Source organism: Cyclospora cayetanensis, unplaced genomic scaffold, assembly GCF_002999335.1.
Source record: "Cyclospora cayetanensis isolate NF1_C8 unplaced genomic scaffold, CcayRef3 CcayRef3_contig_50, whole genome shotgun sequence".
Taxonomy (NCBI): domain Eukaryota; phylum Apicomplexa; class Conoidasida; order Eucoccidiorida; family Eimeriidae; genus Cyclospora; species Cyclospora cayetanensis.
In genome coordinates this window covers 186,324-238,988 of record NW_020312481.1, presented here as the reverse complement: position 1 = coordinate 238,988, position 52,665 = coordinate 186,324, and the positions used below count along the sequence as shown (strand labels likewise).

General features: G+C 50.9%; 8 protein-coding genes across 8 annotated transcripts; 5 read left to right on the top strand and 3 right to left on the bottom strand.

Annotated features, from left to right (window-relative positions):
- Positions 1-5,554: 5,554 nt before the first annotated feature.
- LOC34623533 (dynein light chain 1, cytoplasmic) lies at positions 5,555-6,540 on the top strand. The gene is made up of 3 exons (XM_022736651.1): positions 5,555-5,679; positions 6,053-6,145; positions 6,432-6,540. Exons 1-3 carry the CDS (start codon positions 5,555-5,557, stop codon positions 6,538-6,540), a joined length of 327 nt encoding a protein of 108 aa, XP_022587873.1.
- Positions 6,541-7,174: 634 nt separating this feature from the next.
- LOC34623532 lies at positions 7,175-7,877 on the bottom strand. The gene is made up of 2 exons (XM_022736650.1): positions 7,731-7,877; positions 7,175-7,384 (listed from the first exon to the last, which is right to left on the bottom strand). The coding sequence occupies exons 1-2, from the start codon at positions 7,875-7,877 to the stop codon at positions 7,175-7,177; spliced, it is 357 nt and encodes a 118-aa protein (XP_022587872.1).
- A 3,331-nt stretch (positions 7,878-11,208) lies between these two features.
- On the bottom strand, positions 11,209-14,601 carry LOC34623530. Its single transcript, XM_026334837.1, has 8 exons — positions 14,500-14,601; positions 14,040-14,232; positions 13,658-13,933; positions 13,320-13,388; positions 12,858-13,104; positions 11,860-12,258; positions 11,438-11,666; positions 11,209-11,247 (listed from the first exon to the last, which is right to left on the bottom strand). The coding sequence occupies exons 1-8, from the start codon at positions 14,599-14,601 to the stop codon at positions 11,209-11,211; spliced, it is 1,554 nt and encodes a 517-aa protein (XP_026190622.1).
- Positions 14,602-15,684: 1,083 nt separating this feature from the next.
- LOC34623529 lies at positions 15,685-17,735 on the top strand. Its single transcript, XM_026334835.1, has 5 exons — positions 15,685-16,398; positions 16,522-16,584; positions 16,947-17,030; positions 17,310-17,424; positions 17,704-17,735. Exons 1-5 carry the CDS (start codon positions 15,685-15,687, stop codon positions 17,733-17,735), a joined length of 1,008 nt encoding a protein of 335 aa, XP_026190620.1.
- Positions 17,736-25,741: 8,006 nt separating this feature from the next.
- LOC34623527 lies at positions 25,742-31,048 on the top strand. Its single transcript, XM_026334834.1, has 12 exons — positions 25,742-26,821; positions 26,960-27,281; positions 27,603-27,702; positions 27,869-27,969; positions 28,168-28,246; positions 28,488-28,569; positions 28,735-28,918; positions 29,133-29,244; positions 29,415-29,484; positions 29,623-29,784; positions 30,315-30,773; positions 30,911-31,048. Exons 1-12 carry the CDS (start codon positions 25,742-25,744, stop codon positions 31,046-31,048), a joined length of 2,889 nt encoding a protein of 962 aa, XP_026190619.1.
- A 376-nt stretch (positions 31,049-31,424) lies between these two features.
- Positions 31,425-36,381, top strand: LOC34623526. The gene is made up of 9 exons (XM_026334833.1): positions 31,425-31,599; positions 33,386-33,961; positions 34,127-34,217; positions 34,424-34,489; positions 34,656-34,716; positions 34,975-35,190; positions 35,422-35,479; positions 35,728-35,877; positions 36,326-36,381. The coding sequence occupies exons 1-9, from the start codon at positions 31,425-31,427 to the stop codon at positions 36,379-36,381; spliced, it is 1,449 nt and encodes a 482-aa protein (XP_026190618.1).
- A 6,754-nt stretch (positions 36,382-43,135) lies between these two features.
- Positions 43,136-48,071, bottom strand: LOC34623525 (dnaJ homolog subfamily C member 2). Its single transcript, XM_026334838.1, has 15 exons — positions 47,870-48,071; positions 47,620-47,694; positions 46,946-47,245; positions 46,470-46,599; positions 45,963-46,124; positions 45,708-45,800; positions 45,439-45,549; positions 45,241-45,333; positions 44,960-45,116; positions 44,365-44,532; positions 44,054-44,218; positions 43,855-43,923; positions 43,549-43,683; positions 43,309-43,428; positions 43,136-43,171 (listed from the first exon to the last, which is right to left on the bottom strand). Exons 1-15 carry the CDS (start codon positions 48,069-48,071, stop codon positions 43,136-43,138), a joined length of 2,016 nt encoding a protein of 671 aa, XP_026190623.1.
- Positions 48,072-48,941: 870 nt separating this feature from the next.
- Positions 48,942-51,329, top strand: LOC34623524. The gene is made up of 3 exons (XM_022736643.2): positions 48,942-49,540; positions 50,119-50,699; positions 51,202-51,329. Exons 1-3 carry the CDS (start codon positions 48,942-48,944, stop codon positions 51,327-51,329), a joined length of 1,308 nt encoding a protein of 435 aa, XP_022587865.2.
- Positions 51,330-52,665: the final 1,336 nt, after the last annotated feature.

Below are 52,665 nucleotides of genomic sequence, written 5' to 3'. Positions count from 1 at the left end.
ATGCAAAAGCGGAATGAATGCATGTATTCGTTTGCAGTGGTCGTAATTTGTGGAATTGCTTGGCATCTGTGGGGTTTTTTATATGGACGTCGTGCGAATGGCCCACTGGGTGCAGTTTGGGTTACTAACTAGATAGGCTTAGACTTATTGATTTGTTTTTGATCGACGCATGTGTACTGCAGCTACAGCAGCACGTGCATCTTTCTTTGGGGTAGTCACTGCGCAGGGTACAGTGTGCACACGCTCTTGCTTTGCAACATACCAATGGATTCAGCGTTGGATCTGTACAAGCTCAGGAGAGCAAGGGGATCCTTGCTTCCTGCCGTGGTGGTTGCAATGAGGGCACAAAATGCGGCAAGCTGAATCAGGAGGCCTAGTCGAAGGTTGTAGTGGACAAAGAAGGTCCAAAACGGCTCGAACTGGGGTCCCCGGCCCTCTGGGGCCTCTCCTGGCCGAACAACATAAGTAAAATACATCTTGTCTTAGATAAAAATGTACTACTTCAACACTGTGGGAAAACAGGCCGCAAGATTTGCTTTGCCGCCGTTACGCTACAGGCTCAGCGCCGCCGCTGGCCCCAAACCAGCTATCTCTCCCCAGATATACAACAAGAATGAAAAGGTTACGGCTTTCCGTCACTATGTTACTACGGAACTTGCGGGCGAAATCGCAGTCAAGCGCTACTGAAGGAGTTCGGCTTGGCGCTGCCAGCTGCAGCCGCCGGCCGGTCTACGTTCCACCAGATGGACCACGTTTCAACAGAAGGTAAGCCCTAGCCCTAGGTACTACCTTTTGACACTCTTATTGTATTTTGCAGAGGTAACGCAAAAATCTCGCGGCGGGAAAGAAGAATTGCGTTCATTGAAATCAACGGACAGATCCCGCGGGTCGGGTGGATCCCGGAAAAAAAGCGCGTTTTCGCTCTGCAGTTGGAAGATCCCAGAAATATAATGAAACTTGAGTGTGTCGACAGCATGTCTCAAAGCTATCATGCGCATTGCTGTGATATTACAAGTACTCTTTGATGATTAGGATGCCTTTTCACTCTGGATATTGTGTTTCCTGCGTTTCTGTACCTGGGTTCGGATCCTTATATATGAGGAAACAGTAATGCTATTTCGCCCCGAATTTTCAGCGTTCATTGCTATCTGTAAGTGCTAGGCTGTACGGGAGTTCGAACTCCCAGTTCCTGCCTTATTGCCCTCCCCTTACCTTTCCTGAGAGCTGACGGAGCAGACCTCCGAGTCCGGAGGTCTGTGTCTCCTCAGATACAAGGATCACAACTTCCGTGTACGCGAAAGTTCCTCCCATTGGAATAAAACAAAATCTTTTAGTAATGTACTGATGCACTTTCATTGCTTTTTATGTGTGGTTTAGATTTGCTCGTCCCGAAGGCTTTTCGCACCCTCTAGGAGGAATCCTTTTACCCATTGTCCACAATAAGAGACCTCTTAGATGGCTATAAACTTAAGGCTTGAGGAGGTAGGTACTCATGCCATGTAAGAATATATAGTGACCAAGTTGAAAAAAACTATGTTTACCGCTAGTTGGTTTTTAACGTTCCATATGAAGTCTCCGTAAAGAACACGCTAACATCAGACTCAATACAAATGCATACGAAAGTCATCAAATACTTGTCAGAAAACCCCTGCCTTCTTCTCTCATCGCCCCTCATAGCTCGCCACTATGGTGGAAGATGAGAAGCTAGGGTGCATGTACCAGCGCTCCTAAAGGACAACAAGCACTTACAGCTTACTGTACACAGCATCTAGCGCACCGGCACACAACACTGCGTCATCCTGCATTGATCTATTACTGCTCAACAATAGACAAGTTACATTAACATACAAACCATTACAACAATTCTTTCTCAACTTCATCTAAACAGAATTAGCTGAGTGGCAAGTGTTGAAGTTTAGCTTTGCCCACTGCATCTTCCCCCATCTCAAAGGGAAAGTCATCGTCTTCCGTACCTGCACCCTGAAGCCAACTGCCTGGAGGACAGCGGAAGAGTTCCAGCACTTCTAATCAACATCTCGGCAAGCAGAAGAGCGTAATTGCAATGCGAGTGACAAAGGCAAAGGGGGCTTCAGCCGGTAAAGGGAAATCGAAGGCAAGAAATACACACTGTAGCCAACAATGAGTGAAGGACCACATTATCACGATGAACGCAGACGATGGCTTAATGTCATCGGAGCTCTACAATGTATCATCCTTGCATGAGGCGAAAGAAAACATGTAAAATGTGTAAGGGTTCAAACACGCAGTAGTTCAGCAGTGTCTCAGCACCCCACAGAGTGATTTCTGCACTTGCATTCAGCCATCACTCCAAGCAGTCTAGTCGATTTCACCCCAAAAAGCACAAAGAAGAATGTTTGGACAGCGCTCTGGGATGCTGGTGTATAAATTTCAGTTTAAAGTACACCTTGATAGTAAAAACTAGAAGCGCTCCAGGGCAAAAACATGGATAAACACACGCCTTGCAGGCAGAATATTTGCAGGGGAAGAGCGATTAGGGAATGCTAAGGCCACGTCCATGACGACAAGTGTCGCTAACCAAACAGAACCGCGAATTCGCCCTCAGGTTCCAAGGCCTCCAAGCTCCTCCGTTAACGCCGATACTTTGGAACGCTCAGCTTCTCCAATACGCTAATATAGATTCCTGAGGCACCTCCAACTTGTGACAACATTGATTGGGTAAGAAAGAGCACAGGTTCTTAAGAGAATTCCGAATAGTCCTTGCACCTGGCCGCAAACGTCTTTGTCTGATTCTCTGGGGGCACATCTCGTAGAGCCTGCCGATCAACCACGACCAAATCTTCAGCCTCGAAACATACAACCGACCGGTGCTTATCACAATGCTATGCTTAGCACTCGTGAGCTTTGCCCATCAAATTTGAGGCACTAGTCAGCTATTATCCTAGAGCCTTCTATTATAAGGGTGGATGCTGATCCCGGACCACCACGTCCAGGATTGAATCAAAGGGGCTCCCCAGTAAAGAGTAGGGACACGGGAGAGCAGCTGATACACGAGTTTACTGTTGTTTTTGAGCTCAATCAGCGCAAGGAATAGCAAAACCAAGCATTTGGGCTTTTGTGACAAAGAGTAGCACATACTGCAGCCTACGGTGGGTGTGCGCCCCATGCCCAGCTGCGTCGATGTAAATCGCAGTGACCATGTCCTGATCGTTGTGTTGCTGAATCGCTCAGACACGAGAGAACGCACTGAGAAATGTGTGCTCCTTATTCGGAGTTCTTGTCCTGAGTAATTTGTTGAGCTTCTCGACACCGATTAAGAATAATTGTGCTACTTCCTTCCCCGTTTCAGTGCTTAGGCGAAAGGCAAAATAGGCTAATTTGCTGAATGTGGCGACAAAGACTCAGGTTCTATCCTGACCCTTCACCTCCGGCTGTCCAAACAATGAAGTTTATAGTCATCTCAGTTTAAATTCATTGAGGTATGGAGCATCCGCAAGCTCCTCGAGATTCAACCATTCCTGATACTCATTAGGGGAACATTAACCCGGATTCTACAAATGTAGCGCCAGATAGACGAGACTCATGCTCAGAACCTTCTTTTGCTACTTGGCTGCAGAACCTCCCGTACGACGAACTCGTCCTAACTTACTGATGTCCTGACTCTACCGCACTCACGACAGGGATAATGAGCGTTGTCAAGGAGACCCGGATTTGCTTCTTCCTAGCACATTCCGGCACACTAACCTTCACAGCATTCAGCTGAGGCCCCATGAACGCTTTCCATCGGGTCTCCCATGGCATACCTAGGACTACATCATGGTGCACGGATCCTACATAGAAGTCATGGAGTATGATGGCAAAACCAAATTCCGAGTCGAAGTGGCCTTTAGCTGCCTTGCCAATTCTTCGCACTCTGCAGCCCTTCGGCAACCGCGAGTCTTAAAGAGTGCGCAAACGTTTTATCAGCTGAGACATATCTCCTATCTGCCATCTGTGGAGCAACAGCGTCCGCGCGACCTTGCAAGTTGGCCCTGGCCTCCTCAACAGGCAATACGCCACAGTGAACTACCTTCGCCAGGAATGTTCTCCCTCAAAATGTTGCTTTAAAACATGTAATTTGCTACACATTACCTTATAGACATTAGGCAAGCGCTGTTTGTACTGCCTCCATCCCATTGAATTTACAGCAACTGGCTCAGAGGGGGAGAGCTGCATCGAACCATGCCGTTTTACCAACTGTAACGCTCAAGCCACGGTTTCCGTATGTACACACCTGAATCCAGATTCGATGAAAACTAATAGAACTCATTGAGTATTTTGTGAAGATGCTCCATCAATCCTCCTGCTAGCTCTCCTGTGCTTTCCCGACATGAAGGAAGAAAATACGCTACGGTGCACGTAGTTGCACCTTCTAAGCGCTCCGAGCATCGACATATAGATGCACATCGAATTTAGTGAATAGTATTCAACTTTGCGCTTCTTTGTGTCGAGCCAATGCTATATCCCAACAAATAAACTACACAATCAGACAACCTACTACCCTTTAATCGTTTCTAATTCCTAAGTACAACAACTGAGGTGAAAAGTGGTTGAGCGTAACTTAGCCTGCCACAGGCTACCGTCTTCTGTACTCCCATAACTGCACTACCCTCGGTTAAATCAAGTAAATGGGACGGCTACAGGGCAGATACGGGGAGCTCTAGACAAACGAGAACAGGCACATGCGCACTAATAAATTGCTTTTGTCTTTCATAAATGGCTCCATCCGACACTTGACTAGCTGGTTGCAAAATTCACTGTGAAAGAAGAGAATTCGAAACAGGTTTCCAGAGTCATTATGTTAGCCATTAAAATTTCTATTTAGTTGGTACTGTAGTAGCCACGAATAAAAGCGTGGGAATGCCGGTTATTGATGCCACGGATTTACATGGGTTATTCACGCTCACTTTTTCCACTTACTTGTGCGTCTTTCTCAAAAAAAAAATTGTTCTGCACTTTACTAATTGCCTTCTACACTCATTCTGTCCTTTTCTTCATCCTTATTTGCTTTGAACATGATGGCACGGTCTGCAAGATCTGATGCGCACGAGAATACGCCAGAATCCAGCTGCGGCTTCGCGTGGCAACCCAACGATGCAAAAAATGCTTTTCAATGTTCAAGTAGCTAAATCTATTGAATATTGGTCTTAAAGATGTTCTTTTCCTCCCCCGACCTGTAAAACGGCTGTGAAGCTTCCCTACTGCCAGCCGCACTACTCCGGTTGAAATTCCGCGCACACTTAGCATATATGTTCGAAATGTTTCACTTACATAAATACTAGGAAGTTGAGCACTGTACTTGAAGCTGAACCCCCCAATCTTGCTCTGCCCTCAACCTTCTGCTGACTGTGCAGTTAACTTCAGCAAGCAGGGCTACTTCCCCAAGGCATTTCATGATATAAAGCATCAGCTAAAGCTCCACACTATCGAATATTTTCATTTAGAAGGGACTGATGCTGGTTGCTTATATGTAGCTTGGACTTGTTGTTGACCTTGCAATTTGTGGAGCGAGTGTCCCTTGAATGAGAGATCGAAGATGTTCCCCGACGAAGTACAGCGAGATGAGCACCAGGCACTGCAGTACACCCTCTACAAAGATGCCAAAGTCATGATTCCCCCCGATATGCCCGACTACATGCTTGATTACGCGATCGCAAAAGCGTAAGCGGGAAGCCTGTCCTGCCTCGCAACGGAACGAATAATTGCACAATTAACCATATTTCTTTTGCTTTTCGCTAGAGTTTACTACTATTCACCAGTCTACCGGATTGCTGCTATATGAAAGAAACGCGAATAGAGGCTGATACTATTTAATCTGTGGGAACCTGGGAAGCTTTACAGGAACACCACCCTTCCCGCTGCATCGTTTCCCAATTATTCCCAACGTTGCTTGATGAAGCACACCCAACAAACTTTACGCTCCAGGAATGTGCAGGCAAAGGAGCAAATCCACAGTATGACGCTACCAGTGTTGTCAAGACTTTCATCCACGCTGTGTGTTAGTCCTGCACGTTCCGCATCGCTGCATTTACAGGAAGGACCTCTTAGAGGGGAGCACTGGCTTAGATAATCAGGCTGTCGCTACAGCTCTAAAAAGAGATATGGACGAGCAGTGGCAGCCGTGCTGGTACGTGACTCACCGGCACGTCGCCTTCAGGCATCGTCATAGATCATTCCACAAACATATCATTCGTTAAGAGTTCTGCAGCTCATTGCACGCACGTGAAAGATCAGTAATTGTTTACAGACTGTTTGTACAATTGACAGACAAAAGAGCAGCAAAAAATACATCATACACGCCCTTACCCTCGCCACATCTTAAGCTAGCGGTTGGCACGAATCTGCAGGCCCCCCTACACCAAGGCCATTTGCCAAGAGCGCAAAATGTGGACGTTTTATTCTGTCTCTAATAGGCATGTGACGGTTGGACAAAACTTTGCAAGTTACGTCGTCCATCAGAAACGGCGTTTCGTGTACTTTTCCATTAACAAGACCTCCTTCCTAGTCTACAAGGCTCAATAGTGCTAGAGCTGCGAAAATGGCTCGTTGGCGCCTCTCTAAGTGAGCAAGGAGCATCGGTTGAACACTTGACAAGGTCTCTGCTTTTGTAGGATGCCCCCTCTATTCAGTGCCTCCCAAGGTCCAGCGCTGTACAGTATGGAAGGCATGAGCCACCTGAAACCTCTCCACTTCAATCCTACGCCATAATGTACATCTACAGCAAGCTTTTGAACTCGGTTAGCCATTGGCCAACAGGAGTGCTTTATGCGCTAGCGACTACGGTGCAGGTGCTAGCATAGGTCGAGGGATAGAAAAGACGCAGAGTGTGCATTCTGCGTAAGGTGTTCGTCTATTAAGGCCTCTGCAGCACTTCTGGACAACCGAACGCCACTGCAACGCACAAAAAGAACCGGTGTATGCGTGCCCGCAAAACTGACTATGACGCCTTGAGGAGAAGGCCGGAGAGCTTCCACTAAATGTTCGTCCGTCAGGAGCCTTCTCAACAAACCATTGTTCGGCTGGCAAAGAACTGGTGGGTCTAGAATGGACCCAGCCAAATGGATGCACAGAAGCGGAGCAAATGATGCAGAAGTAGACCCTGACGTTCTTTTACCGTCCCTTGTGCCTTGGATAACTGCTAACGCGATGAATACATCTAAAGCTCCTGCTCCAAAAGAAGCTGTGTAGCCTTCAGGTGGTTGCCCTCGGCTTGCTGCAGCGCAGCTTCAACCTCTGCTACTGGTAGCAGCAACAAATCCTTCAGCTGTTGAACGGCCTTCGCGGAGACGGCGCACTGCGCCGTTCCCCCTAGAGCCGCCGCTCCTGTTTCTCCTTGCTCAAGAGAATTCATCAGAGCGGCTTGCCTCTGCATTCATCATAAAGGCACATCTGACCCGATACGGCGGTAACCTAACAAATGCACGCAGCTGCCATTTGACACATCCCACACACCAGATGCAGCCCCCCCGAGGTGAAAATTACTTCTCACTTCTCCTCGCGCTTTCCTCCTCCTCCCCATACCCTCAAGCTGTGAAAAGCTACCCATTATGATCGGACCTCAGAGAAGGCCCAGTGGGACCCAAGAATAGCCATCACGGCAAAACCAACACAACACACGGCACAACTGAGGGGAAGAATATTCCTCAATGCTCCCAACCTAGAACCTTAAGGTTATGCTGTATTTTTTTGACCTTTCAAGGTCTGAACAATACCTTTTCGTCCATTTCGGTATCGGGGGCAGCCTGCTGCTCGAGAGAGGCCAACTCCTTCCTTTGCTCCTGCTGCAGCCGGTTGCTCGGTTGCTGAGAAGCCTCCGAGGTCTCCCCCATCTCCTCGGGGTCTTCCGAGTGAGGAACCATCTTTGTGGCAAAAAACAGGAAGAGCGAAGGGGAAAGGGGGGAAATATGATACAGAGAACAGTCTCCCTTGACTGCTCGACTAGCAGTAGGCGGAAGAACCCTCCAGAAGCCAACGGTGGCAGAGCCCTTGGTGGTATGGTAGGGCGAAAGAGCAGTATAGCCCCACGATAAGGCCACAGAGAGGAATAAGGGTTGAGGAATTGCTTGAAGGTGGAAACGCAATTACGGGAGCGTCTCTGGATTGTTCCGTCCTGCCCATGAACTGCGGGCTGCGACTGACCAGCCTTAAAAGCCCAGCAGCTAAGCAGTACAATAACTGAGTGTTCGATGCTACTCCTACTGCCGCTGTGTCCCTACGAATATCCCGATGGGATGAACGGGATACGAGTGGAGGGTAACGGAATGAATCTCGAGAGGGGAAGAACAACTGTAACGGCAACAGGCAGAACACTCGCGAGACCTCCAAATCTACTATTTCTTGATTCTGTATAGTTATAATCAAGACTGTGGGGAATCAGACACAAAACAGAGACATGCATGTGCCGATGCCAGGGCCCCCACTACGGGAAGGGCCCCCACAGTGCCCAACACCCCCTGCTTCACCATGTAAGGAGCAAGAAAATGGCATTCGTACATAAACGCACGTATGTAGTGATTAAATGCACTTTTATATTTACCTCAGCGCTCCGTCAGACCGTGTATTGCCACCCGGGCCACCGGGAACCTTTGGAAGGACCAGTGACTCATTCAATAGAATTTGTTGCACTGCATGCCTACCCAATGCCTTTGTGTGTGCCGCCCATCAGCTCTGTGTCCCCGTCACCATGTGCACACACTTGAGCTCTTGATTAACCCTACTTCGGGCAGTGTATCCACCCGTTGCTCGCCATTGAGCATAAGTGCACTTTAGAGCCCCCTATTAGACGCATCGCTTTGAGCGACGGTAACCTTGTCCATGCTGTCACTGCAGCATGAGTTTTCAGTCGAGGGGTTCCTTCTGAGAACTTCGGCTTCGCATGAAGCGTGTAGCGGGTTAGGTGTTAGTTTACACCTAAACAGTTTGTACCACGCTAGTTATGTTCATCTAAGAATTGGTGGAAATTTGTGTAATTGGTCTTTCTGTTCGTGTCGCCTATTCGTTGTAGATTGATGTTAGATCAATACAAGCACACTCAGTGCTGTGTGCCGGTGCACAAAGTGCGATGTGAAACTACTAGTGAATGCTAGGAGTGCTTAGGGGGTGCAATCATGCGCACTCTAGCTGTCCAGACCTGAGACAATGCGAGGTTTTCCCCGAAACAGTCACCAGCTTTTTGTTTCATTTGCATTGAGTATAGAATTAAAAGGGTTTATAAACAGACCTTCGAATCTCACAGCCCTCTCTAGAAAATGCACATTAGTTCCATAGGAAACATGTTACTACCCGGTGTCAATGCATTCCGCCCAGGTCCACTTATGTGGCCATCAACGTCGTATGAGAAGGGCATTATATATGTAGAAGGACTACACGTATTCAAATTTCCACAAATTATTGTATTGATGAAGTGTGCACTAAAAAGCGTTTGCATGTTGTTAAAGCTGCTACACTTACGCAGACCGCCTAGCTGTTGAATGTATCCGAGTAGGTTACGCTTATAACCAAACACTTTCTACTGCATTAATTATATCTTACAAATATGCGTTGAATAACTGGTTGATCAATCTGTCCGTTCGCCCATCTTGTTTATTGCCGAGTAGTGTTAGTCTAATTTTAGAAAAATCAGTGGTGTGCGTCAGCGCTAGACGCAATTATTGAACTAGATGTGAGTGCTCGGAGTGCTTAGAGGGGGCAGCTACGCGCACCGTAGATTTCCTTTTTCCGTCATGTGGGGAACTCTGAAGGGTGGGATAAGGGGAAGAAGAAAGTTGTTCCGGTGGGAGACTAGCTTTTTGCCTTTAGAGGGTCTGGGCCTATATGTCTCCTGCGAGGACGCGTTGGCTACAAGCAAAGCAGATGTGCCGAATCTCGTTATCAACTCTCTTTTCCCTTTCTTGTCGGCAGGAATGCCATCTTAGCCGCCTTCCTGACGGTGTGGCTCAGGCTGACCACTCGCAGCTAAACTCGAAGAACGGCGAGGCACATCGTAAGTCGATCATTTTACAGCCAGCCATGCCTGGAGGTTTGCACAGCACTATAAAGCGCATCAATTTTTTTACGCATTTTGCGCAGCCACCCACACGCTTGTAGATGGTACTCTCATCACCTCTGAGACTCTGCAATACCTCTGTCCTAGCGAAGTAGGCTTACATCCATGCACCTCCTGGAGCCTGAAAATGTGGGGCTCGCGTCCTCTATTAATCCCTTCTACTCATGAGAGCTGCCCTCACTCTGCTGTCTCCCCAGGTTGGGTTTCTATGCCCCCTTTATTACTGGCTGGCGCTGGCTTGGCAGGTCCACCCAGCGGAGATTTGTCCGAGTCCCGTTGAGGCACCCTGAATCGGATTCCGTGAGTATGCGTTCCCGAGAGGCGCAAAGTTACACTTGACCCTACATAAGGGTAGTAACATGTTGCCACGCATTTCAAAGAGGACTGCCTGCACAACGGCTCTCTGTCGTCAAGCCGTGGTGCAGTGCTACGAGATGCATCAAAGTGCCTTCCCCAAGATAACTGCTGTACAATGGCGCCCGCATCCCGTCGTGCTCAATTGCCGAAGGCAAGGAAAAACAAACAGATTGTAACATTGTTGCCATATGCGCGAAAAGAGTTAATCTTAGACCGGCAAAAGGCGGAATCCAATGGCCCCTCGGGAAGGCCCACATGCGCTACCAATAAACACATATGATCAAAAAGCCAGCCACACTACAAGATACACACCTCAAGCGTGCTGTCATTGCGCGCTCCCTCCACTGCAGGGCTACAAAACGACTTCTACATGGTAGGTAATTGGGGAAGAGGGAAATAAGGTCAGCTGGGAACTCGTCTACAATCCCCAGAGCGGTGTCCCGTTGGGCAGTATCGGAAAACATTTCCTAGGCAAACAAGAACCACAATGTTGCGTCGTCATCTATTATCTACTTAACTACGTTGCGTCCCTCAGAGCATACACCAGCCTCGTGACGACCTGCCATCAGGTCTTGCCACCCTTGCAACAGGCTCTCCAGCCCTGAAATACTCCAGTGCGGAGCCTGAGCTGTAACAAAAGCCCAAGGTTCCCACTGCAAGCTGTTACGTTACTGCTACAGCTCGCTCTCCTGGTGGGTAGAACAGAGCGAGAGAGGAAGATACGGGTGCACGCGGGGACGCAAGAGCCTGCGACCCGCTTATGTCCTCTTCCTTCAAAGGGCGCACAGTTAGGCAGCCCCGACCTCCTTGAGAAACTCGTCAAACGCCTGCACAGTTTTCAATGGGAGACACCCCGCACTAGGGCTGCCGTTACCTCACAGACAACGCTGGTCCGCACGCCGGCACTTTGAAGGCCAGACCCACAAGAACGATGGCTTTACGAGAAATTCCACGACTAGTCTGTTTCTTATTACAGCGCCAGAGAAGTGCCTTAACCCTGGTTGCCTCCCAACTCACTCTATCCAAATCGGCGGGTCCAGCTTGTTTAGGTGCCCCGCCAGCCCCCTCCTGCTGCTTCTTCGCCTCCCCCAAGAAGCGCGCGAGACCAGAAACGGCCTCTCCAGCAGCAGGCGCCTTTGCTCCGCCCACTTGTCGGCCAAGCGCTGCAGTGCCCATGGAGTATGCAGAAACCCGGGAGATGGAGGGGCCTTCCTGAGTTTTTGCTGTCGCTGGAAGCTTCTTTGTCCTGACACGCACAACGATGGGGCTAAATGAGGAAGCCTTAAGAGTCCAGCGGCACAGAGTCGCGCAGCGTCAGGAGCCCGTAATTTGCACGCGCTCATGTGTGAGAGTTCTCGGCACGGCTCTGTGAGCGTCGCATCCCAGAGGCTTGCCAGCTACCACAAGGCGCATCGGACGGGCAAACCGTGCTTGCTCACCTCAAGTGCGTTGGGACGAAGGAGATTGCAGCCTTGAGGTCGCCAGTGTCTGCGGGCCTGCCCATAGTATGCTGCTTTTTCGGGGGGGGCTGGGGTGCCCGCTGCGGGGGAAGCCTTTTTTCCACGGTGTGCGGTACAGCGGCAGCAGGAGAAGTCTGCTGCTGCAGGTGCTGTTGCTGCATCTGGTGTTGCATGTGCGCGACAAGCTGCGATGGAGGCATTGGGACACCGAATTGGGGCTGAGCAGTCCACACCCCACAGAAGAGCAACCACACACACACGGACGGGGCGAATACACAGAAATTGCTAGCCAGGGCAAGCACCCAACAGGCACTAAGAATTCGTGAACTCCTTGCCAAAAAGTCGCACCAAGGCCCCTGTACACCGCGCTCCATCTCCCTGCCGCTCTGTGGGCAGCACGCAAGAAAGCTACGACATCGAGTGTCTGTGCAGCCTTACAGTGAATCCGGGGGGCAAGAAGGCAGGTGGTCTCTGGGAGCCCTAGAAACAGCACAGCAATCAGCCCGCGGAGGGACACAGTCATTGCACAAGCAGGATCAGCAGCACGGAACGATACAGAGGAGACGAGGAGCATGTTCCTTGCGCAAGGATGGCACACACAACTCAAAAAGTGTAGCCAAAATTTCCCCCTAGTTCCAGCCACGCGGCGCCCTTTAAAGCCTCTTACTCCATTATAAGGGCCGCCTGATGGCTGCGGTGCTCCTGCAGCGGTGCATGGCGCAACGGGAGCTACGGGGAAGGGAGCCGTGAAGAAGGGAACAGACGGTGACAAATGCTGTTGCTGAGTGGCAGCGCTGCTCGAGCACACACAAAACGGAGGAAGCAGGCGATCAGCGAGTGCCCCGCAACGGCCAACGCTGAGATTTTGTCGCAGCCCTTTTCGCCCCTGGAGATGCCCTGGTCGCTTCTGCAGCTGCAGCAACTCAACAGCCAAACCGGCAGCAGTAACACAGCAACATCAAGGGTAAGCGCCTCACGGAGCGGTCGGTGCGGCTGCGGCATCTACTGGGGGGGGTTCTGACGGCAGGGGGATGGAAGCCAGAAAGTCCTCTGCTGCTTCGGCTGTTTCAGCAACTGGAGGGGCCGAGCTCTTGCTGCTGCTGCCGTTCGCTGCTGCTTCGGCAGCGCCGGGTGTCTCGTCATCACTTCCTGAGTCGCTGCTCATATCGGAGTCCTTTGAAGGTGCTCTCCTACCCCTGTTCAACCGCTGCTGACTTTCTACAACTGCAAAGCAAAGCGGCAGCCCCCCGCAAGCACCCACACACGCAGCAGCAACAATAGCACTCCGAGTGAGCAGGCTTCTCTGAGTTAATGAAGCAGACGCAAGCTGAGCGCCCTACTAAGCAACTGGAAGCTACATATGCATGCAAGAGGGGGCTCCAGCCCGCCTCCCCTCCCCCTCTACCCTCCCGCGCTTTAAGAAATACCCCGATACTTACATCTTCTTCTTTGCTCATACTTGTCATTGGCAACGAGGGGCGGATACGGCCGAATGGAGCCATCAGGGTCTGTGCACAGTGCCCAAAGCAAGATGCATTGACAGTGGGCAAACAGGCGCACCACATGCCGGAGTGAAGAGATGGAGCAACAACGACATATTGGCCACAAGCTGAAGAGCCCTTTAGAGTGAGGAGAAAAAGTGGGGGAGATATAGGCTCATAGAAGAGAAAAATGCTACACAGAATTTCGGGAGATGCAGGAATGCGTATATTCACACACATACACATCCATCCATTCATCCATTTCTGTATACGAAGGCCAGCCGTATACGACTTACGTCTAAATATGCCAGTATTGCACAGTTCTGGGCAGTAGTATCGTCGCTCCTCTTCGTCTGGGATTCTTTCACCATGGGAGAGCCTCTGCTGCAGACACTTGGCGTAGGGGAGAGTGGTGGAGGAAGAGGAGCGAGTATCACCGGATGCGATGGAAGAGACATCAGCCGTTTGCACACGGCGCTCCGCCTCAACGGAGCTCACAACCTGCGCCCACAGCTGCTGAAGCTTCTGCAGACGCCTTGTACGCCCGTCGCTCATGGGTTGGCCTGCCTTGGCTGCGTAACAGAAGCCCCGCAGACGAAACCACTGACGCATGCAAAGGGGTGCGCGAGGGGGAGCAGGAGAAAGCCAGCAGGAAGGCAGCGGCGATTCTGAGGCTACTCTCGACGATCATGGGCGAGACCCAACCCCACGCAGCCATGGAGAAAAGCCGCAGAGAAGAGATACAGCAAACCGTGCACATAATAAGGCCTTCCGTACCCAACGCCTCCAGCTTATCGAGCTCCTCTTTGATGGCCACAGGGTTCTTTTTCAGCAGCGCCTGCTCGCGCGTAATCTTCCGCTCAGCTTTATTCTACAACACGCCCGCAAAACATCCACAGAAACGGAGTTCGACCAACTCCTACGGAAAGCCACAAAGCTGCTCACGGGCTTTTAGAGGCGCTGGCCACACAGCGCCTCTCGAAAAACAGACCGAAAATAGTTTTAAAGGAGAAACAGGGGCACAGAGGAAAGAGCCTCGTAGGCTGAGGGCAGGAAGAGGCACAATGACAGCACGATGGGAGGAGTGGAAGAGAAGAGATAGTAAATGGTCGAGCAGTGGGTTTAAGAGCCAACCGACCTTTTTCTTTTCGGCATCTCTCTCTTTCCTGCGGTGCGCTGTCGAGGGGTTGTAGCTCTTGAGGGTCTCCACCCCAATGAACTTCTTACTGGGGTTCAACATTTTGGCGAAACAAAGGGACCGCTTTGCCGTACGGCTGTCCCCTGCAGCTCCTGGCCTTCCTCGTCCTTTTGCAAATACTAAAGGGGAGCAGTTGTTGCGGAGCAGTTATTCGTTGTTCGTTCCGTGAAACAGACACCTGCAGCTCTAGTGCGCGCCGAAGAGTGCCGTCTGCCACACACAGGGGACTTGCTACTGTTGGCGCAGTGTCTAAGACTGCGAATGGGTTTGGACCCCTGGCCTGCTGCCAGCAAATGAGCAGGTTTGCCGTAGTGCCAATTCAAGATCGAATCTGTACAGACGAACACTGCCGCTGTGCCTTTCGAGGGCGGAGAACCGTGGCAGCCATAGTAGGAAGCGGCGCATTCCAATCCTCTTGTGCGCCTCGAATTGCAGCGAATCATCCTTCTGGCAAGAATCGCCACTCAGAAATTGCCAAGATACTGCGGAGCAGCTGCTAATGCCTCCCGCATCACTTTTCGGGGCTGTTTGGCTGCTGCTGCTTTGCTGCTGCTGCTTGCTGCTGAGGAGCCTAGCAAGCTGTCCCAGCCAGCATCCGGTTGTCGGCTCATCAGCAACTTCTGGCGCATTCCAGCAGACAGCGTTTGGTTTAATTCTGAATTTGGCGTGTCCATAAGGCTCTGTGGGCGTGAGGGCAGCAGCACATTCGGTTTCGTTTCTCCCATAGTGCCTGCGTGTCTCCCTGCGAGTCAAGCCCCGTGTTCAAGTTCCTCTCGGCCGTCGCTCTCTCGATGTGGCCCTCTCTGTGTGTGTGTGTTGCGTCTCGGAACTGGTAGTTACATCGCTTCCGACCCCCTACCCTCCCTTCTGTGTCCCTTCATCGGCTGTCTCTGCCACAGTTTCCTGCCAGACACCGGTCCCTGGAGGTTGCAGCAGCCCGAGCGAAGGGTAGGCCTGAAGTGTACCTTGCAAGCAAGCAACGAACCTTCAAACGGACAGAAAACGGTGCTGTGTGTTCCCACGAAGCCCTGAAAAGGCGACTCAGCTCCCGCCTCCGCCCCCTTCAGACAGATAGAGGCAGAGACTGCCCTCGCCACAAGCGCCCTTCCTTCCCTCTAAGCGCAAATGTGTCTACCCTGGTCCTCGCTGGCGGTAGCTGCCGCTGTCGCCACCTGTTCCATCTTTTCGGGGGGCCTCACTTTCCAAATTCAGGCCGGTAACGGGAGGGCCCCTGCGGGGGCCTCATCCCTCCATTCGCAGATTTCAAAGCCCCCCTTCCCGTCTGCCTCGGGATCGCTCATGTCCATGAGCACTTTCCAGCCCACCCCCTACCGGTCCTCGCAGACGGGCCTGTTGTCTGCAGTTGCTGCTCCTCTTGAAGGCGGGAGCGCCTCCTGCGGAGACTCTCGAACAGCCACCGACGCCACTGTGTTGGCAATGGCCGCATTCCTGAGATGCCACAAGCCCCTGCTGAACGATCGAGGCTCTGAACTGCCCGACGGAAACCTTTGCATGCTCTTGCGCGGCTGCGATGCCCATCAAAGAATGATTTCCCCACTGGAGCTCAAGACGAACGCAGAAGCACTTCCTGGGGCAGCCGCTGCAGGCCTCATGGCTGCCAAGGGCTCTGCAGCAGCCGAGGCTTTGTGCGAGCAACTCAAAGAAAAGATAAGGGCCCCAGGTGCCCCGGAGGGGGCCCCCCACGGGGTGTGTGCTGTGGAGCTACTGAAGCTGGAGGTCGAAAAGGTGCACCGCCTACTGCAATACGCGACTGCCGCCGGCTTGAAAAAGAATTTCTTAAGCCGAGACGCCCTAGTGGTCATGCGCGAACTCTACGAGGCAAGCATCAAGGCCTTCAGCGTACCACTTTGACTCACCCCTTCGCATGTTGACGCGTTTGAGGATAGGGAGGCTGTGTGCGAATGACGTCCAGTTTCCGTGGTGGTGGTACTTGTGCCGCAGGAGCTGGGTCTCGACAGTGACCTCATCGTAAAGGTTCTGCAGGGCCTGAAGGAATTCTACAAGGTAAGCGCCCTCCACACACCCCCCTGTGCGCTGGTGATGGCTCTACAGGGGGGCTTTGTGCAGTCCTCGGCCTGGTCTGCAGCGTCTTTCCTGCTTACTGCCGTGCCTTCTTCCCACTTAGCCGTGCGCATTGTGTAGGCCTCCCGGAAATTTTTGCTCCTGTGGCTTTGTCGTGCTGTGTCGCTCCATGAAAGCCGCACTTAAGTCAACCCGCTCCGTTTTCTCTGCCCAATGCTCCTGGTGGTAACCCCTTGGACCCTCTCTCTACCCGTACTTCGCGGCTCTCCGGGGGTTCTCATCCTTGCTCTATAAGAAACTCTGTGTTGCCTTCATTCGCTTGCCATTGCTCGCCTTCTTCGCAGGCGGAGATGGACAAGGCATCTTTCCAGGATTTTTTCTTGCCGGCATTTGAAGAAGTAATTGCGAAGTTTGACGAGACAAAGCAGGTGACCATGCAGCCAAAACCGCCATGAAGCATTCCTGCCGGGTCTTGTAACACCTTTTATCTTTTTTCGGATGAAACAGTGTAGCTGCACACTGGAGTGGGCGGACTGACACAGGGATTGATTGAAATGAACCCAAGAGATACTTAGGGTGGCCGGCAGTCTCTTATATACTCAAAGGAGAGATACGAGCTTTCAAGGCATACCGCCGTAGGGCTTGTCAAATTCACCTCGTCTGTCTTCTGGTGTTTTCCCTGTGTTTGCTGTCTCGGGTGGCCTAAGCTGGTGCGACATGCCGAGAAAATCCCATTCGAATCGCTCCCCTTCGAACCGACGCCGGACCCGCGAACGCTTACGCCGCTGGTTGTCGATATCATGAGTTTTAAAGACAAACTGCGTAAGTGCAGCAGTAATAGCAGCAGAGGGACCTAGCAGGATCTCGAGTCATTCCTGTCAGGAAGGTGGTACGCGGAGGGGGGGGAGGGCGAAGAGATGAAAGGGTCCTTTGGCGATTCTCCAGAGTCCGAATTACGTAGAAGTTTTGTCATAGGTTTTTCTTCCGCTCCCTCTGTTAGAAGACTAGCCTGTGTCTTTTTCTCGTGAAGGAGCCTGAAGCCAACGTCAGGAAATAAAAGTCAAGTCGTGTATAATCGCAGGTGCTCTGTCCGATGTGCAGCTAACCTCAAACAATGGGAAGGGAAGCAGTGACGGAGGCAGTGTGTGTGAAGCACTTTCTTGTGAATCATAGAGTCTCTGGCCCATCGTGGTGAGACTGCAGTTACAAGCGCAACCACCCCCTGTGCTACGCCCTCGCCTCCGCCCCCCTCGTCACCGCTAAACGCCGCAAGGCAGCTCAAGAGCGTAGTGATCTCGCTAAGAAAAACAATGTAGCACAACTGTGTCAGGGCCCCAAAGCATATCTTTTTATCGGTTCGCTTCCATTGCGTGTCTCGTGGCGCCCATATTGGGGGGTTAGAGCCTCGACGGACATGCGCTAATGCAACTTGCTCTAGAAATGGGCTACAAGCCCCTTTTTAGGTTGGGGCCGCTTTGAATCAAGACATTCACTGCTGCAGCAAGGTAGTATCTTCTGCACAGCTTGCCTCTTTGCTCAAACCAAGGCTAATCGAGGGAGCAACGGGGTTCGACCCATTCGTTCTTTTGCTGCTTCCCACGGAGGGGTCTGACTTTCTTTTACAGTCGCTCGCAGTTAAGCCAGAACTTTACCGGGGCAAACATTTCATTCTTGGATGACGCGTCCCAGGATTTTGCTGGAGATGTTGGTGGCGTAGGGCTGTCAACAGTTTCACGTGCAAGGTGAACAGCAAAGAACAATGCATTTCAGGCAGATCCACAGAAGCATGAGTGGCTGCTACTGCGATAGGACATGAAATGAGCAATACACATCTTTGTGGCTGATTGAGCGTGACACAACAATGGCCACCATTCGACACATCCATTTCAGGTGACCGACCCCGAGGCGGCAGTGCGACGCTAGTCGCTACGGAGTGGATCAATACGCCTTCTGGCGGTGCAGCGTCCATGGCACTGGCCATCAAAATTTCATGGTCATAAACACGGTGCTTTGTTCGACGAATTTTGTAGTGGTTACAAACACCAACACGGGCTCTACGACCACGAACAGGTGTATTGATCTGGTGTTAAGGATATTAGATTATCTTTGCGCTGTCTAGAGACGCTGTTATGAGGTTTATCATACCACAAATTCTACTTTTACCCTCGGTTTCATGGAAAGAGAGGCTAAATGATGGTGCTGCAATAATCACGCCCTAGCCATACTGAAGTGCGCCACTGGTCGAACCCCCCGCTACGCACGGAAAGTACCTCCGCTCCTCTAAGCGCTAAAGGGCATTTTCTGCCGTTACGTTAAAATTTTGAAAATCAATATTAGACAGTGCTTATAAGGAAGCAATATGCGTTGATTCAAGCAACGTAACAATCTCTAACACTTTATGGCCTCCGACCAGCGGTCAGCTGAGCTCGTCCATTGCCCTCATCAGCCCATGCAAAGTATGCCCACTTTCCGTCAGTGAAGCTTTCCCCTTTATGGTTATAAATCTATTATCTGGGTGTTTACTCTGGAAGACACCTCCACTCACTGTTTTCGGGCGACTAAAAGTTGTGATCACGTCGTGTGCATTGTGGTGCTTTTCTCATTACTTTACCTGGCTGCGGTCATATCTGTACCCTGTCCTCGATCGGCAGGTCATGGCCCCCCAACTGTGCAGTCTTCTATGTGAGGGTCCCTATCCCTTCAGCCCTGCGCCATCTTCCATGTGCGTTCCTCACTCCCTCCCCGCTTAACAGCGACATTTCTTTACAAGGGCTGCGAACCGCTCTATCTCTTTATCAGCAGACGCAGACCTTTTGCTTGATTGGATGCAAACACTTGAGAGAGTAAGCGCAGAAGACTCTGAGCTGCTCTGCAGCCCCGCAGCACGTTGCTCCTAGAAGAGCCGCAAGGGGCAGGAGTTCAGACGCGTAACGGACGGCGGCTCAGCCCTTTAACTGCATACCGTCGCTGTGTTTCCGCATCCACAGTCACCGCGTGGCTTCTGCACAGGAGCAACAGGCTTTCGAGGCAGGAGCGCCACACATTTGTGGACAGCTCAGAGGCGTAGCAGACGTGGGTGACCGGGGGCGCTGGGGAGAGCTGGCGAGGAACAAAGCCACAATGGTGCAGAAAAGGGATTACAGGGATTCCAGAGATGTTGGAGCAGATCTACATTTGAAACAATCCAAACCGCTAGGCGCGGATGGGCACGATATCGGAGGCGTGAAGGGGGTGATGCCACTTGAGAGAGGCTTAAAGGACAACTTCAGCGAAAGCGCAAATCCCCGCAGCAACCGGGGGTCTCTCCAATCTTTCCAGGGCACGCCTGGTGAAGTGGCAGACACAATCGGCGAGAATGAGGTGGATACAGAGGCGGGGATAGCGGATTATTGCACAGAAACTGACTGGGACTCTCTAGAGAGCCACAGGTTCGTGAGAAAGGGTCACTCAGCATTCTCTTCACCCCGCCGGAAGAAGCAGATGCCATGCCTGGTGCTGAACGGAATCGCATGTCGCATTACTGAAGCTTGTGTGTCGATGCAAAGCGACATCGCCCCTACAGAGTCCAATGGTTCTCGGGAGACCGACAGAGCCCACGAAGAGGTAGGATGCGCAGAATGATATCTGAGCCATAGCAGCTGCTTGATTTCCACCAGCGCGGCATATATACATGTATATCCACGAAGACCCTTTAAGAGAGGCAGAGAGAGGGGAAGACAATTGGGGGGCTAGAGGGACGCTTTTTGACGCCTGGGAAAATTTCGGGTTCTCCATCAGAGGATCCTCCCTGACTTTGGGCACACAACGGCCTTTGTAGGGGCGTCCAGTAGCAGCAACAACGGTGCAGTGACGAGCACGAGATTACGAGCTTGTTTAGGTATGCGTTCTGCGGCTGCCTTTTGAGTGTGAATGCATGTATATATATATGCATGGATGCATGTGTGCAGGTATCTATGCATGTATATAGGCGTATACGTATGCTTGAATGTACGTAGATATATGTGTGCGTATGTGCGCATGCATCCACAAACGTATATACCTCGATCATGGGATCAGGGCAGAGAGAGCGGGCAGTTGAGGGTGGCGGAATCCGAGGCCCTTGCAGGCTCAAGGTTTGGAGGCCTTTCGCCGAAGTCCAAGGCGCTACACAACATCGGTGATGCCTCTTCTTAGGCAGCGGGATCCCTTAGAGCCGTCTTTTGAAGGTGTGATCCGACGGAGGGCGAATTTTCCCCGCATCAGATGCATCCGTGTGTTGCTTTTGACGCCCTTGTGCCGTCTTGCTGCAGCGATGGTTCTGACCTTCCTGGCAATAGTTTCCTTATGGGGCATCGTGGTACCTCATGACCGTCATTCCCGAACAATTCCGCTAGAAGGCTATGGAAGGCCCTTATTCCATGTCCCCAGGCCGCTTGTTCTAAGCGCTTCCTTTGCCTTTTTGCAGTCGAGACAGCCGCAGTGGTAGCAGAAGGGGCAAGCGCAGTCGCACCTGAAGTTGCGCTGCTGCTCACAGAGGCAAAAGGCAACGCTTACAGTGCCGTAGCAGCTCATAGCTTGCAGTATCTAACGAGCGCCAGTACCTCGTCCTGAGAGGCGGTTGTAGAGCTCCATGCATCCGAGCGCTGCATGTCTCATCAGGACATGGTAGTGGAGGTGGTCTCGGGCGCTGACGGTGGGATACAACTCGAAATCTACACTTTTTTTCTCCTAGTCGGGATCCTCATGGCGTTGGCCCTGCGCAAACTCAAGGCCCTCTCTTACCGCGGGACCTTCTACCCAAGTAACGGCATATATGTCTGGCACCTTGGCTGCCTGGTTTTCTTGTGCTCCGCCCTAGCCGGAGGCTACCGTAAAGCTTTCTCCTCCTCCACGCAGTTGGCAGCTTTTGCTTGGTTATGAGGCCACTGGGACTCTGCTGATCCACGAAACGCTAGTCACATGCTTCTTAGTGCGCGGAATGCCATCAAGATCCTTTGTCTGCTTAAACCCATCACGGTCACTTGCCTTATACGCCTCAGCTTCGTGTTGCTTTGACTGCCACCACAGAGCTTTTATCGTCTCTACTAACTGCGGCAGCCGCTTGGGGCATCGTGGTAAGCAAACATGCCGGATTCTCCGTGTGCTATCCGTGCCGCTTTCTAGCTCCTTATAGTCTCTTTGTCTTCGCCACAGCGGCAGCTTTATGTTGTCGCCTCTCTTCGTCCCCAGCCTTTCCCATCGCATGCGGACGCAGCCAGACTTCCTAAGATCTTTGCCCAACTGGTGCTAACGACTCGCCAATTATTTTGTGTGACCTCTAGAGAACTGCTAGCTGCTCCTTCTTTGGCGCGGTCTCCCCGGGGTGCTTTGTTTGCTTGTTCTTGCTTTCTTTGTGCGCGGTGTCTTGGGTGCAGCAAAGCGTTGCCTTCTCTGTTTTGTTGCTGCGTTGGCTTTGGTCGGCTCAGGACGTGGCGATAGAGGTGGCTGCACGGGGAGACTTGGGTAGGCGGCTCCTCTACTACTTTTTTTTGTTTTCGGGAAGTGCGGCCTTTGTGGGGCTGCACATGTTGATGATCGACCGAGATTTCAGTGAAGTCCTGCAGCGCTTCATCTAACACTTTAGGGCATCATCTGGCCAAGGCTTAAGTTCCCCATGGTGCAAGGACGAACGCATCGTGCGAGATGACCAAGAGACAAGAGAGACGTAACGAACTTCTACGAAGCAGAGGGCAGGCAGGCACTGCAGTCTCTCCGACCAACAGCCCAGAGAATGCAAGCTTCATCTATTTCAACTGGGGGGCTGGCTCGCCACGCGCTCTTGCGAGCCTCTGCTGCCTCGGCTCAGTCGCCTATAGAGACAGTGCAGGTAGAACTCTCATAACAATTCGCTACTCGTCAGTTTGCAGCACGCTGCTGCACTGTCTATCCAGATGCAACGCGCAAACAGGTATTCAGGCCGAGAGACACCTACCGTTGCCCTCATGGTATTGGGGGGCCTACGTGGTAGCGCGGGGCGCACAGCAAGGAAAATGAAGAGCCATTCCAATCCAGCTAGCAAACATGTTCATGCAGTAAGCCCAGTTGCAGGAATTCGGGTTGCCGACCCGCAAGCAGCACGAAAGCTGGTTCGCAGAGAAAGCGGCAGCAGGAGAAACATTGGCAAACTAGATGGCGCAGAACCCTCTTTTTGGGGCCCTTTCGTAGAATCGGCATGAAACCCCAAATGTTGGGGAAATTTCCGCTTAAATCAGATTTAGGAGTGATGTATGCGAACTGTAGCCTTAGTACATGACCACACAGTACATAAACGCGGTAGAATTACAGCTTGCTTTGCAGCCAAGTTGCAGCCTTCTCGTATAAGTTACTTCCTAGGGCTCTTGCCAATCTTTCAGACACCCAGCAACAAGGTCTCCGAAGTCTTATCCCGCAGGACGCTGGCCCTGTATGTGCCATGCAGTTGCACCTCCCCAAAGTGGCTTTGAACACGAAGGACCCTGCAGCGGCTCGAAGCCCAGACAGCCTTGAAACAAAGACCCCAGTGTTGCTCACTAGTCTGGGCTGCAATGCCAGCTCTCATTGATGCGCTCTGCTCCAATGCATCCGAGAGCAGATGCTCCTCTCTTCTGTATTTTGGTCGGGTGAAGCACAAGCACAAGACTGCTGAAGAGGCGAAAGTCTGAAAAGCTTTGGGTAGAGATTGAGCGGCAGTGCCGAAGCGTACTACAAGTCCATCATCTTTGGATAGGGGCTGTAGACATGCATTTTTACGGATGACCGGCACAAGGGGCCGCCGATAAGCCTTTCTTGATGCAAAGAAGCTTTTAGTCAGTCCAGTTTCATTCGAGGTAAGGTGGAGGTGGCGCTTATCGAGCCTCGTTGCTGCACTGCATTTGTCCCTTTTTGCGACGTATCCATACAAGTTCCTCTTCGCCTACTAGCTATCACATGCCATGAATGTAGACGAACGCCATTAGCCTTTTTTTATTACTTCCAGCCACTTGAAGGTCCTCAAGAGTATGCTTGTGCGTTGCACGGGAGCCTCACGCAGCATAAGTTATTCCATGGGGTCCTGAGAGGCCCTCGAGAAAAAGCCACAAATAGATTGCGGTTCGCTGGCAGTGCGTTTAATTATTGGCGCTCAATATCTTTTTACGACTACAATCCGAGGAATTTCATGTTGATGGCATGGTCCAAATGCTTCAACATGAAACTTCTCGCTGCCCAAAGTTTGGCTGGTCTCGAGCTACCACAATACCACTTACTGCTCACCCGCCTTCTGATATGCTGTTTATGTTTTTGTTGGGGAGTGGAGTGGCGGGGTGGTAATACGTATTTTACGCAATCAGCTCGGAGCGGCGCGTGAGATCCCTTAATTTCTGCTGTTCGAGAGCCGCCCACCCAACGTTCACCGGGGTACAGACGAACTTTCCATATTCTTTTGACCATCACAATTCGACGGGGTGCATGTATACTGCATCACACACGGAAGCGGCGTCACGTAGCAGTACATCGCACTCGCCTGTGAAGTGCATAAGCTTGCCGCCTTGGGAGGCTAATATCAGTCGAACTGACCCTCATACGGGATAATGCCAGCCTCAAGAAGTAAAGAGAATGCTTTGAGCTCTTGCGATACACTTGTAAGACTACTGAAGACTCTTAAAGTAGGAGCCACCGTGCCGAAGAAAGGTGTTTGCGATTAGCGCATTTGCATCAAGGAACGGACGGCATCGACTCCTACCACGAAAAAGTGTACCGCCGTCGTATGAACAGAGAATAGAATTTGTTGTCTCATCATGATAAGAGGCCCTACGGGTGCTGAGGGAGCAGAGCATGCGCTACCACAGACGCCGACTCTAGGACCGCGGTCTCTGGCCTTGTACGTGGGGTAGTACGTGCAGAAGAAGATACTTTCAAAGAGAAAGCACCTCTGCTACAAGGTGTATAGGGGGGGCCTCAAGTGAAGCGTTCGTTGTTGCCCTGTACTAGCATAGCTCTACGTATGCACCAAGGATCTGACCGTTCAAGTGGGGGGAACTTGGCACCCCTCGTCATGCAGGCTTTAGCGGTATCTCCCAAAATAATAGTGACTAAATTTAGGTTGCCTTTTTATCGGACTTTTGGAGTTTAAATGCCTTCAGGCTAACCGAACAATTAGTCCTCTGCAGGTGAGCGATAGGGTGTAGCCTCTCGTATGTCCCGAAGCAGAGCTCCGCGTGCAGCAGCTCTCCAGCATACATCTACTGAAAACAGACAGCGAACAGGTAAAGCGAAAATTGCTTGATGCCCGTGTTTCGGGTCACCCAAGAGTATTCGCGCCGCCGCAGCCAATAGAACCAACACTGACTATGTACTGATGAAGAGCACTACTGCCCAGAGCGAGCAGAGAGAGTGTAGACGACGTGGACCCCTGCGTGAAGCGCGTCTGGGTCCCCTTTCTTTTCTCCTTGGAATCAGAAAATTACCGAAATGCGTATCAAATATATAAAGTCAAAAAGTGCAGGTAGATCTCAACGCCAGTGGCAGCATTCGGAGGAACAGCAGCAACACCAGGGCCGGGCCAGACAGCCGGTCGCCGTCCACAGTAGCCTCTGGGGCTTGCGGACGAAAAGGGAGTATTTCGCCTTCTGTTTGTTCTTTTACTATCTATGTGGTCTGTTGCAACGCCAGTGTTCATGCAGCAGCCTCCATAGGCAAGGAAAGGGCCCTAAATCCGTCGTCCCTCTTCCTTGAGTGTTGCTGCAGATATCGCTCCCGTCGTCTGTGCCCTCCCTCCTCCTTGCCTTCTTCCTCCTCTCCCCCCTCCACCTCAGGAGGGGTGTCACTGGGCTCCCGCATCTGTGATGCCTCATCGCCGACACAGGCTATAGCGGGGGCCCCTTGTTTTGCCGATTGGAGTAGCAGCGCTGTGCGGCTGAGGGTGGTGCCCTTCGGGGGGCTGGGTAGCACCTGAGACCATCGCACGGCGAAAGGCGGCACCCCCCTCGAAGGCTCCAGGAGCGCAATTTTCGACGGCTCTGGTTCTTGGGCTCTCCCTTATATTCCCTGGCTGGCCACCTTCCCCCCCTTCCCCGCTTTCCTCCCTGCATCTTCCGGACGGAAGGGGCCCCCTCTTCCGTTCCTTGTTGCTTCCCTCTTCAGCGAGAGAGCGAGCAGGCGAGCAATGGAAAATAGGGCGGGGTGTCCAGAGGCTCATGATGGGGGCGCCTCCCGAACAGGAGCCTCGCGGGCCGCTGAACTGGCGAGTCAAACGCAAGGAGCTTTAGCCGCAGCCGAGTTCTCATCTATGCTTAGGGAAAGCCTCTTTTCTGAGGGCGAAAACACGACTAGCTGCAACAACAGTGGCCGTGTCAGCGGCCGGACAGAGGACAGGTGTAGCGACACTTTGGAGAAACTGGAGACCATTGGCGCGGCAGCGGAGCAGACGCGAACGCCGAGGCGTCTTTGCGTATCGTCGCTGCTGGGGGTCTATAACAGCCCTCTTGGCATGCAGAAGGGGGTTCCTCAGATGCAGGAGAGCGAGGAGGCCCTTCAGCCTGTGCAGGGGCACTCTGGAAAGGACTGTAGCAGCGGTGCTAGCCCATCCACGTTGTCTGATATTGGGGTTCTCCCGCTGGTGGAGGCCGTTTCTCTCTCGCCCTTGCCAGCCCTGTTGTACATGGAGAAGCGAGAATCTGGCTGTGACTGCTGCGTCAGCGACAGTGGAAATTGCAAGTTCAATGCAGCCACGAGGGGAGAGGCCTGCTGCAGCGTACGGCGTTGCAGCAGCAGTGGAGCAGCCCCTGACCATGTCGCAGGAAGTAGGCACAGTAGCAGCGGCTTGCTGAAGGAGACGGCCAAGCACCTGCGGGCTCTGCACATCGATCTCTGCTGCAGCAGACAGCCTTCCGGAGAGCCTCTCTGTTTTCCGCCATCCAGAAGCAGCAAGTACAGCGGGAGCAGTGGCAGGGGGTGCAGCGGGAGGCGCCCGACGTTGAGCCCCCAGAGCAGCAAACTCAGCAGCACCAGTAACAGCAGGCAGTCTCTCCCTTGGCTGCGGCAACGACACTTCAGTTTTTCTGGCGTGATGACGCATAGTCTTTGGGATACCAGGATCTGTCCATGCAGGCCTAGCCCTGTTGCAGGGACGCACCGCAGCTGCAGCACCAGCGCTTTAACGCTGCAATTTGAGCCTTCGGAGCCGCTAGGAGCTCACCCGGGGTGTCTTCAAGAGTCTGTGGGGAGGGCCTCTGCTCGTCATGCCGTCCTGAAGGGTAGCCATAGCAGCCGCAACAGCAGCCGCAGCAGAAGCAACAGCAGCGGCAGCAGCAGCGGCAGCGACCTTCTATCGGAGGAGGGGGAGAAAGAGTTCAGTGAGGCCTACGGGGGGCAGGATCTGGAGGAGGCAGCCTGTGTGCTGGAGTTTGATGACCCCCTTGTTCGGCTGGAGTCTCTGCGTTTGCAGCACCAGCCACGATCTCCCCTGATGTTGCTGCGTTGCTGCAGCTCTCCAGTCGCAGACTTGCTGCAGCAGACGAATGGCGACAGCTGCCCTTCAGTAGCAGACGCGTCGTGCTCGTCTGCTCGAGGAGGGGGTTCCTTCGAAATCTCGGGAGCTTCGGGGGCAGTGGAGATTCCAGCCAGCGGTGTGCCGTCTCTAGAGTCAGCTTCTCAAGCGGCCGTAGAAGCCTTCCCATGTCGTAGTCTACCCATAGCCGTTTTGTGTAGTGAGTGCTGTGCGTCTTGAATGCGTATTCGACGCTGGGCGGGCTGCTTTAGTTGGGGACGGCGGGAGCCAGGGGGGAAAGGGGGCAGCAGAGACTGCAGCTAGCTCGGAAGAAGAAGGCCGTGCGAAGAAGCCACACGGGATACATAATACGGGAGGGGGCGGCTTAGAAGGGGGTTGTGCTAACAAAGGAGCAGGGAGGGGAAAACGGAGTGAATGCCACTTAGTGGGGGAGACATACTGGCAGTCAATCTGCAGCCTTCCTCATCTCAGAGACTAGCGGGTGAATAGTTGCGTGTACTATGTCTCGGCGCTGCAGTGGAGAGCTGCTATGGCTTCCTTTGGGGAGCAGACCTGTCCGCCCGTGTGGAAGCATACGAGGCGAAGACTGCCCCTCAGAGAAGAAAGCAGGCGCAGCTGTAAGCTGTGCACCCTTACGAGAGAGCTCGGTGGAGTCTTGCCGCTGTTGCTGCCTTTCCTTCCGGAGGCCTTTAGCGGATTCTTGGGGGCCCCTTTGACAGACATGACTTCCCGTTTCATTGTGTTTTCCGACTTCTGCCTCCTTGCGTGGCTCTGCACTTGAAGGTGGGAAGCGTTACTAGCGGCTGATCCAACGCTAAGCGACCGAAAAATGGTGAAACAGCTTGTTCGACGGGGAATTCCAGACCACTTGAGGCAAGCCTTGCCCGTGTCGCTCCTGCATGCGCACTCCCCCGCTGGGACTCTCTCCCGTAGTCTTGTGCTTCTTTCCTGAGTAACCGACTTCTCTGCTGATGGTGCTCGGCGGGTTCGCCACTCCCATTCGCGTCTGGCTGGCGCAAAGTGCGCGTTGTGGGATCGTCACGGCGGCTTCTCCGTCCCGATCCATCCTGTTGCTGAATCCATTCATTGCAGGGGAAAAGTTTGGGCAGTTTTTCTTGGAGCCGACGCTCTCCTGGACTCGGATCCGGGAGCCTTTGAAAGGTGAGGTTCCCACGTCATGGGAGGAGGTGGTTAATTGAAAGGATCGTTCGATCTCTTAGGACCTCCTGCTGCCTTCTCCGAGCGCTTGCTCGTACTCCTGCTGCGCGTTTCTGCATCGCGGACTGTGGACTTCGCGCTAATGCTGTCTGTGGTCGTTCTCCCTGCGTCTTCCGTCTGGCCCCTGTCTGTCGTCATCCTGCTCGTGCTGCTACACTTGCCCCTGTCGTGCTGGTGCCTGCAGGCTGCAGCAGGAGCAGCTGCCGCGGGATGTGAGCGGCCAAATTGAGGTGGACTTGCCGAGGACCTTTCCCAGCAACAAAAGGGTGATCTGCATTGTCCTCGTTACGCCAGATGGCTCAGCATCTTGCCTCGTGCCTCTCCTTGCGCAGGCTGTGCGCGCTCGCCTTGCTGCTGTTTTAGGGCGTGTGTCGCTTCCCTCCTCCTCACCGTGTGGCACTCCGCTTGCTGCTGTTTACACCACTCCGCAGTTCCGTTGCAACAATGGCATCTGTGCGCTGCGGCGTGTCCTGCGGGGATTCGCGGCTGCCCGGCCGGCCGTTGGGTATTGCCAGGGCCTCAATTTTCTAGCAGCAACAATGCTGCTGTTTCAAAAGGAGGAGCTTGCCCTCGCCTCGCTTCTGCAGCTGGTTGTTTCCACGGACAAAGACAAAGGTGTGAGGGGTTCGGGGTCTGGGGGCGAACGGCGGCACTGCTAGGGGCGGCAACAATTGTCTCCTGGTTGCAGCCTCCCGCAATTCCCTTGTCTGCGTTACCCCTTGAAATCGAGTGATCTCTTAGGGTCCTTCTTCACGGTACTGAGTTTCTCTGGTGTGTATGTGTGTGTGTGTGTGTGTGTCCTCTGTCGGCTCGTCTTTCCCTGCTGAAGGGCTGCAAATCGGCCGCTACTACACCAGTGGGATGGCGGACTTAAGGCGGGATATGAAGGTCTTGGAGATTCTGATCCGCCAAAAGGCCCCCCGAGTTTATCAGGTCCTCAAGTAAGTGCCTACTGGTGTGCCGAGGAAGATCGTGAAGCCATATTCCTCTCTGCGTCGGATGTGCTTCCCTTGCTGCCAGCTTGGCCAGTCCTTGCTGTCCTTCTCCTTCCTGCCTCTCCTGTACGACACGTCTGCCTCGGGTGCTCACAAGTGCATTACTGGTTCCGCAGGAAGACCGGCGTCGAAGTCGAGTGGATTGCTGCAGAGTGGTTTCTTTGCCTCTTCAGTACCTCCTGCCCCGTGAGTCAAGAGGCTCTCCTTTGTAGTTTTATGCGTTCTCTTTCCCTCTCTTTTCCTCCGCCTGTGTTCGCCTTTTCCCATGCAATCTCGTTCGTCGTGCTGCTTGTTTTTGTCGCCACGGCCACGTAAACACTCCAGGAACCCACAGTGCTGCGAATATGGGATTGCCTGATCCTGGAGGGGCCAAAGATCTTGTTTCGCGTAGCTCTTGGAGTCATATTCTTCTTTGAAGGACAACTGGCAAAAATGCAGTCTCTCGAACAAGTCATGGGCTCTCTCAAGGGAAAGCTTTCCCTCCTGGTGAGGACCGGAGGCGGTCTTGGCCTGTCTGCCCCTTTCCATTACAGACTGCATCCCCCTATTTGCCGTACATGCTTTAAGCGTCCCTGCCTCAGTGAGGTATTAACGGCTTTGAGGGGATGCAGGAATTGCGCCTAGTGGTGACAAGGGAGGCACCGACGCCAAAGAAAAGAGATCTCTGTACAAGCAGTGTTTCAGATGGCGGACGGATATAGGCGAAGGGAATGAGCGTGTATATGTATGGGTGTATTTGCATATATTAATATGCATGGAGAAGGGACAGCAGGGAAAGGGATGAGCCCCGCTTTTTGCAGATTGCCCATAGAGGCTACATGTGTAGATTTTGATATGCCGGGTTAGGTCCTTTCCAGCATAACTATGGCTGGTTTCTTATGATGGGTCCTTTTATCTTCCATGTGCTGCGCGTTTCTTTATTTGAGGAGGTTTATTAGGAGCCTCTCTCTGGCATGCATTTCCCAGCATTGTTTATCGCCTGCTTTGTGCCGGGCATGTTTTGCCCCCTGTTGCAGGTGGAGCACAACGAGCTGTTGCACCAATGCTTCAATAGACTTCGGAGGTTTCCGAGGCGGAAGCTCCAGCAACTGCAGCAGACAGTTGCCGCTGGGCTTGCTGACCCGTGCCGCTGCTCGCTCCACTTGCAGCAGCAGCCTCCAGAAGAAGAGCAACAGCAGGACTCCCGGCGACGCCGTTTGCTCTCATTCAAGCGGCTCAGCCGGCAGCGCTCTGCTTGTGAAGAGGTGCAGCCCCGGATGCAACAGTCCTTAGCGACCTGGCGTAAGCGTTTGTCGATGGTCAGCAGCAGAGTTGCGATTCGGAGGAAGGGGGGGGCTTCGACTGGTCAGGGCGGTTTTTCCTTTTTTGGAGGCAGTCATTTACCCGACAGGAGTGGCACTGGCAGCCTCCTGGATTGCAGCGCGCGCCAAATGCATCCACCATCAACAAGAGGTGAGCTTGCATCGGTCAGTGCTGTGAGGGAGCCACAGAATCAGAAGCATCTGACTAACGATGAGCCATGAAGGGCGCCACCCTCCAGCATATGGCTCGGTACAGCGCACCTTGCATGCAGGAACTCTTTGCTGCTTGGGCCCTGGGGTTTCTTTTTTAGGACCCTCAGCACTATGCACTGCTTGCATGTTCCCGGGGAGAACGGATGACCTTTCCAAACAGTCGTTTTAGTGCTCTGCGGGACGGCGGTGAGGCAGAAGGAACGGAAGGGGAAGGTAGGGAGGCTGCCGCACCTTAGTAAGATGGCCTACGAGGGGATTCACAGCTAGATATAATTACTAAACAAACAATCTAAAGGCAGTGTATGTGAAGTTTGCTGAGTCAAGGACCAGTTGGGTGTCGGCGAGACTCTAGCTTGGCCCTCCCCCAAATAGAGCGGTTCTAAATGATAAATAGAAGACTTCGGTTTTAGGAGACAGCGTGTAGTAGTCGAGGTCGATCTTTCATATCTATAGCTAAGCACGTAGACAAGTGCACACACACCGTCTGCAATCTGGTCCCTATGGACCTTGCATTCAGGAGTACTAGAACAAAAAGCTGCACACGCATTAACAGGGCTTCGTGTAGCACTTTGGGAATGGTGAAAGGCGAGGCCGTTGGATGGGGGCAGTTAAATGACTGCTTTGCCGGCTTTACATTTATCCACAAAAGCTGATGCCAAATGTCGCACAGAAAGACCCTCTATGGCTGACGACTGGGAGAAGACACAAGGAGGGAGAAACGGCCCATTCAATATCCTAGGGCATATGCCGGCTCTAGCGGCGAGCGTCGTTTCACTAGATTTCAGACGCAGAATCATAACTCTACTGTGCTCCTGTTATGAGGAAGAAATATGAGAAGCCGAGAGGATAGGTCCGTTAATCGTTGGAAAAGAGGAGGCCTGAGTGAAAGGGTGGGTATGCAAGTGCCACTGGTGTGTCCGCGTAATAAGCAACTTAAAAATTAGCATGATTGTGTCCGCTTTATAGATCAAAAGTTTTTCGTGGCTTCGTGGGGGGAGGTCTCTAAAATCCGCGGGCATTCAGTTTATTTTAATACGAAGACCAGCACACGTCTAGTGGCGTGGGCAGTGGAAGAGACGCTTTAGGGGGTGGCTCAATGAAGATCAACCTGCGCTTATCTGTGTCTGTTCCCGGTGGTAGTACATGGAGGCGGCGGGGATTTTATCTCTCGTGCCAAGTAACGAGGACCTTTCTGATGCTCAAGGATTTGGATTCGCATTTAGCGCGACTTCGTGGCCACTGATGTGGGGCGTTCTGCAGCCCCCCGTGCACATACCTCTACAGCGCACAGGCTTATCCTAGAGTGGGCCAGTTCCTTAAAGATGCTGTTCTCCTGTCGTCTTCAAGTATTATGCACTCCGCTCTTCCTGGTGCCATGCTGTACCCCTTCAGCTACCGAATGTTCTCTGAGGGCTATGGATTTAAAAACTTAACCTACGCTCTCATGGGAAATATGCGGTGCTCTGAGATTGTTTTCGAGCGTAGCAGGCTAATCTGCTTTTAGATGGCTATTATATGAATCGCCATAGGTATGCTCGGTGTGCGAGGATTGACTGTGTGTCTGGGGCATTCATTCAGTGCTCCCTTTGTGAAGCATAAAGATGTTTCTGTTGTCGAGTACTATGATAGGTACTTGTATCTTGTGTAACTGTGTGTGCAACTTCCCTGATTGGTATGCAGGTTAGGCTTGTGACGTTTTAGCAATCCTCTTGGTGCCCTTACCGCGAAGACCATGTGGTGTCCAGGAAAGAAAGGAAGAACTATTCTTTAAAGGAGCCATGGAAGGAATCAATATTGAGGCGGTTCGATTGGTTATGAATGTGCACATCTCTGTGGAGATAGTTGTTCAATGCTTCTTACACCTGGTGGGCATTTGCTGCCACATACCATCAAATGCAATATCCCTCATTTTGCGGAGCTAGAGTAGTGCGAGCTAGTATTACTGTGCGGCTGTAGAGTGCCGTTCTAGTGAATAATCGCCTAGAGGAGTAGAAGTGACCTTCAGCGCTGATTTGTAATGTAAGCTCATGGGGACCTAATAGAGGTAGTCGGGGAGGCCTCTGAGTTGTAGTGACTTGAGTATAATTTACCGCACCTAATAAAAAACAATATCTGCCAGTAGCATAACGGGCATTTCCCATCCTTGGGTAACTAAATATAACTTACCTGGGGCCCATGTCTACCACAGAGCACAGCCTGCAGTCCCAGCAGAAAAACGCTTTTGCATTCTTGGGTCTCGTTTGCCCAGATGAATCAAGGCAATTTACGTAGTATTCTATCTTAAATAGTAAACTATTATGTTGGGGGTTTAGGGTATGGAGTTCTTCGTTTGGGCCTGATTGCCGCATAGCTGCATCCGCACTCGATGAACCCTGGAACTGGGAACATTTGGGTATTTCATGATTTTCCAGAGCATTTATGCTACCATCTGTTCTACACTATGCGGACTATGGCCTGAGCCTTCCCGCTGCCTTCCGTTCGCCTTGGTTTCTTTCTGTAATCAGTATTTCTTCCTAGATCTTTGTCTTCAGGGGACTTGTTCCCCTTTTCCTCGCTTTTCTTTTTCTTTGCAGCCTTGATTTACACGTCCTTACTTGGCTTTCTGGCTCTTCCTCTTTTGGCGCTCTTTCATCCTCCAGAAGCCTTGGCTGCGAAGGACCCTGTGCGTGACTCTGCCGCCTCCTTGAAGATGCCGGACTCAGAGCCCTCATATAGGGAGACTGAGAATCTTCCGGAACGAGGGGCAGATTCAAGGGGGGAGGCTACAATAAACGAAAGCAGCAGCAACAACAACACTGTAAACAACTGCAATGGTAACGGTAGTACCACAGAGTGGCCGAGGGCTGCAGATAATGAGGAAGCACACACCCATCAACAGCTAGGGGGTGGTCTAGCAGCGCGGCAGGAAGAGAATTTTGAAGTGCGAAGAGGTACAGCTGTCATTGGCCAACAACAGCCGAATCAGGAGCAACAAAGGTTCAGTGACTCCACGACTTCTCAACAGGGCGAGCGGGAAGCAGAAGGAGAGCCCGAGACTGGGAGAGAAGAGATACAAGAGCGGCATGAGCGACAAGACTACGGGACTCCTTCGGAATATAGTGAAGAGGAAGATGATTTGTGGGAGGATGTTCGCAGTAGCGAGGATGAAGGTGAAGATGCAGACGATGATGATGATGATGATGATGATGATGATGATGATGATGATGATGATGATGATGATGATGATGATGATGAACCTTCGAGATTTGGCTCTGGCATCGACTCTGACCCTACGTCCAATTCCAGAGATAAAATCAGCTCAGCAAAGAGAGAAGGCGTCGAGGAGAAGGAGAAAGACAATGATGAAGAGCTTCCTTTGGGGTGCACGCACTACAGGCGGAAGTGCAAGATTGTTGCTCCTTGCTGGTACAGACGATATTTAGGTGTAGGAGTGCAACTTTGGCGTCTAGGGTTTGGTATTTGCACTGGAAAGAAAACCATTAGCTGCACAAGGGCTCCACGCGTACTCGGATAGGTTACAAGCAAGAGGGGAGGGTGGAAGGGCAAGAGTAACTGTGGAGTGCGTTTCCACTTTGCCTCTATTCCACTTTGCGCCTTGTCGTTATCTGCAGCCAGCGCATATACTGGTGTCGCCACTGTCATAACGAAGCGAATGAAGAGAATCAAGAGAACGCGCAGTATGACCCCGCTCTTTCTCACCACCCGTTTCTTTTGCCTGTACCTGCCTGTACCTTGGTTTATTCATCGTGCTTGCTTTCTCACCTTGATGTGCCCGTCGCTTTATTCTGGCTTCCCCGAGTGTCCATGTGGGTGCCCTTTCCTGCTGTCTGCTGGCATATGCAGCGAGGTGGATCGGCATGCAGTGGAGGAGGTGGTGTGTGCCACCTGTGGGGTACGCCAGCCAGTAGGAAACACGTGCATCAACTGCTCAAGTGTGTTTGGTGCCTACTTCTGCCATATCTGTAAGTTCTGGGATGACCAAGGCGAGAAGAAGAAGGTGCGTATTGCTAAATGCCTCGCATTCCCTTTTTACTCATGCTCTTCCCCTTTTTTCTTTCGCACTTCTGTGATCAAGAGCGTATCCATGTTTAATCTTTGCCGTTCACTCATGCAAATGATTCATGGAATTCAAAACATTCCGCTGACTCCGTGTGCTCTCCAGGTCTATCACTGCGACGAATGCGGAATCTGCCGTTCGGGGGGCAGGGAATCGTTTTTTCATTGCCCAACATGCGGCAGTTGCTACCCCTTACAATTGCGAAACAAGCACAAATGCCTAGAGAACGCAATGAAGCGACAGTGCCCAGTTTGTCTTGAGGATATGTTTTCAAGCCTTAGGCAGAGCCAAGTTCTCCAGTGCGGACACACCTTGCATGCGGTAAATGCCGAGCGCTATGCCTGTCTTGCTTACAGCCGTTCTGCCGCTGTCCATCTTTATTGGTTTTGAGGACAGTCAATACCCAATTGTTTTTTTCCTCTTGCTTCTGTTGCGGCTTGCTTAGTGGCTCTTTCCTTTGCCTCTCCTTCTCCTGATGTAAGAAGCTTGTGAAAGGATGTGCAGTGGTCGTGAAGCTGTTGTACTTGCGTATTATGTGGTGACACGACACAGGACTGTCTTAGGCTGCTGCAGAAACAGAGGGGTTTTCAGGCAATTCGCTGCCCAATGTGTAAGCAGAAAGCTGCCCCTGAGAATTTCCTTGCATACCTTAGCTGCAGAAGTCTTGTTGGACTGATGCATCTTCTTCCCTGCATCTGAATTAGGTTGTTTGTGCGCAGGGCACAAACGTAGAAGTAGGCAATCAGAGGGGCTCATGGAACGCGCCCGAAACTATGCTTCATTTTTGGTTGCCGTGAAATTCTTCCCTTCCCGCAAAAGTATGCTCACACTCTCCTGCCTCCTTTTGCTTGTGGACAGGTAGCAAGTCAATTGCAGATTATAGCGAGTTTTGGAAGCAATTGAGCGAGGAAATAGCACGAACGCCAATCGACGAGCAGTTTAGGAGAAAAGTCAGGATCGCATGTAACGACTGTCTTGAACGATCAGTCACCGACTTCCACTTTCTTGGTAAGTAGTTGCATTTTGCTGATGATTCATCGATTATTGTGAGACCGAATTTGCTAGAGTGGGATTTTGATGGGTGAATGAGGTCCCTCCACTTCGTGATCTGGAATTCTAGGGCCTCGTTTATCCTTGGTTGCAAGGGCAACACTTAGCCAGGAGTTAGGGTAATACGTAATGAGAAACAACTAGATGCTAGAGTGTCACCATGTGCCCACTTACAACTGTGCAAAATCGTCCAGTACTGTGGCTACTGCTGCTGTTTCTTTGCTCTGCCCCTACGTGCCTATCCAGTAAATCAATAGTAGGGATATATCCTCGTTGAATAGTGGCATTTACTGTATTGAGCAACACAGGTTCGAAGAGTAGAGCAACTTGCTGTCGATTTCAGAAGCAGCATTTAATGCGGATGTCGTCTAATGACATATGTTTACTCTCTTCTCTGTGCCCTCAGGATTGCAGTGCGCAAAGTGCAACAGCTTCAACACTCGATCCATCGCTGAGGAATAGCAGCAGGGATTTTTCTCCCCTTTGTTATTGCATACACCCCAATTAGCTGGCTGTAATCCAAGCCACTACAGAGCTAAGAACCCCATGCAGGATCTCCCCGTCATCCTCCTTCCGCTGTAGATGCTGAGTGGCATACTAACAATCAGCTTTGTTGCTTTGGCGCATGATGGGCTTGCTTCAACTTCCTCGGCTTGATATAAAACGTGAGTTTATAGCAGCTTCCTGCCTGATCTGCCACCACAGGCCTTGAGCTGTTACTTTCATTTAATCTTTGGAACTGCATGATGGGCCTAGGATAAAAGCGGAAAGCTACACATCTCGCCGAATTGGGAATCGCGAGCCTCTCTCTAATAGCAGCCGTGGACCTTCGCACGAAGTGCTTCCTGCGCAGCGGCTGCCTTGCTGTCTGCACTTTAGCGGACCGAAATCGCCTGCATATCAGGGACACTACGGGAAGCCTAGTGCTGCCAGTGTGTCGATATTCTTGTTGAGTGCATGAGCGCTAGGCTGGGCATCAAGCAGAAAGGGACCCAGCTAGTTTCTAGCTTTCCTTATGAGTTGGTTCACGCACGCTTGCTGCATGCTTTTATGGGGCGATTTAGTGGTCTTTATACAACCTGTAGCAGCAATGTAGTTTAAACGTCTTGCCTTCTTCCATGGCACGTTCGACGGGGAGAGGCAGAGGAAAGCTATCTGAGGAACAATTTATGCCTTTAGTAAGATTCACCTATTTAGCTGTTCATGACGACCCCCACACGGCCTCACGCTGTAGCTTGAGTGACTTCTTGTAAACAGGCCTCTCAGGCACGCAGCAGCTCCTCTTCCTCATCATTCAGGGTGCATCGAACCCCAAAGAGACGGTAGAAAACATCGAGCAGCCAGTCAGCGCCTGAGGCTGTGGGTACACATAGGGGCCGAAGACAGATGTCCGCTCATAGTAAATTGCTTTTTCGCGGAGTAACGCACTTAAGTATAAAACACTCCTACCTGTTTGCTAGCTTTGTTTCTCGTTGAATGTGTACAGAAGCTTCGATAATGCACTCGTTTATTCATACAACCGCGATGGGATGAAGTGAAGGGACCTAACAAACGGGCTCCGACGCCTAACGGTCGTATTCGCTTGTGTTCCTGGGGATCAGATGCACGTAATTAAAGAGGCTAAACTTTATCTTCTTCCGACACGGAGGCAATTGGCACACCTCTGCGGGAGTTTTCGGCACCGATCTGGTTCGCTTTACATTGCGATCGCTTGGACTGCCACTTCTCTGTCGTAACTGGGCAATACTGCCGCGTCTGTCTTTTGAGCTGAAACTCGAGCTACAATATAGTTTTGAGTCTTTAAAGCAGCTGTGATGAGCGCTTTCTTGGGGTGCACGTCGTGAAATAGAGTTGATGTTGGGGTTAAAGTCGCGGCTGCGTGATGCAGCTTTCAATTTTTCACAAAGCGATGTTTTGCTCTTCTGCCTTCTCAGCGCAGGGCGTGAAGTGGGTGCTTTGGCAGCTGCACCCTTAAACCCTTTGGAAATTTTTTCACAAGATATTGAGACAAGAATCAAGTGCCTATTTTCGCTTCGCCTTCGTTCTTCGCTTGCATCATCCTGTCTGCCTACAAGTACTGGACGTCTGTTTAAGTCCTGCAGTAGGGCAACTAAACCAGAGCATTTGCCCGAGGAAGGAAGCTAAAGATCGCTGCAGAGTTTCCGCAGGCGGACTCTCAGCCAAAGCTGTGGGTCTTCAAAAAGATCGGGATTTACCACATTGTTCGATGCTGGGAAACCGCTTAGTGTCAGACGATGAGCGCAGTTTGCAGACAGCCCACAGGAGCTGGAAGAGTGTTTATTTGGTTTACTTTGGTGATAAAATGGGGTCATACAATAAGACTAAGACCAACGCCAAGTTATCCCACGGTTTTTTGCCTTGAGTGCAATCAATGAATCCATCTCAGAGCTAAGCTATTAATATACCAAAGTGCAGAGAAAGCTAAGCCAATGTATACATCATGGAAACCAGCGGGGTAGGCAGTGTTCGAAGACAATGATATCTAAATGGGACAGCGGTATATCAGTAGTGAATTACTGAAATCGAGTTCGCTTCATTTTAAGCTTCAACCTACGAAACTGCGTAGAGTTACGATAACGCCTACGCTGCTTAGAATCGTGAAGGATTCATGGTATCCACCGGCGGGCTCCTATAGTTCCAAGCTGATGCTCTTGTCAGTATACGGTGTTCGTGATTCAATGCGACTGATGCTAAAACATACTACTACCGCGAAACTGAAATGTTCGGGCTGTGCGCAAAGTATATGTTTACTTAAAATTTGTGCCATATTACCTCGGTACATATATCAGCACATACATAGTCTGCGAAATCTTGAGGACGTCTATTTGTCTCATGGCTCAATGCGGATATCAGATACACTAGCCCACAAACAGGCTGACCGTGCTTCAGCTAGTAGACCTGGTGTGCACCCTGTTCATTCGCTTCCAGACTTGAGTGCGTGAACAGGAACGAAATATACCAAGCCATGAAAGTCATAATACAGTAGACAAGAAGGTTTGCGGTTTGTGCCACGTTTGTAAACACGGAAGAAGAATACTGACGTGCATGGCTCGTATACTGGACTGCTACTTGTAATCTAGGCACTACCCATGTGACTGCTTTTGTCTTTTACTCCAGGAAAAAACATAATCAGAACGCAGAAAGGACGAATATTTGCACTTCCATAATGGTAAAAAAGAAGGAATCCATGCTCACGGTAATAACTTTATGCAATGTCTGTTTACAGCCGACCTTGTCGTAATTTCCAAAACCAAAGCGTGCCTTCATTCCACCATATTCTTCAGGGTCAAGCGCCACCAATAATAGACTGCAACAAAATTAGTGTTTTGTTGTGCTGTCACTAAATTTTATCCAATGGAAGGCGAAGTCCCATTTTTTTCCATGAATTCCTCGGATATACAGAGCGCGCTTGAGAGTTTCGAGCTTCTGCTAGGGGAGATAGAAAACAAAAAAACGCAATTTTCTGATGTTATGGAAGTAAATAAAGCCCCTGAAGCGGAACTGTGGAGAAAAGCCAATGGTATTTATTGGCTACTGTGCGCTTTCCTATTTTGAATGCAGACTACTGCTGTGCAGAAAATAGGAAGCCCAGGAGTTCGTAAGAGACTACACTCACAGCAACCCATGAACGGGTACACCTATTAAATAAGTATGCGGGCTATTATTGAATTAGTGTTTCTCGGCAGTTATTTTCTGCTTGGCTGAATTCAGGATCATGGAAATAAGACAGAATAGCCGAGCTGAGGGAAACAAGGGCAAATGACCATAGTTCAGTCACACAGGGTAAGCTGGACATTCGGTCTCCAATAAACTCTAATGTACTGCTACCTGAATCACAGATATAAGTAACTTGAAGTCTCTTTGTGGTTCTTTCATGACGGGACAAGACGGCAAAACTTGCAATACTGCAAGCTGCACATGTAGACAACTATATACGCCCTCATTTTCCCTCTAGAGTTTGAATAATGAATTAATCGTAGCAGAAACAGCATGAGGGTGCTCTTGGTCGTTTAGCTGGGAATACTGAGAGGCTCAAATGAGCAATGTAACGGTATTAAACAAGTGCAAGCGGTTATTGCATGGGGGAATTACAAGCACTGAAATTGGAGACGTTTGCCTCCCAGATGTTAGACCTCTACCCCATCATTGTTCACATGTAGGATAAATGAGGCAGACAACCTGAAAAACACATATGACGATCTCGGTGAAAAAATAAATCACAGAAGTGGTACGGGCAGGCAGTAATTTAAATACATTTATTGGCTTGTTCTGTGTATCAAAATAATTGTTGGCGCAAACAAAGACTGCTCGGCAAATCGTCTTTTCGTGTCCCTACGTTAGTACCAATACACACAACCCCATGGCAATTCAGACAATTTGCCGATGGGCGCTGTGAGAAGATTTTTGAGGAACTTATCAAGACTGCTGGACAAGGACAGAAAAATGATGAACAACTGCGATGTGTGAATGGCAGCACTACCATTAATTGACCTAAATGACGTTTCATGTCGAAATTACGAAATGACGCACTCGAATGAAGATGAACCATTTGCACCCTTGTGATCAGCCCAGAAAACTCATCCTTTTGTGATTTTCTTCAGTGACTGAATGTAGTGTGGGACTGAGTTTTGCTGGCATTATCTACCATAAGGCAGTTGAAGTACAACGTAATATGGCTGCAAGACCGACTAGAACATCGAGTCAAGCCAATGCATAGCCAAACAGTTGTGTAATACCTTTCATGCAACTAAACCAAAAACTAGGACACGATTCCATGGTATTTTTTCTTTATTTCTTATACTGGACACAATGTCTCAGGCAAGAGGCACACCACTTGAAATGCGGAAACGTGAATGGATCCTGTCAGAATCATTTATGCAAAGAAACATGTATTACAATACATTTAATAGAAATCGGATTGCTGGCCGATTCAGTGTCAGGTAAAATGAATCCTATCAAATTTTTGTGTGACCATACACCGCAGCGCATGACTGGGCCAATTCTCCACCGAGCATCTATAATTCCGTTTCGCGTTTCTTGATGATGGCTAATTTGGTGTGCACACTTTCTGTTCGGAATGAGCATCCTTTCCTCCATGAAAGTTAGCCTACTAGCCGTCTGTTTTATTCACAGTCTGAGTTATGTGGCAAAAGTTGTCTGTATGAAAAACTACGGTGCAGCCTGTCCAGAAGGTAAAGGCATGAGAAGAAATCCGAACATTTATCACCGGGCCCCTTTACATCAATTTATTATAGGATGGATCATACGCGGAGGAGGAAAGTGCGAGGCATCGCCCAGCTATGTGGGGCCTTGTGCAGTACGTCGAAACACTGAACCACCCTTCTAAACCGTTTTCCAGCCGCTTTTAGGTGCTGAACACATTTCCTGAAGAGTCTCCAATGAAGCGCCTGCTCGAAAAAACCTGCGGTTTTGAGTGGCCTGTTTTTTCACAATGCGAGAAAGACTATGAACAGCAGTGCCCTGAGCTATGGGTACGAACAAATGATCGTTCAGTGCATGTTCCATGAACCCAAACCACACGTACCCCTGGCTGTGGAGAACAGCATCCCTTGGAGAACAACGGCTGTGCTGCGTCGTTTTCCTACACCGGTAATATTTGTTTGCCATTTGGACAACGACTGAGTCGGAGAAGGAGATGGTGCAATCTCTGCAGGAAAATGTGAAAGGACCGCGAACTTCAGCAGTTTGTCGCATGTGCGTGAATTTTTTTTGTTCTTTGCCCTTCACTTAGCATTCACAAGAATACAGGAAGAAAAGAGGTCTTTGGAACGTCGGTGTGGTTTTAGTTGGCCCTGCGTTTCAGATTGCAACCGTAACTATGATGCAAGCTGCCCCGAGGCAAGTCTTTCATTCGTCAAGTATTCATTCGGTCATTCCAATGTGTTAATTGGATGTTTCCGCTGGCAGGGATGGGAAGAAACAGGTCTGCGACATCAGGTTCTGCAAAGTATCTTTCCTGCATAATTGGGGCACATGCAGATGACCAGACTTCATGCGTAGCGGGTTCCCAAGTGGGTCATTTGGTCTCAAGTACATTTTGCTAGAAGTATCAAAAATGGATCCGGCAGTACCGAGGGCCCTGCCTGCCGAATATGAGTTTCTCCAAGATGGACAAAGCCATGAAGGTATTTGCTGTTTTCTATGCTGTATACCTGCTTATTTGGTGCACATTAAACAATTACTCGCAGAAACTCATGGAGACGCACTGCCTCTTGTCCTTTCCATGCGTGCTGTCCTGCCCAAGAGACTTCAACCGTCCATGGTGAGCCTTGCTGCTATTGCTTGCACTAGTGTTGCCATTGACAAAGTTGAAGCTTGCTTCGCCGGTCCTTCTGTTGCTCGGGTTGTTGGTTTAAGTGCTGCTGCTGTGGCGGATGTTGTATTCTACTTGGCTCTATGTGTCATCAATCTCCACAGCCCCCAGGGATGGATTGCCCTGTCTATAGACGGCAGCTGCATATCTCCAGGTGCGAGATGCGCACACTGTTGTCCAAATACAATAAGGAAGTGCAAAATCAATGAGTGATTAGATCACTACAAGGGGGATTGTCAAGGAAAACAGCAGATAGCGGGTAAGCGAAAGAGTTTGGTAAACTGCCCGCCACAAAACAAAACAAGCCTTCTAGGGATATCGCCAAACGATAAAAAACGGTGGGCTATTCAGCTCATGAAGATTTTAAAAAGTGACAAACATGGGGTTCGCGTCGTGGCGTGGCACGACTAAAGGTTTGCCTTGCGCTGCTCCGTAGAGTGGCCATGCGCAGGCGGGAGTGAAAGAGCAGGCTTTGCAGTTGGGACTGCTGAGAAAATGGCAACTGCAGCAACGGTCCAGCATGCAAGTAGACATGATGCGAAGACTGTGGGTAAGAGGGAGACGCGTATACACAGGCACCGCCAACGACACATGCAATACCATTGCTCCGTTTATCAGGCAAATGGCCCTCCAGGAGCTTCCTAGTCCGGGCAGGGGATGGGTTTGTTGTGAAGGCCCCTTGAAATTCACAAAACAAGGCGACACTCACCGTCCGCGAATTCTCGAAGGAAATAGAGTTCGAGGCGGACGTACATGAATGTACAGGCATTGCCACGCAAAGGAAAATTGGAAGCGGATCGAGGTGTAATGAGGAAGTATGTAACAGCAGCCCAACAGATAGATGCCTTCAAACTGCTACGATCAAGACCCTTTACTGGCCAAAATGGCGGCCCGAATCTGCGCCAAATCCAAAAATCTCAGAAACACAAACGGCGTAGTTGTAGATAACGTACCAACAGACTGACATCAATGTCTGCATATCTAAAAAAACAGGGCACGGTGTAACCTAGGTGTGTAGGCTCATCTTAGCGCACCTGTTTAAATCGCTCAATGCATTCCTTGCGCGTTTTCCCTGGCACGTCACTTGCAATGGCTGACCACCGCTCCGCTGCCGGCATGCTAGACGGGTGTTTGGCTAGGGCACGCTCCAGAGCCTGAGCCGAAATCGGAAGGCGAAGCAAAGAAATACTAGAAATGAAGCATAATCCTTGCAGGCGGGGCATCCTGTAATCAGATGGATCTCCACGCAATTTCATGACACATGGGGAGCGCACTGTCTGTTGTTCCTGTGTCCAGAGCGCCTCGGTTGTTGAGCCCGTTGGCCGTGCAGACTCTGCGTCGGTCTTGCCACTGTTTAGGGTTCTTGCAGTTAGTGCACCTTGCTGCTGAGCCTTGGTCTGTTCAAGTGGCTCCTAATCATGGCGCGCAAGACAAGACTCATCGAAATCTTGGCCTTCTTCCCACTACACTACCTGGGGGTGCGCTAAACTTCGCACTAAGTGCAACTCATCTAGGGAAGGAATCAGATATTCGACAAACCACTGACGGTGTGGCTGAAAAATGGAACATGCAACACATACTTGGCTTATTTTTGACCCCATGGACTTCAAACTTGAGCCGTTTGCCATTTCCTTCGCCTTCTGAACGACCTGTGCTCAGACGCAGCACTCCCCCCAGGAGTTCAAGCATCAAAGTAGCCTGCATCACCCCCTTCCCTGGCGGAAATACGAGGCACTACGGTAATAAATTTACACAAGGTAAAGAGTAGTTGAAACAGACCTCCTCTTGTGTCTTTGTGCCAATAAACGAGGCTATCTGGTGCCACCGCCGGGCTGTTCCGCCCGGAAACTTTTGCAAGCCCTTCGCCAGCATCGAGAGCTCCTCAATTGTCCACGCGGCCTCTTGTGCCTTCTTTCGCGCTAATTCTTGGCGTTTCTTCTCTTCCTAAACAGCAGCAGAAGACGAGACAGACATGAAAAAACACGACAACCGTGGATGCCACCTAGCGCGAAGCAATTGGCCAGGAGACGGCGAATCATGACACGAGGTCCGATGAAGGAGCTCGACATTTGAAGTGGTAAGCAACCTACCTGTACTCTCAGCATTTCCTCCTCAGCGGCCAGCTCTTTGGCTCTCTTAGCGTCTAAAAGCGCTTGCCATTCCTTTACATAAAGCCCGACAATCATCTCTTTCTGCTGATCAGACATTGTGAAGTCCATCGGTCCGGAGGGGTCACCCGTCTCGTCCTGGATTGGGCCCTGAGCACCCACATCCCAGCGCAACGCCTCCACCACATTATGTGGAAGCTGAGTTCGGGGTGCAGAGTAGATACTGCGTGAAGCCAAGCGAGGTCTGAGCACTGTCTGGGAAGACGATGAAGTCCATACAATACGAGTTATATCACAAGCCGCATCAAAAATGTGCACAACAAGACAAAGGATCAGGGCCCATATCTGACCTCCAACGCTGTGAGACATCTTGCAGGAGTGTCCACTGCTGTTCAACAGTAAGCAGGCACTCGCACTTAACCACTAGAGGAAAGGAGAGAGCTTGTGCTTATGGGTGGGTAAACAGCCCACCGCGCTGCATTCCGTGTCTCCCAAAACAGAAGTTCGAGGCCAACAAATCTCAAGCCTCACTGCCTAGTGCCAGCGAAACAAAGGCCGCAAATATGGCACTGCTCACCTCCACCCCCAAATAGTCGTGAATCTTTTGAAAGAAAGGCAGTAACACCTCCATGTCGAGCTGTGCACTTAGGTCTTGCACTTGAGCCACGGAGAGAGGCGCAGGTGGAGACGCATCCTCGCTAATTTTCCGATACAGCCAACGAAACTTCTGACGCCTAAAAGCATAGAAGGCATAAAACGAACAAGCCGCGTTCAGCTGCTGCTGCTAAGAAGAAACATTTGTCAAAAGCAACTCCAGTAAAGATGATGTACACAACCCAAAGGCACAATGCTCCGCACCACTTCTTGAGTCTCTGCTTCTCTTGTTGCTGCTGCTTTTGCAGGTTCTTGGCCTCCTCTTCGCGCCGCCGCTCCTCCTCTGCCTCCCGCTTCCTGCAGTCAGCAGCAGAAAGCACAGAACACCTGCGGTAGTTTTACTTCCAGAGAGAAAGGGGCCACCATGAAAAGCCGTAAAAACACCACAGGAGGGGGCCTTACTTCCTCTCCTCAGCTTCCCGCATTTGCGCCTCATAAGCCCGCTGTTTTGCAGCTTTTTCCTCCTCGCGCTTTTTCCTCTCCTCTTCCTTTTGCCGCTGGATCCTAGGGTCCCTGCATGCAGACCCAACAGACAAAATACCCCGAAGCTAGCCGAAAGCAGAGGACGAGGAATGTACAAATGAGAGAGAGTCCAACAAGCCATCGCACCTCTTCTATGCATATGCATCTACGCATACATCCATATACAAGCACCCATAACTAGGTCTCACGCGGCGTAGGCTGTCTCAACCAGCCGTTGGATTCTTGCCCTTTCGTTTTTCAAATATTTTTTCCGAATCTTGGCATTTTCCCTCTCCATCCACCTGCGTACAAGAGATGCCACAAGCGACCCCGAGTTACGCACGTCCAACAAAAAACCGAAGAGCTGTCACCACCGGCACCCACGTGCCTCCACCAATTGTTCTGTTTCTCTTGTCCACGCTGCCGCTACACCAACTTGGCCGCATATTGGCCTTCTTACGGACCTTCTTTCTTCTCTGCACTCGGCCTCATTGAGATCATATTCATCATGGACTCCGAAGTCTCGCCAAGATTGAAAATCATACCAGAAGTCATAAAACCGTTCGACCACTGCAAGCGGCGTTTTCTCATCCCCGAGGGAAGGCACGGGCCGGCGAATGGACCACCTGTTCATCGTGCGCAACAAGAGTCAACGGAAATACCAAACGGATTCGAGGCGGGGAGGGGCAAACGCATGCATTCAGACTACATCGTGGCATTGATGTAGTGTACCGAGGCTGCACGGACTCGCCACCGTGCACTCTGTGCCCCTTGTTGCTGCAGCCACAGCCGCTGGCTCGCCCACTGCCCCCGGACCCCTAAAACCGCTGCAGATGGTAGGCAAGGCTCGACGGAGAATCTACAGCTACATAAAAGCCTCCTGCAGCACTTTCTATGCCGACTGACGCAGCAGGGAGTGCCGAGTGCTCCGTTAGCAGCCGCAGATAGTAATAGTAAGACTGGACCTTCACCTGGCATTCCTATTGAAGGCAGCACCAAAGATTTCATAGAATTTTTCTGGTTGCTGGTGGCATTCGTTAGGACTTGGGATCGACTCATCAAACGGCAGAGATGAATCATACTGCCTCCTAAAATTGGAGTCTGGAATAGAGAATAACAGTACAAGAAGGACCAACACACACATACACACATGCGCATCGTTATATATACAAACAGAGAGTTCCATACGGGTACACATGGCACTGGAACGCAGGGTCAAGAGGAGGGAGTGCTGCCGCGGGACGGGTGAAAGAGAACCACGACGTAAAACAAAAATTTGTGATACGAAGGACATATCGACGTGTGCATGGCAGAAAAAAAGGCACAATTCAAGGTTTTTTCGACCCGCCCCTCACATTCTGAGTCAGCTTCGCGGGAAAGGCCAAGGGAGAAGAAGAGAAGAAACAAAAGAGGATATAAACAAAAGGCGACAAGAAGCTATATTTACCGCTCAAAGCCTCATATGCCTCCTGGACCCTGAGGAAAGCCTCATGTTCGCAGGACTGCGGAGAATCTCCTGCTGAAGAGGGGCTCGAAGAGGGCGGAGGACTTGCAAGAGGGCTGTTGCTAGCTGTTTTCGCCTTATCAGGATGATATTCCAGCACCTTCTTTCTGTATTGCTTCTTTATCTCGTCTAGGCTGGCTCCCTCATCTACCCCTAAGATACGATACAGCGTCTGATCGTACGATAATATGCGCTTTAAGTGCGAGCCAGACGCCAAAGAGGAGCTGCTTCCGCCACCGCCACCTGAGGTGCAAGCGTTCGCGAACAATGAAACAAAGGGAGACTAGGAGATGGTGCAAACATGAACGAGTGACGGACATGGTGCAAACATGAACGAGTGACGGAGATGGTGGGAGTAAATATGAGCAAGAGACGATCGCTGCTTAGCGAGTCAGAGAAGAGGAGAGGGAAGAAATAATAGACCAGAAACGCAGAGGCAGCCCTTAAGGAGAAAGGAGGCAATGCGACTGCAGAGACAACGCGGCAAGGCGAGCATAAGAACAGTACGATGACAGAGAAGGCGGCAGGTACACTGAGAAGGGTACTCTCGTGGAACACGGACGGGCGGGATAACGTATTGAGATCGGCAAGAAATACACAACACTTCATTACATCACCTCCTGGAGTTTTGTTCTTGTTCTTAGTTTTCCAAGCCTCTGCGCGGTCGGTGGAGAACTCTTCCTCCTGGGGAGAGGAGCCTGCAAGAGAAGGCCAATGGACTCTCAGGAGCACAAGTATTCTTCAGAATGCCCGCCGTTACTTGGATGCATATCAAGGAGGGAACGGTACACCGAAACATGGAAAATCCGACCTTAGGAGATCCGGTTCGTGGCTGGAGGTAAAGGACTTAGAGTTTAGACTTGCCGTGGGGAGATGCGGCTAGATCTTTCTCCCGTGTGGTCTTTTTGCGATGGTGCTTCGAGACGGCAGGGGTTTCAAAAGTTTCGAGAAAACTGCGACCTGCGGGTTGGATCCGTTTCGTTACGGTGCACAGGCTGAGAAGTACAAGAGGCGTGGGCGTGCGGTCACCTGCTGCCTCCGCATCGCACAGCATCCGCAGCGGCTTCATCGGTCCTGTTTCCTGTTGGTGATGAGAGGCGCTCCATAGAATCATGCAAACAGGCTAAACGCATAAAGAAAAAGACACTTACAAAAAGGTACAATACCATAGGCTGAGAATAGCAATATGTGGCCTTCTGTTAAAGGGCGCCCCACAACTGTAGACAGAGCAATCATTCTACCTGACAAAAAGGCATGAGAAGGCACATAGCCAAAGAAGAGAGAGAGCATCAAACATTGCTCGCCCATGCATGCGCGAGGGTGGGGCCGCTTAACGTGGTAGCAGTGGCAAGAGGACAAGGAAGGCAGACACTCTAATTCATGTGAGCTGACTCTACACTATTTTCCACCTGATCATAGAGGTATTTGAACCACTATAAGGGTTTTCCATTCTAGCCGCTGTTTCTGTGTTTTCCGTGCAACTGCTGCCTTCGCTGTTGTCGACATACACTCGGGCAAGCAGGAGCCTGCTCCGGTCAGCTCTCTTCGCTCACCGCTCCTATTCTTTTGTATAGCTCCAGATAACCCCTTTTTGGTCGCATTTTGTCATCCATACTGTGAACTAAACCTTTTTTCCCCAAATACCACTGATTTGCCCCAGCTTTCTTTGTTTGCTGGATGTATCCCGCCACAGCTGCTGTCGCTTCACCCTATCCTGCTACTTTCCTTCCGATTTTGGCTATTTTATTTTCCGCCAGCCTGCGACAGTCACACTAAGGATTGGTTGCTACAGCCTGTTGCTGCGACAGAACACATATGACTTCCCCTACCGTCACTCGCCTGAATCACACCTTATCAGCTACTCAACTGTAAGGTTGTTCTTTTTCGGTTTCAGATCCTCTATCTTTACCCGGCATTAATCTCTCGACCAGGCCCCACCATGGCTTTGGTAGAGAGCGAGGCACCTTCGACCGCCAACCCTGAGACCTTTAAGCGAGGCGACACTCTTACAGACTCTGAAAGTTGGCTAGCGACGTCATGCAGCTCGCCCGCATTTACAGGAACCAGCTGCGTTTACACGGGGCCACCTCCGTCTTTATATCCTGCTCCGCCAATTGAGGCCCTTAAGGCACTCGAGCTGACAGAGGAACAGCTAGCGAAAATAAAAGCACTTCGAGCATCAGTAGATGCTCTACCTATCGTGACAGACCTCACGGAGACGCCCCAGATACAAAAGGAGAAGAGCTGGCTTTCTGGTTTATTTAGCAGGAGTTCAAGCAGCATTTCGAAAGGCGAAGTGACTGCACTGACTTGGGAAGAGGTGCTGTGGCTTGCGAACGACATGGTTCTGTGCCGGTACCTCAGAAGTTACTCCTGGGATGATGTGCATGCACGACAACAGCTTTTGCGAACAGTTTGGTGGAGGAGGCACAGGAAGCCACACTGCATAAGCCCAGAGGAAGTTAAGGGGACTGCAGCTAGGGGAAGCGTCTACCGTAAAGGCTTCGATAAACGTGGCCACCCGATTGTGTATTTCAAGTAAGTCCTAGCGAGGAGAAACATAATGGGGTGGCCACGTGAATATGATATTATATAATTAGGGGACATCGGATGTAGGAGATTTTTATAGGTACTAGGATCAAGGAAGTGCAACACTAGAGAAATACGGGTCGAATCGAGGGGCATCCGCGGCAGCTGTCGTGTGAATTCTTCTGTTTTTCGTACGATGGGTACCTGGTGCCCCTTCTTCTGTCTGTGGAGGAACTTCCTGTTACGGGCTGCTCACTTAGTGCAAGTATATCTGCACTCCTTCCTGTTCATCTGTTGCATCGCACGTAATTATATCTGTATTGTATGTTACGTGAAGCAATCGAAAAGAGCTCAAAGGGTTTATCAAAAGCCTTTCCACGTTGAGCAGTGTTTCGTATCGCTGCATTTTGGGCGCATCTGCCTTCCTCTTGATGCGTTTCTCGTGCTTTGTTGACCCGAGCTGCTATAGTGTGTTTTGTCTGTTTGTTGGTGTTAGCATTTTCCTAGCGCGTAGTTTCCATTTTAAAACAAGCCGTTGCCGTAGCATTTGTGCACCCTCTCTGGCTGTGCCCCTACTTTCCTGTCAGGCCCGGTCGAGAACCGGCACAGTCTACCAAAGCGGCTCAAGATTATACGCTGTACACGATGGAGCGGGCAATGCAGTCTGTGGATAAGTCTTCAGGGCGCGATCAACTAGTGTTTCTCGTAGACTTCAGCGGATTTAGTATTACGCAGGTGCCCTCCATGGACTTGAGCAAAGAGGTTGTTGGCATTCTCAATGACCACTACACTGATATTTTGGCAAAGGCCTACATGCTGGATGCCCCCAGTTATTTTGACTCCGTCTGGCGTTTCGTAAAAATCATGCTACATCCGTTGACGGCCAGCAAGGTTGAGTTTATCCAGACGAGCAACAAGCAACAGCTCAGCAAGCTCTTGGAGCATGTTCCTGCTGAGTTTCTGGAAGAAAGTCTCGGCGGCACATGCGAAGTTTCATATGATCATGACAGATACTGGGAAGCAGAAGATAAATATCATGCAGAAATCAAAAGACATATGGAACAAGAAATTCAAAAGATGCGAAGCAGTGAAGTGTTTCTCGCCAGGCTGAACACAGCCTCCAGGGATGCGGATAGCCAAGAGTCTCTTCCAACTACTGAGAATGAGAGTAATGCATAGTTCTCAGCACTGCGTTCATGACTTCGGACCTCTTTATCTTCTGTAGTCCGATGTGCCCCTTCTCCACACGCTCTTCATCACTGCAGCTGCTGCAGTTCCAGTAGCAGGCTCAGCAGCAGCAGGTACAGGAAGTCTGTTCAGTTTGTTATGTGGTTACTTCATGTCTCCATTCTATACTTGAATAACTCCGATCCAAAGATTACTCTTCTGTACAACCGATATGCTGATGGTGCTTCACCGTGGCGCACGTGGATATCTCGTTTGCTCTTCCCTCAGTAAGGGGTTTGAGAGCGAGTAGACATGCTTTTCTCCTGTAGCAGCAGCAGCACTCATGGCAGCGCGAGGCGGTTAAAAATACTGACGTTGCGTCGAAAAGTGGTTCACATGCAGTTGGGCAAGGGCATCCTTGTGTTTGCGGCTTAGAGGCCCTCGTTGTCTTCTGCGCTTTTTCGTACCATTTACACCTTTTTAAAGCAAATACGCGATATAAGGGGAACTATGTACGGATGAAAGCGACTGGAAACATAATCGATACCAAACACTGACCATTCAAGTCTGCAATTCTACACCAAAAGTGTTGAATGCACTTTTTGCGTCCGGCAATATGCCTAAAGAATAGGAGCTCGGCTCATTATTTTGATAAAACTAGGACACTACATAGCGCATCTCAGCCTCAACATTATACTAATTTCTTAAAGCCTTGGTAACCCTAGACAGTTGGCAGGCACCGGCCACTTTGTTGAAGCCTGAGGTTTAGTGAGTCCTGTGGATCAAAGGGGGGCCGTTGAGGGCTGCAGGTGCCCAATGGGCTGCGCCCGCCAACGAATAGTGTGGATAAGGGGTTAGAGGCCTAGCCAGCATAAGAGGACCTTCAAGGCAAAATCGTTTGTTTTTGGTTTCATCGCCACTTCTCCCTGTCTAACTAATGAGGCGTGCAGGCTTCGTGGCTACGACGCAAATTGTCTTCGTGGGGCGACACAAATAGCAATGGATCAGCAAGTAATTAACGATGCACCATCTCCTAGGTAGACTTGCCAGTTGGAATGAAGTTGGAAGCTTTTAAGGAGCCTACAGGGGTACAGGATAAGGGGAAGGGCTCGGAGCTCAAAAAGACAACACTTAGTTACTTCCTGAACTTTTTTAGTCGGAAAAAAGGCCAGGTGTTCCTTGCAGCAGTGCCCTAAGGGGGCTGGTGTCACCCAGGGTATTGCTACAGGGGGAGGTCTCAGTCACTGAGTAGCGGCATATGTTGGAGGACCCTTTAGAGCGTGCAGCTAGCGTTACGTAGTTGGAGAGAGAGGGGTGCCCAAGGGGATTCTGGAGGGCCTCCGACTCTTTGACACACAGACAAGGCCTAGGATGTGCTACCTGCTGCAGTCTATAAGGACAGGGAGTCCCCACAGGGAGAATCTCGCTGCGAGGGGCGAGTTCTGAGGTAGCTGATGAGGTTTCAGGGCATCCGTGGTCATTTAAAGTAGAGTGTTATGACAAAGGAGAGGGGCTTAACCCTCCACGCTGCAAAGAGAGCCATACATCTGAGTGGAAGTATAGGGCATCAGCTTTTAGCGTAAGGGACTCAAGCTGTAGAACAAAAAGAAAAATTTGACGCGTCCTTCGACGCGGCAAGACCAAAGGGGTGGCCAGACAACGCTGGAGACTATGAGGGTCTCGCTACTGCTGTTGAAGGGGGTTCCCGAATAGCCGTGGCATGGGCTTCAAGCACACTTTCGACGGATGCTGTTCCTCTTGCCGGTGGCAGTGACAACGAGTCGTCTTTCCTTGGAGCCAGAGGCTCCACAGGAAATCCATTTAGTAAGGTGGCGCCTTCCAGTTTGGGTCTGTTGGCTGGTGCAGGACGAACGTGACCCCTGGTAGCAATTTGGCTGCACGCCAGTTGGTCCGCATTTGGTCGGGGTGGAGGCATCCTAGGCCCCCGAAAGGCAGTGCTTAATAAA

What these genes read in the sequence shown, in the direction of transcription:
- LOC34623533 (XM_022736651.1), top strand. Translation starts at nt 5,555, where the DNA reads ATGTTCCCCGACGAAGTACAGCGAGATGAGCACCAGGCACTGCAGTAC. An exon ending in GATTACGCGATCGCAAAAGC is followed by an intron (nt 5,680 to 6,052) that starts GTAAGCGGGAAG and finishes CTGCATTTACAG; the next exon opens with GAAGGACCTCTTAGAGGGGA. An exon ending in GAGCAGTGGCAGCCGTGCTG is followed by an intron (nt 6,146 to 6,431) that starts GTACGTGACTCA and finishes TGTCTCTAATAG; the next exon opens with GCATGTGACGGTTGGACAAA.
- LOC34623532 (XM_022736650.1), bottom strand. Translation starts at nt 7,877, where the DNA reads ATGGTTCCTCACTCGGAAGACCCCGAGGAGATGGGGGAGACCTCGGAG. An exon ending in ATACCGAAATGGACGAAAAG is followed by an intron (nt 7,385 to 7,730) that starts GTATTGTTCAGA and finishes TGATGAATGCAG; the next exon opens with AGGCAAGCCGCTCTGATGAA.
- LOC34623530 (XM_026334837.1), bottom strand. Translation starts at nt 14,601, where the DNA reads ATGTTGAACCCCAGTAAGAAGTTCATTGGGGTGGAGACCCTCAAGAGC. An exon ending in GCAGCCGCACCGACCGCTCC is followed by an intron (nt 12,259 to 12,857) that starts GTGAGGCGCTTA and finishes ACAGAGCGGCAG; the next exon opens with GGAGATGGAGCGCGGTGTAC. An exon ending in GACCCGCCGATTTGGATAGA is followed by an intron (nt 11,248 to 11,437) that starts GTGAGTTGGGAG and finishes AAAACTGTGCAG; the next exon opens with GCGTTTGACGAGTTTCTCAA.
- LOC34623529 (XM_026334835.1), top strand. Translation starts at nt 15,685, where the DNA reads ATGTGTCTACCCTGGTCCTCGCTGGCGGTAGCTGCCGCTGTCGCCACC. An exon ending in AGTTTGACGAGACAAAGCAG is followed by an intron (nt 17,031 to 17,309) that starts GTGACCATGCAG and finishes GGGTGGCCTAAG; the next exon opens with CTGGTGCGACATGCCGAGAA. An exon ending in GAGTTTTAAAGACAAACTGC is followed by an intron (nt 17,425 to 17,703) that starts GTAAGTGCAGCA and finishes TCCGATGTGCAG; the next exon opens with CTAACCTCAAACAATGGGAA.
- LOC34623527 (XM_026334834.1), top strand. Translation starts at nt 25,742, where the DNA reads ATGGAAAATAGGGCGGGGTGTCCAGAGGCTCATGATGGGGGCGCCTCC. An exon ending in AGAAGAAAGCAGGCGCAGCT is followed by an intron (nt 27,703 to 27,868) that starts GTAAGCTGTGCA and finishes CTGCACTTGAAG; the next exon opens with GTGGGAAGCGTTACTAGCGG. An exon ending in AGGGAAAGCTTTCCCTCCTG is followed by an intron (nt 29,785 to 30,314) that starts GTGAGGACCGGA and finishes CCCCTGTTGCAG; the next exon opens with GTGGAGCACAACGAGCTGTT.
- LOC34623526 (XM_026334833.1), top strand. Translation starts at nt 31,425, where the DNA reads ATGACTGCTTTGCCGGCTTTACATTTATCCACAAAAGCTGATGCCAAA. An exon ending in AAGATTGTTGCTCCTTGCTG is followed by an intron (nt 34,218 to 34,423) that starts GTACAGACGATA and finishes CGTTATCTGCAG; the next exon opens with CCAGCGCATATACTGGTGTC. An exon ending in CACCGACTTCCACTTTCTTG is followed by an intron (nt 35,878 to 36,325) that starts GTAAGTAGTTGC and finishes CTGTGCCCTCAG; the next exon opens with GATTGCAGTGCGCAAAGTGC.
- LOC34623525 (XM_026334838.1), bottom strand. Translation starts at nt 48,071, where the DNA reads ATGAAGCCGCTGCGGATGCTGTGCGATGCGGAGGCAGCAGGTGACCGC. An exon ending in TGGGGTCAAAAATAAGCCAA is followed by an intron (nt 43,684 to 43,854) that starts GTATGTGTTGCA and finishes CATGATTAGGAG; the next exon opens with CCACTTGAACAGACCAAGGC. An exon ending in GGACACAGGAACAACAGACA is followed by an intron (nt 43,429 to 43,548) that starts GTGCGCTCCCCA and finishes ATTTCGGCTCAG; the next exon opens with GCTCTGGAGCGTGCCCTAGC.
- LOC34623524 (XM_022736643.2), top strand. Translation starts at nt 48,942, where the DNA reads ATGGCTTTGGTAGAGAGCGAGGCACCTTCGACCGCCAACCCTGAGACC. An exon ending in CACCCGATTGTGTATTTCAA is followed by an intron (nt 49,541 to 50,118) that starts GTAAGTCCTAGC and finishes CTTTCCTGTCAG; the next exon opens with GCCCGGTCGAGAACCGGCAC. An exon ending in TCCAACTACTGAGAATGAGA is followed by an intron (nt 50,700 to 51,201) that starts GTAATGCATAGT and finishes ACGCGATATAAG; the next exon opens with GGGAACTATGTACGGATGAA.